At 35.5% G+C, this 53,255-nt stretch overlaps 4 protein-coding genes across 5 annotated transcripts; 2 read left to right on the top strand and 2 right to left on the bottom strand.

Moving 5' to 3' along the window:
• Nucleotides 1–4,290: 4,290 nt before the first annotated feature.
• Nucleotides 4,291–6,874, top strand: LOC104892644 (glucan endo-1,3-beta-glucosidase 11). The gene is made up of 3 exons (XM_010678628.4): nt 4,291–4,757; nt 4,857–6,001; nt 6,572–6,874. The coding sequence occupies exons 1-3, from the start codon at nt 4,658–4,660 to the stop codon at nt 6,638–6,640; spliced, it is 1,314 nt and encodes a 437-aa protein (XP_010676930.2). The 5' UTR covers nt 4,291–4,657; the 3' UTR covers nt 6,641–6,874.
• Nucleotides 6,875–7,581: 707 nt separating this feature from the next.
• Nucleotides 7,582–23,599, bottom strand: LOC104892643 (ubiquitin carboxyl-terminal hydrolase 10). The gene is made up of 14 exons (XM_010678627.4): nt 23,291–23,599; nt 22,950–23,139; nt 20,098–20,328; nt 18,598–18,742; nt 17,687–17,746; nt 17,500–17,595; nt 15,703–16,095; nt 15,457–15,597; nt 13,758–13,928; nt 10,726–10,983; nt 10,480–10,628; nt 9,796–10,287; nt 9,417–9,693; nt 7,582–8,205 (listed from the first exon to the last, which is right to left on the bottom strand). The coding sequence occupies exons 2-14, from the start codon at nt 23,096–23,098 to the stop codon at nt 8,041–8,043; spliced, it is 2,727 nt and encodes a 908-aa protein (XP_010676929.2). The 5' UTR covers nt 23,099–23,139; nt 23,291–23,599; the 3' UTR covers nt 7,582–8,040.
• Nucleotides 23,600–27,462: 3,863 nt separating this feature from the next.
• On the bottom strand, nt 27,463–37,409 carry LOC104892642 (hypothetical protein). Its single transcript, XM_010678626.4, has 8 exons — nt 36,104–37,409; nt 35,679–35,992; nt 29,395–30,534; nt 29,115–29,273; nt 28,650–28,971; nt 28,490–28,560; nt 28,257–28,379; nt 27,463–28,146 (listed from the first exon to the last, which is right to left on the bottom strand). The coding sequence occupies exons 1-8, from the start codon at nt 37,050–37,052 to the stop codon at nt 27,787–27,789; spliced, it is 3,438 nt and encodes a 1,145-aa protein (XP_010676928.3). The 5' UTR covers nt 37,053–37,409; the 3' UTR covers nt 27,463–27,786.
• A 9,400-nt stretch (nt 37,410–46,809) lies between these two features.
• On the top strand, nt 46,810–52,082 carry LOC104892641 (polyadenylate-binding protein-interacting protein 12). Of its 2 annotated transcripts, none has more exons than XM_010678625.4 (11): nt 46,810–47,371; nt 47,517–48,005; nt 48,124–48,231; nt 48,364–48,408; nt 48,503–48,575; nt 48,676–48,788; nt 48,887–48,946; nt 49,035–49,082; nt 49,182–49,250; nt 51,543–51,604; nt 51,702–52,082. In XM_010678625.4, the coding sequence occupies exons 2-11, from the start codon at nt 47,586–47,588 to the stop codon at nt 51,757–51,759; spliced, it is 1,056 nt and encodes a 351-aa protein (XP_010676927.2). In that variant the 5' UTR covers nt 46,810–47,371; nt 47,517–47,585; the 3' UTR covers nt 51,760–52,082. The 2 variants fall into 2 exon arrangements, with proteins under 2 accessions (XP_010676927.2, XP_010676925.2); XM_010678623.4 differs by having other exon boundaries at nt 46,817–47,371; nt 48,121–48,231.
• The last annotated feature ends 1,173 nt before the right edge of the window (nt 52,083–53,255 follow it).

The raw sequence follows: 53,255 nt of genomic DNA, 5'->3' as shown, positions 1-53,255 counted from the left end.
ATTTTCCCTCCCCCACTCCCGAAACCAACACCTCCCCTTCGAAACCGCCCCCGAAATCACCACCATCTCCTTCAAAACCACCCCCCAAAACCACCAACATCCTTTTCAAAACCACCCTCGAAATCACCACTATCCCCTCGAAACCACCAAAACCACATACCCATTCGAAACCCCCCCCCAAATCGCCATTTCAACCTCAGAAACCACCACCACCATCGTCATTTTCTCTCTCTAACCCACCACCACCGTAGCAACATATCACAACAACAAAAAACCACCAGATCTAACACTACCGTCGAAGTATTGAAAGCAAACGCCGAATTTGGGGAAAGGTGAGGGAAGGAGAGGAGTTGGAGGAAAAGAAGGAGAGGAAAGAGAAAGAGAGGAGGATAGTTGAAAATTCTAGAAAATAGAAGGCAATACAGGTAGGGTGGTAGTGTCGACGGGGTTGTGACATCGGCCAGGTTGGTGCTGGTGGTGTTGATTTAGTGGGTTGAGTTGACAAGAGTGGGAGTGGGTTAAGGAGAGAGAGAGGTGATGGGTTAAGTTGAGGAGAGAGAGGGTGGTGGGGTGGCTGAGATTGAGTGAGGGGTTGGGTCACTTGGGTGGGTTGATTAATTAGTTCTATTTAGGTTGGTAAATGATAAGTTTATTATGTTGTTGGAGAATTAAGTAATGACAATTCTGTAAATAAAAAGAAAAAAATCTTTCCAATTTAAGCTATGTTGCACTTATTATGACATTTCCTAAAATGGAAAATGTTGCATTTATTTAGAAACGGAGGAAGTAATAGTTTTTTCTTTCTGTGACCCATAACATTATGTCTGCTAAAACTCTGTGCAAAAGAAAGAGGTAAACTAATAAAGACTGGAGGGAGTATATTTAAAAATACCCAACAACAATAAGACTCTTTAAAAAACTCTTCATTCAACTTTTCGTTCCCATATCAATAAATGAACCACATTTCATATTATGATCAAAGTTATATAAATAAAATTATTTATGTAAACTAAATATAATTACAAAAAACAAATATCTTTTTCATCATTTATATAATGTGAAATTTTTTTTAAAAAAAATATATTTTTGAATGCTAATATTTAATTTCATAAATTAAGAAAAAGATAGTATATTTTGTGTATGAAATAAATCCAATATTAGGTTCATTTTATAGATAAAGAAAAATTATAGTTGTGGGGATAGTAATTATTACCTTTTTTTTATAAAAAAAGATCATTAAATGGTTGCAAGAAAAAAAGAAACTTTAAGTAATTACAATAGTATGTGGGTTCCACAGATTGGATAGTCATCTCATCAACCCAAATGATACCTCCACGAAGAGCAACTTTGCAAAGTGAAACACACAAGATTATTAGAGATGGCAATGGGTAGGATTTGGACAAGGTCCTATAGGATCTAATTCCAGATTCGTTTTTTAGGCAAGGATTTGGATCCTACTCGGATCCATTGGGTGATAAGAATGAAGATCCAGGCAAGGATCTGTATGTATCCTACGGATCCTTGCCTATTTTTTTCAAACTACAATTTTCACAATAATTAAAGATTTCAAACAATAAACTCATTGAATATCAACCAAAAATTACATTTAAAACCATTACAACAATTTATAACTATTTAATTATCAAACTGTAGATTACTCAACTAATTCTAAAAGATTAACAATTATCAACCGATTTTTCAAACTCAATAATCCAGTAAATTCGCACATTAATTATAATAATAAGAGTAATTAGTAAAATAAATTATGCCAACATAATAATAATTCATTTTTTGAGGGAACATAATAATAATATTTAACAAAATGGTTATAAAAGAATGAAGCTGAACTGAACTAAAAAGAAGCTGGGGAGAACAGGCCCTAGAGGTGGGCATGGGCCGGGCCTGTTCACGGGCTCGGCCCGCGGGCTTGAGTAAATGTCGGGCCGGGCTTGAAATTCTAAAAATTTGTCCACGACCCGGCTTATGTTTCTCGCAGGCCAGCCCATGTTTTATGTTGTATTTTTGATAGTTTTAGAGTAAAAGAACAAAGAAAATGAGTGTTCGGCCGCGAGCCAGCCCACGCGGGCTCGTGCCGATGTGGGCCGGAAATAAATTTTTTTGACTGTGACAGGCCCGCGGCCCACGTAGCGGACAACGGATCGGTCCGAGCCTCGAGCGGGCTCGTGCCAGCCCGGGCCCAAATCGTGCCGTGTCGGCCCGGCCATGCCCACCCCTCAGTCAGTAGTATAAAAGATGGAGATACTATATATATTAAAAAAAAGTCAGAAATACTAGTCTGCGGTATAAATAATCATGAATGGACAGAATTGCCATCAAAAATATCATTTGGGGTCATAGCATAAAAAATGATGCCTTCAGATGAGTGGAATCCGGAAAAGATGATAAAGTAGAAAAGGAAATATAGAAAAAGGGAACCTCTAGCTCTACTTAATGAATGCAGGCAGCCTTACTTGAATTTTATGGGTTTTACTAACCATAATCTCTGGAGATTATAAAACAAGAATTAATAGGAGGTATAATACATAATTTCTCTATTTCTTAATATTTGCGATTTATTTTCCTTTAAAATGTTTCACAATATTTGCAATTTTCTTTCTTCCGGCAAATTCATATATAAAGATAAGGAGTCCACTCATGGTACACTCATGGTACACCCGGGTGTACCATGCTCATGGTACACCTATGGGTATTTCTGTAATTAATTGCAAGTTGAGGGGAACGCTGGTAATTTCGGGCAATAAATGACAAAAAGCAAAAATCTGAATCCAATTCTTCTTTCTTGCTCATTTCTCTCAATTCTTGCTCACCAGAAAAATCTGATTTTCAATTCTTCTCTCTCTCCTCCTTCCAAACCTTCCAAATCTTCCAAACACAACAATGGAGATCTGAAATTCGCGAGATGAATGATGAGATGAAAATGACGCGGACTCGAGATGATGATGATGAGGCGACTGAAGAGACTCACAACCCATCCACGACGATGATGAAGACCCACGATCCAGATCTGATTATGTTTTTGCTCATTTGTTTTGTTATTGTTGTTTTTCTCATTTCCCCTCAGTTATTCGTATTGCATAAACTAGATGTTTTTGGTTGTTTAATATGATTAGGACATGAACAAAATTATGGGTGCTGGTTTTGAATTATCATTGTAGGAATGAGCAAATGTATTCTGCAATAATTTTGAATTATAATGTTCAAATGAATTAGAATGATTGAAGATTATGTGCTCATTTACATAATTTGTGTTGGATGATTATTGCTGCTTAGTCAACTCTTATACTTGCTCTAGTTTTTTTTTTTCTATTCATTTCATCTCTTTCTTCATTTTCTTTTTTGCTCACGTGTAATTAGTTCGTTTTTGTAACTGCTCATTTGCACCAAGTTTGCTCATTTTCTTAAATGAGTAGATATACTTGCTCATCTGCTCATTTTACTCATTCGCTCATTTGATCATTTGCTTAATTTGCTCATTTGCTCATTTACCCATTTTGCTCATTTGGCAAAAATAGCCTTGGGTGTACCATGAGCATGGTACACCCAGGTTTACTATAAAGATTCTCTAAAGATAGGTCATGTTTCACTCTCACTTCTCCTCCATATTTATGTGTCAACTGTCAATATTCTAAATACTTCCTCCGTTTCAAAATACTTGCTACACTTTCCATTATGGAAAGTTTTATATTACTTGCTACACTTCTTTTTTGGGCAATGAACTCTCTCTATCTCTCTCCTCCCAAATGGGTCCCTTTTCTTTTTACTCTCTACCTATTTCTTCTCCAAAAATTGCTTAGGAGTCCGTGAATTGAGAAGTGTAGCGAGTAATATGAAACAAAGGAAGTAGAATACTTATTTTGAACTTTTGAAAATGACAAGTGTTGCAGTTTTTAAAGTTACATATAAACATTAAAATACATTTTCAAATAGTATTAGTTTAGGAATTTACTATAACATAATCACACGTCAGCTAATATAATTAATACTTATTTATAATTTAGTATTTCTATTTTTAGCTTTTTATATACCGTCCTAAAGATTGCATTGTATCATTTTCAGTAATATCAAAACAAAAAATAAAAACTGTGGAAAAATTAGTTAGGAAGAACACAATGAAAGGATGTTGTAATTGTCAAATTGATAATATATTTTTATGATATCCTCTAAGGTTACGTTGCACATTTCCCAACTACATTGAATACTGAGGACCAACTACGATAATCTAAGTTAATTCATCTATACTCTATAGTTTCTTTTACTACTGCAAAGTATTACTATTAAATGCCAAAAAAGAAAGAATCAAGTAGCACCAAGTTTGCTACTTTGCACTTGCTGTCAGGAGAAACACTACTAAAGCAAAGCCAAGCAAACCAAAGCAGCTCCTCTCTGTATCTCCCCTCTTCTCACCTCTCTCTCTCTCCTGCCTTTGTTCATGTTTCTCATTAACCTGTTCTTGTCTTCAATTGGGTAAACCAGATCATACCCAATTTTCAATTTTCAGAAACAACAAACATTTTCAGAGTTAGTGATTTATTTTGTGCAGAGACCATTAAATTTCTCTGCTTTTAAGATTGATCCAAACTTCTAAGTCACAAAGAGATCTAGTTAAGTAATAAAGCTTCAATTTTTCATCAACTTCATGGAGTCACCAAGCAGATATAGAAGCACAAGTTTACTAAGATCTCTACATTCATCATGTTACTCTTTATTAGTGTTATTACTAATCATTCTACTTTCAGGTAATTAGCTAATACTGCTAATCCCAATAAAATTAGTTGATTCTTACTTAATTACTGGTAACATGGAATTAACATGACTGTTGTTTTGGTGTTTATCAGGTACAATACCAATTCCAGTGGTATCATTAGGAATAAACTATGGACAAATAGCCAACAATCTACCAACTCCAGACAAAGTAGTGCCATTAATAAAATCCATTGGAGCAACCAAAGTGAAGCTCTACGATGCTGACCCAAAAGTGTTAAAAGCATTTGCTAAGACAGGAATTGAGTTCACAGTAACAGTAGGCAATGATTTATTACCTCAATTTGCAAAAGATCCAAAACAAGCTATTGATTGGGTGAAAAAAAATGTTCAATGTTATTTACCTGATACAAATATTACTTGTATACTTATTGGTAATGAAGTTTTAGGCTTTGATGATAAAACATTGACAAGCAGTCTTCTGCCTGCAATGCAGAACATGCATTCTGCATTACAAAGCTTAGATTTGGATAGCAATGTTTGGGTTACAACTGCCCATAACTTAGCTATCCTTGAAACATCGTACCCGCCTTCAGCGGGTGCGTTCAAGCAAGATTTAAGCAGTCTAATGTCACAGATTTTAACCTTTCACGCAAAGACAGGTTCTCCATTTTTGATCAATGCATACCCTTATTTTGCATATAAGGCGAATCCGGAGGAGGTTAATCTTGATTATGTACTCTTTCAAGCCAAGACTAATCAGATATTAGTCGACCCGGATTCAGACCTTCATTATGATAATATGCTGGTTGCACAAGTAGATGCTGTGTATTATGCAATGGGTCCAAATTTCAATAAGAAGGTGTTGGTTCAGGTGTCTGAAACTGGTTGGCCTTCAAAAGGAGATGAAGATGAAATTGGTGCTACACCAGAAAATGCTAAGAAGTATAATGGAAATCTTATAAAATTAGTGAAAGCACAAAACAAGGGTACACCTATGAAGCCTAATTGTGATCTTAATGTGTTTGTATTTGCATTGTTTAATGAGAATATGAAACCAGGGCCAACTTCTGAGAGGAATTATGGGTTGTTTAAGCCTGATGGTACTGCAGCTTATTCATTGGGATTTTCTACTATTCAGGCAGTTGGTAATGCATCTACTTCTACTGATGGTGCTACTGGACCTTCCTCTATTGGTACTTTTGGTGGTGGTGGCGGCGACGGCAGTGGTGGTGATGGCTCTTCTTCTAATGGCTATCTCTCCATATCTTTTTCCACGGTATGCTTCGTTAATTCAATTATTCATTCAATTCCTTGCTCATATTTTTATTAACACAAAGGTATTATTATTGCTATATTTGATTCTTCCTGCTAAAGTGTACCTCCCATTAACTGTGGACAATGGAAAAGCATAAGATTCTTTTGTGTGCCAGATTGCTGTAGATTCACTTCTGACTTATTTATATTGCTACTGCTACCATTACTAGTAGAATTTATATTCTTGATTCGCTAATCCAGCTAAATTTGGTAACGGTAACATAGAATCCTTTGTTTGTTGTTTAAACATTATAGTAGTACATAATAGTTTCCACGTTGGTGGTGTCATGAGATTTGACATAATTCTATTTTGATCACGGATTTTATTTTGGTACTTGAACATTTATAATTTTTTCACTTATAGTGCCTGCAATAAACTCCCTCGTGAGCTATACGTTTAGTTGTTCACATGTGTTCATTGTAAATAAATGTACCTTATTTACAAAATAGACTGCAAAATGTTTAGTGCTGTTTCGTGTACATATACATATATCACTTGCTAAGTTTAATTGCGTTTTGTGTGAATGTGCAGGAAAGATATCCTTCAGTAGGTCTCTCAGTTACTTCATTGGTTGTGATGGTTACACTATTGGTGCTTTAGATTAAGATTAAAGAAGATTCAGAGGCCATGAATACTTGTTTAGTCGGCGCCGAGCCCATTACAGATCTGGAAGAGGATGTCGATCAGAGAGGGAGACAGAGGGCAGGATAGGAGACTTGATAGTTAGGGAAAGGAAAAGGAGGGTTCTTTGCTTGTACTCTTTGTCAATATCATTATTTTTTTGAGTCATTCTTGTTCTTTTTGACACTGCAAACATTGGATATCTTTACTTTTCTTCGCCTTTTCTTTCTTTTTGCTTCTTCCTTCTGCCAGTATTATTTTTATGCAATTTTTGTAAATAATATATTAAGGATAACATAAAGGATCTACCAGGACACAAGTTTTGGTTTAATATACAGCCTTTAGGGTAACAAAGTCCGGCATATCTCAGCTCTAGACATCAAACCTTCGTATCGAATTAGTTTACCCAACTCTTTGAGTAAATATCATAAATAAAATGAAAATTTATGCGAGTTATAGAAAGCGTGTAGATAAGAACGGCAGTGCAGACGAACACCAAACCGTTTGGTGGTGATCACGGCTTTGAGAAAATCTCATATACCCTTATTCCCAACAACCATCGTCAAGACCCAAAAGGCAATGGAATTACTAGCAATTTGTAGTTCACTGCGGTACGACTTAGTGAATTCCTTACATATACACCAAACTGTTAGGTAACAAAGAAAGCTACACACCAAACTATTTGTACTTCACTGTTCCACCACCAGACAGTTTGGTATTTAGTGTATCTCTTACCGATATACACCAAATTATTTGGTGATTAAAAAGCCATGAAAAGACGCATATACCCAAACTCCAAACAACCATAGTCCAAAAGGCAAAGGAAATAATGTACACTTGCAAGTTGTAGATCACCCACATTTCGCTGTTCTTTGGTCAATAGTGCGTAATCAACAATTGTATGATACGACATTTGGTAGTAATAGTCGGCAGAAGCCTTAAGAAATAATATAAATATGATTTAGTTACAAGATACAAAATCAAGTTCGCTCATTATAACCCAAAATTTGCTACGCTAAGCGTTAGCCCCACCTGATGTATATGCAAAACACTAAACAGACATCAATTTAAGAAAATTATATCGTGAAGAGCGATAAGGAATAATAGTTACACATCAAGGCAATATCCATTGAATATCTAGATAACCCACTACAGATATGGGAAAGGTTTTTATAATGTTTCCTAATATGGTTAAAACACTACTGGTATTGGCCACAGACCTATACACAAGGCCTACATGAATTAATACCAAGAATCTATGATCTAGCTGCTCACTTCAAAATTTTGCTGAACAAATGAGCAAATACTGGAACAAATGACGACCTACCTCCCAATATTCTCAACCAATAATCCATGCTGACAAGATCCATCTAATGCCTTTAAGAATGATTCTGATCCCAAGATGATCCGTTGGCTTCAGATTTTGCGTCGACTTTCGCCCTGCGATAGAACAAGACATATGCAGCCGACGTCTTGATTTCTGACTCATTCACAGTAGAAACTTGACTGTCATCGAAGTGATACCATCTGTCCTCATCAATCAACTGCACAAGTTGACAACATAAAGTCCATAAGATTTCTAAATGAAACCAACCATAAGCACTCTACATCTTTTTAGCTTGTGTTCCACAATGTCTTGAAAAACGCGAGACACGTATAGATCAATGTTTAGCATATTTTGTGTCAATTTGCACAGATCATACCAAAATATCAAGAACATTTTAAGGAGCGAGATGCTCGTCTGATGTGGGTATGGAAGAATAAACAGAGTCAAGAGTGACAGAGAGAGTTCAGCAACACAAGACTCATCAAGCAAATGCTCCCTACCAACTGCCATTCAAACGGATGTCTGGGTGGTGGCACTGGGAGGAAATGATCAGTAGAAAATGCTAAACATAAGTTACTAGTCCAAAAAATAGTCGTACATATCACCTCGGTCCCATTATGTCTGTCCAAGTTTACATTCCACAACAGTATGTTTGTATAGCGAAGAGAGAGAGTGGGTCAACACATGCATTCTGAACTAAAGAGTACATTGATCCCAAAATATAAAAGTGCACAAAGATACAAACACAGTGGGACAGCAAGAAACCAAATAGACATTCCAAAAGAAGTGATCAAATAAGTAGAATAGTCACCAGGAAGTATGATCTCTTGAAATAAAGCAGAGAGAAAGGTTGAGGGATGAATAAAATTAAGCTAAATCTTCAACTATATTGGGTTCCGACTTCCAACAATTCAATTAGAAATATGTTTAGATGGAAGGAATAAATGTTAAGCAGGAAGAGTAGGAACCAAGATGACTATCGGCCATAAAACGTGATCTGCCAGTGTTGTTCTATTTATTGCATAAGAACCGAGATCTCTACACCCCCCTCCAAACCTCTAGGATGGAAGGGGAAAGCTGAAAGCTCTGGACTTCTCCACAAGGGGGCAGCCACGATAGTGTGGAACGATCAAATTTACAGAAGGAAAAATCAATCAAATTCCGTACTTCTCAAATTGCCAATGAGACCACAGATTGTTTATGAACGAGTATTGAGATTTCTATCGGATTTTTAAAAAACAATGACTGAAAAATGGATAAGAGAAGTTGTAGAAACCCTTGCCATATCTGACCTGGGAATTCTTTCTTGCATATTTAACCCAAGTCTATAACTTGCAATAAAAAATATATGCATCAAATAAACACCAAAGATACCAACAAGACACAAACTAATCCGACAGAGGAAAAGGTTTGAGATGGAACTCTGACCTTTGCGTACGCAGAATAGTGTCCCCCACCAAGCCCACCATAATGATTGCTTATCGCAAACAACTCGTACATGTCAGGTACATCAGATGCATCCTTGTTCTTTGCATATTTGCCCATATCAAAGTTCTGGATAGGGAAGCTCACAAAGGTATCTAGCTTGTTTTTAAAATATCTGCTATATGAGAACCGTTTCAGATGAATAACAAGTATTTCTGGCAGTCTCCAAAGATCTAGCTTCTTAGAGGCCTGTCTGTGTTCCTTGCAATTTGGGCAATACCTGCATTCAAATGTAGATACATAATAAAACACTGATTTTGAACAAGTTGAGTACAGCCAAGTAGAGAGCGTCTCTTATTTAAATTTAAACACGGTTTCCTACCACATATCATCAGGCCCAAGAGGCTCCTCTTTCAAAAATGTGTCCAGGCATGAGAATAGAGATACAGCTTCTTGGCGAGTTTTCTTTGCAGTAAAACCAGATTTGCACACCTCAGGAAGATTCTCCAGATAGCTAATATCGTAAAGGTCGTGCTCAGTATCCGTCCAATTGATAGTAACCCTCAAGGACGGACTACTTTTCACATAATCATCATCAAATTGTTTGACACTAAATAATTTCTCCTCAGTTACAGCAAGCTGAAAAGGAAAATCGCTGTCATTCTTGCATCCTGCAGTGCTGTCTACGAGCCCGTTATCTGCTTCATCATAGACTCCTGAAGCAGATCCATTTTCCTTCTCTGTGTGATTCCTACTCAAAGAAACATTGGCCTTCCTCAAAGGGGAAAGGATGCTCGCAATGGAAATACAAACATCAGCAACAGTTTGCGGCCTTTCTTGCATATAGGTTACAAGTGGCGATCCAAAAAGCTTCCTGTCATAAAAAGCAACTATGAGCCATGAATCATGTACTTGCAGTCTTGCACAGCACATAAATTTGCAAACTGCAGTCAGGATATATAAACAGGCAGCAAAACTTCTGGTAGACCCAACACATGATTTAACTTTTGGGGCAGGGGGGGGGGGACAGGATTTTTTAAAACCTACATATAGCAGTGTCACTTACTTTTCTGGGGATTGATGAACTATCTCCAGTCTCTTTAGCCCAACTTGTTTTTTAGGAACTCGATAAGCTACAATGTGTTCATCGTCCTTGATGGAAGACAATGACTCGAGAGCAGATTCCAAGTATCGGTAAATTTTGTGATCATAAACCTGAAAATTGAAGGGAACAATTTAGCCACGGCCCAAAAAGGACATAGATATGCTACATAGCACTATGAAAGCAGGCAACTCAATACAGCATATCTACCTCAGCAAGAAGAAGGCTCTCATCATCTCTTAGACAGCATGCAGTTCCCAGTGCCTGGATTAGATCTCTACAGCATCCATGTTTAGAAACTGTCACAGTATATGGCATTGGAAGCCCATTTCCATTACCATATAGCACAGTTACCGTCATTGTCCTACTGGCTGTTGAAGGCAGGGGTAAACTCAAGTACATAAAAGGATCAAATGTAATTGATATCTTGTTGCAAACTGGACAAACCAACGTAGACTTGTACTGGCCCTGTTCATTTGATCACCACCAAAAAAAATAAGCGACCATCGAATTGCATCTAAAATGACAATTTGTAATCAACGCATGGCTATCAGGCACATCAAGTTCTAATGCAAGCACCATTTACACGCTAGATATCAATATGTCAAGGCAAAGAAATTGGCCACAAGCCAATAACACAGGTTTGACCAGCAAGCTCAAGTACCACAACAGGATGACAGAAATTACTCCCTTTCTCGTGCATTCAGAGATGCATATTACTGCATGAGAGTAGTTGAGCATTAAAAGCGAATTGTTTCTTGTACAACCTCTGCAGAGCAAAATGATAGGTGGCACAGTTTAACAATATCACATTCTCCTAAAATATTGTCTGGCCACTTATGGTGTGAAAACTCATATCATGGGCCACAAGGCAAAATAAAATACCCATCTTCTCATACATACACAAGTCATCACTTAAATTTAATTTAGCACTGGAAAAAGTATTTTGCGTCTGCGAAAAAACCCCTTACATTGAGATCCTAATGGCCATAATTACATGAGTGAGCGCTTCACAATTTAGTAGGCACCTAGTTTTTGGCCCATGTGATGTCCCTTATAATAGGTTATTATATGATACTCCCTCCGTTTTTTTTTTTTTTTTGCTACATTGTTGTATGCACAACAATTTAGGCAACGTCACTTTCAAGCTTTTTGGAGGTACTTTCGGGTGACAATAGAGAAACAAATAATAAGTATTACTTTATAGTGGGCCAAGTACCCAAATAAGGAAAATGTAGCAATTAAAAGAAACAACCATTTAAGGAAAATGTAGCAATTAAAAAAAAACGGAGGGAGTATACTTAAAAATAGTAATTTAGTGTAGTGGCCCAAAAATATTAAATGCTCATATTTACATTGGAGTCATATTGACCCCCGCCATTAGTTGGGGATTAATATTTACACCAAGACTGAATAACCTTGGTAAGACTACTTTTCCCTATACACTACAATATGCTTTGTATCTCCAAACTTCAAACTCTCATCAGATGCTTGGCACCCCTTTCCACTGTAGATGACACCAAAAACAATGTTTTATGGTAAAAGGAGGGGGACATATGTTATTTGTGAGAAGGCAGTAAGGAGTGAGTTTGATCTTGAATATTCTCTAACTCTCTACCCTAGCAAAAATGGATAAGCCTTTAGCTAGCAGATCATTAAGTACAAGTTCGGTTCTCCATATTTAGATTTCTTTTGATATGTGATAAGTGAGTGATACAGAGAGAATCTAGTGCATGAGAAGAGCTGTCATGTGGCGGATGTTTTTGTGTACCAACTCGATCTTATTATATGTGATCCCTCTGTCCCTAACGGATAACACCAAGTTCCTTGTATGGATAACCTTACAAAATTGCCCCATTCCTTTTATGACTACACAGTCCTACCACTTTACACTCACATCAACTACAAACTTATTATTGGACATTGGATGAATAAGTACGACAACGAACCCCAACATTAGAAGGACCCCGAAAACTCGTCAACCCCAAGAACATTAGAAGGATTCCAAAAACTTGTTAGCCACAAGAACATAACAAAGTAGATCCCCCCCTCCCCCCAAAAAAAAAATTCTCCCCAAAAACATAACGAACCCCGAAAACTTTTTTGACCCCGAGATTGTCAGCAGGGACCACGAAAACTTCGCAACCCCAACAACCTAAGAATCCCCAAAAACATTAACTCCATAACATAGCAAGGAACCCAAACAACTTATATAACCCCAGAATATGAGAAAGGACCACAAAGATTTAACAACTCAAAGGACATTAGGACCCCGAAAACTTTTATACCCCATGAAGACAGCAAAGTACCCCTAAAACTTTTCCTCCCCAAAAACATAAAAACGAACACCGAGAACTTTTTAATCCCAAGAACATCAGCAGCAAACTCAAAAACATCTCAACCCCATAAACATCAGCTTCATCCACGAAAACTTCACAACACCAAGAACATCAGCAGCAACTACGGTGACTTTACAACCCCAAAAACATTAGCAGGGACCCTAGAAACTTCAACCCCAAGAGCATTAGGAGGACCCTGAAAGCTTTGAAACCCACAGAACATAAAAAGAATCCACGTTCAGTTTCCTATGATGCCAAAGTCTACGTACCTCAAAAAACATTATTTTCGCCCCAGTCGAAGGCTCACAAACTCTAGAAAAGAAAAGGAAGGATATACATGATAAGCTAAAGTGAACTCCAAGTCCTACAAATTCGGTCTATAACAATCCAGTATAATCTTCAATGTGGAAAAGCAATTGCCAAGATCCTTGTGAAGTTTCATCAAATACAGATAGCCAAAGAAGAGAAACTTTTTATTCACTCTAAGGCACAACCATTAACAGCGATGATTAATAGTAGGTTTCAGTTACTTGATGATAGTATGATACCCTTACGTAATACCTAAGCTCAAAAGGTGGACTAATGGATTTTCCCTTTGTCACCTAAGCATGAGAATCATTACTTACAGCAATAGAAAAATATCTAGTACCAACATTCTCAGGTGGCTTTACTTCCGCATTTGCGCTCAAGCATACTGACCACAAGTATAAATAGATTGGGAATCTGAAAACATGACACTGCCACAGCACATCCCTCAACAAAAACAAGACCCCCTTCCCTCCCCCACCCCCCTCTCTCTCCCACCCAAGAAAGAGAGAGAGAGAGAGAGAATCGAGATCAGTTTAACGGGGACTAAAGTAACAAGCCGATGTAGAAAATAAAAACAAAGAGGATTATACCAACCTGGCAAGTATCGACGATAATTGAATCATTCCGCGCCATGTGATTTTTCCAACATTCTTCTGCATATTCCTCGTCTGGTCGGCCATCTGAATCCTTCATCTCAATGTAAGGTTTTTGCTTAACACGGTTCAAATCTTCATGCAATCCATCCAACAAGAAGGCAAGCAGTTCCTAATTGATATACAGCTCATCTTTCAGCGACTTATGATGGATTTTAAAAGCTTGGACAGTATAGGAAATTAATTACTTCAATAAAAGACTAATTAGAGTGGAAACATAGCATGACGAACAAATAACACATGATAAGATAGAATTATGTTATTACAGGAGTGCAAATATAGCATACCAAACAAAAGCACTTTGATCAGATGCCAATATTGACAATTAGATGTGCATCAGCAATAGTCTCAATAAAGAAAAGAGTAATATTAGCAGGTGAACGAGACAAAGACAGCTGACAAGGGTATTTATCACTAAAAAGGAGAGAAACAATACTACCTTCGTGTCAAAATAATAGGTAACAGCTGTTTTTTGGTGATCAAAGCTCACTAGAGTTAATCACAAACTACATTTTGGCCTGGGTGATGCTCCAAGTCACATTTTGCAATATAATATGCATAGAAATGTACTTCAGTGATATATTGATAACTGATATTTTTAGTCTCATATTCGATGTTAAATAGGAGCAGGAGTTATTTATGAAAAGAGGGTAAGAAGTATGATTGATCTTTTATTGTCTTAAGCAATATTTAATGAATAATTATGATAATTGTGATAAGTCAAGGATTCAATTCTATAGCAAAAGTGGATAAGACACTACCGTATTACCGTGGTACCATGCAAAGCATTGGTCAGATGTCTGAGTCTTTGTAGTTAATTTTTCTAAAGGTGTTAAGAAAATGACATGGAGAGAGCCCAATGCATGAGGAAGGTTGCCACATGGAGTATGGACTTGTGGTACAACACTTCTTAAATAATAAACAAAAATTTCAAAAATTATAATCGCTGTCCCTTTCTATCCTTCCAACTTTCCATTTTGGGGTCTCTCTTTTTATGCTACTTTTACTATTTAAATCTTTGTCTCTCCCCTTGTTACAGAAAGTGGGACCTCAACCAACAACTTCCTATCGTTCCTTTAACTATGTGCCAGGAAGAAAAGAATAAAAAAAGGGAAAAGAAAGGAACAGGGCAAAATCGTTAAGACTCTGAGAACATACACAATTGAGAAGGATCTCCATCAAGGAGACCATATACTCAATTGATACTAATTATATTGGTGAAACTTATACTGTATTTAAAAACAACAGGCAATAACAAGTCCTGTTCACCAATTTCAGATTCCAGATCAGCATTAACAACTCACTACCAAAATCATCATTATTACTCGTCATACAATTCGTATTATAGTTACTGAACGCTAAGTTCCTCTACAGGCACGTGCAAATTGCAGCAGGATTCAACCTCATTTCATATCACATAATAGACGATATAAAGGGAAAAAAATCTTCACATTTACGGAATATGGATTGTCTATAGATGTACCCATTGTAGAGTGCACAGTAATTCCTGTGTCGCATAGAAGCACAACGAAATTGAAAAATATGCATGCAGTAGTCCTACACTAAAACTATATATTTTCATTCAATCAACACACAATCAATATATATACAAATAAATGAACAGCAAAACAAGTAATGACCTGAGAATCATGCTGATTATACCCACTGAATTGGGGAGCAAAGCGAGCAAGTTTCCCCTTAAAATGACGCGGCGTGATTGTTGTCCGGCCAGAAGACCACATTTCCCTCAATAGATCACCAAATGACATGGCAAGCTCACCCTACATATTAAGAGTATCACAAAGCACATGCTAAATATCTGAAGCTTCAATTTACTCTACATAAAGACTCAAATATGCAAAACGAAGAAAATACACAGTGCATACATGCATTCCCAATGGGTTTTGCTTGTTTATCTCATCAGAATAGTCTTGTAAAAAGTACTCAACAAGAGGTGCAGTATGCACCAAACACTGAAGAGCGCTATTCATAAAGCAAGTGTTTCCAAGATTCTGTAACCCTGCTAAACCGCCCTTTTCCTTTTTCCTCAGACTACCAATGCTCTCATGACCACCATTCTGCATACTCGAGCTAGAACTCAATCCTGGATACAAACCAGAATTGTATCTCGTTGAGTAGCCATTTGAAGAGGCTGGGCCACCAGCAATAGTCACACCAGACCTTGTGGGTTCCATTGGCACCAAAGCTAGTTCATTTCCAGCTAAATTACCCCCAGAGCCAGATGATACCTTCCCAACAGTTTGTGCCTCCATGAGAATCTACAAGACGAAAGAAATAGAGTCAGCACAAGTGCACAGACATCAAGAAAACCAGTGCAACTCAGCACAAATTAAAGTGTCACTTATAGATGAAATTCCCTGAAGAGGGAAGCATGACCACATCCGTGGAGTAAGGTCATAGACACATTAGAACTGAAGTGGAAAACCATAAAAGGAGAAATAAAAGGCAAAATTGGCTAGAACAGCACAAACTATTACTTAGATGCACTTGGCAGCATAACTTTTGGCGGGTGCAGTCCACAGCATAACCTTATAACTAAGGTGCAACGCGTAACATAAAGTTCGTTGGAGGTCAGAGATTCTGCCTAAGCCTTAGAATTTCTATTATGTTTTTTTTTCTTTTTTTTCCCTCCCTACCTAAAACCCCACATACCTTCTTCTCTCTCTATTTTTCTTTACAGAACTAGAACTCCATACTGCTTCTGATTATGAGGGAATTCCAATCGGGCTTAATTCAATTAGGGATTCAAGTTCTGTAGAGAAAAATAAGGGAGAGAGAAGAAGGCAAGCGAGGTTTTAAGTAGGGAGGGAAGAAAAGGACAAAAGAAAAACATAATAAAATACTTCCTCTGTTTCTTTTACTTGCAACAGTTTGACTTTCACGCTTGCCAATGCATAATTTCAACCATCAATAAGTTTAATTACCGATAAATAAAAATTATAAAAAGTATATATTCGAAAAATATACATTCAGACAATCTAACAAGATCCCACATGAATATGTTTTTCCTTAACTATAAATCACCAAACATAAACTAAGTAGAGTTGGTGAATAGTGTAAAAGTCAAACCATTGCAAGTAAAAAGAAACGGAGGAAGTAATAAAAGATTCTAAGGCACAGGCAGAATCTCCAACCTCAAACAAGATTTATGTTACGTAGCTAGGTTATGTTGTGAACCGCACCCGCCAAAAGTTGTGCAACTCAGTGCACCTAAGTAATAATATGTTTTGTTGTAGCCAATTATAAAAATGGTGATGAAATCTTTTAATTAATATCTATTTATTAGAACAAGCAAATTACAAGACAAAAAGTGCCATTGTTTTAGAATTTTGATGAATTACAATTAGATTCTCAAAGTAAATTAGGGTTAACTATAGCGCCAGCCGCGAAGTAAAATTGTTTCTTCATTATACTTTCAATAAAAATGCTAAAAATCTTTGCACACGTTTTTGGATAAATCATCCCAAATCACAATGCTTCAATAAAAATCCAGGGGGGAAAATGTCTATCCAAGTTCAGCAGAGCAACCCCAGAATATCGAGTTATCTGACACAAGTTATGCATCTAAACATCAACAGCTCCAATAATCACACACGACATGCAAATTTAACAGTAGGGCAGACAGAAAAAGAATAAAAAAGGAGGCACAACAAAGTACTAACATATTGGTCCATTTGCAGATTCACATCCTCTAACGTCTTGTCAGAAGGAACTAATATAGATTGCTTCTCCTCATTGAAGTAATCCCATATCTGGACCTGTTCAGATTAATGAGAACCCAAAATAATGATTAATCCGGCAGCAGAAGGAAAACTTGTGACCATAGAAAAATCATAGCTATCCACACACCTTATCTTGTGACAATCCTTTGAGAGCACACACTTTCTCATAGAGCTCGAGTACAGAAGCCTGACCATGATCATCAACTTTCATAATCAGAACTTATCCAATAAGCAAGCACCAAGAACAACACATACAGCACAGCATAAAGAGCATCCACTAAATAATTGTGCAGAGACAAGGAACAACTCATAATACTCCCTTCCTAAAAGCTTGACATCCAGTTCGAAAAGACACAATCTTGACTAACTTACATAGAAAGTTCTCCATACTAATTTCTGTACTCACCCACCATAAGACTTAACAACATTCTAGAATGTGAGAGTCCAACGGTCGCAATTCAGAAATACCATCATTTTCAAAGTGAAACAGGGTCCTCGGTTATTGGTACATGGTACCTAAGTTAATTTAACGAAGTCATGTAATTCAAACAGCTAATCTTCTAACATAATGGCATAGTCCAGTAAAGCAGTAAAAAGATCATTTAACCAAATAACTAGCTAATAGTTCCTTTTTCTGTAGAAAATTAGAACATATCAAAATGCAGAAAAGAAAACAGAACAAAAGGACAAAAGACTGCACAATACAGTCACCACAGAAACAGCTGAAGAAACAGAAACAATTAGCAGCAGCTCTCCTCTATTAAAAACAATAAGAAATAGTCATAAACAACATCAGGGCATATAGAAAAATAACGGAACTTCACGAGACTCGGATGCAAGCAACATAATCAAGTAATAGCTTCGACTCTTTTAAAATATTCAATAGTCAGCTGTTTAATGAATCAGAAGAATAGCACGTATCAAGAACAATGGTCAATTACAGCTTCAATATTAACAAATCCTATAATGTGAGACTAAGAAGAAAATTACATCAAACATGATATGGACTGGGGAGGAGATGTATCTAGCTTTCCATACCTTCTTACTTAACCTTAAGTCTGATTGGCTATCGTCCCTCGAATCTCTTAGCTTAAGAGACAGAGGATATACTTCAACATTGAACTTTTTGTTAAATGCGCCCTGAGAAATCAGCTTCCTCGGCAGTGAAGGTCCTCCATTGTACCTATATATATTAACCATAAATTAAAGGTTATCAAGATATTAGGCCAAAATTAGCACCACAACACTCAGAGTCACTCTTAATGCATTGGAGACATTACAAACTCAAGCATTTAAAATCTAGAGAGAATACAAAATGCAGAGATAAAAGACATAATCAGAGAAATTAATTCGGGAAAAGTCAGATAACAAGCAAGGTTCCTATTGCGAAGTGAAGACCTAATGCTAGTACAATCACAAAAACATGTACTCCTAACAGAAAGAATCAATTCAGAATCTATTATCCATCTTACTGAAGTCTGGAAATACATTCTTCCCACAAAGTTAGTACGTATTAGCAAGTTGTCTGCATTTTAGTCTCATACCTATAGTGATCTATTACCATTTCAGCTTTCGGTCATTTGTTTCACTCACATCACGCATTGAGAAAAAGCCAGAAGTCTGACCAATATGCATATCTAGAACAGGCAATGGATTTGAATGGGCAGGATTTTCAGAAATCCAGAAAGGTATAGCGATAATCAAAGAAAAATTTTCATAAACTCCACCAGAACTCCAGTAACTAAATCCTCATCTCTTCATCAAGGATTCTCATCTGTCTTCTACCCCTATAAGTGGTTCAGTGGCTCAAACTCAAGCATACAGCTTTTCCGCTTACCCCTTCAAAAGCTCAGCAGCCAGCTTATCTGTAACATCAACACATAGAAAGCTTTTCCACCTTCCCCATTATATAGAACGCTATTTCTTGAGAACTATAGAGTACGGACATACAAGGTGGCAACGTATTAAAAAGCCTAGGAATCCACCAATAAACCCGCAGCAACAAAACACTTTGAGAACTTGCAATAACTCGCTGATGAACTATGCATAGTAAAATCAATTTCCACCTATACCCCTCCTCAAAGCTAATCACCTTCAAGTTCTGGACCAAAGCAGATCTGCCCTAAAAAGTCTCTCCGCATTTTACAAGAACAGCATGTCAATCGAGAATGGTTTATAAATTTCATTTTCAGAATTGGAATCATGATGGCAAATTTCAACAATTCAAATATAGCGAGAGCTTAGTAAATGCTCTACTAAGTCAGCCACTTGGAAAGGATAAATATATTATCAAAGTTGATATTCAATTGAAATACATCTATGAGGAATAAAACTAAGCGTGGGCATAGTCTACATCGCAAGTCAGATTCTACATATAAGGTGCAACCTTGTTACCTAATATTGCCGCAATGTACAAAGAAAAAAAAAAGTGATTCTTGATACCAACATAATCACCAAAAGAAAAGCATCTAGCATAGTCTAGCAAGAAATGATTGAGAGAAAACGTATTGAGACAAAACAGAACAAAAGAGCTCTCACCATTCCAATAGCTTCTTCCAGACTTCTTCAGGAACTAATACATAATCTTGCCCTTCCTCCAATGTTCTAATAAGCTCTACATTATCAACATCACCACCATTTACATTTGAAGTTAAGTCTGAGTTGTCGATAGGCCCTGGTCGGCCAAATCCATTAGGTAAATCTGGTGTACAACCATTCATTTCACAGTCACCATCTTCCCCCGTATATCTCTGCCAGCCTGTAAACCATCTGGAGAACAGGAAATGTAAAAAGGTAACATATTAGAAAAAACTACAAACATCTTGATCTATTTTTTTTTTAGAGGATCTTGATCTATATATTAATCAACATGTTCATCAAATTTCATTACTTATCCATTTTTAACGAGTGAAAAAAAGTTGAAATATAACGAAATCATACCCGTTAGAACAAAACAGAAAGAAAAAGGGGAACAAAATGATTTTAAGAAATATTGACATGAATAATACTAACTTTCACCCAACTTCTCAAGAGACTACCAACTTTTGATTATTTAGAAATAATCTCAACTTTTGGGAGCCTTCTCAAGATAATCAAAAGTTCGAAGTATAACTATTATTGCCTTCGCTTATCCATATAGAGTCTATGACACATATGAATTCAAATATTTTGTCTCACATTTTGCATGCCATTTGTTGTGCAACTTATTCTCATTGACTGATTATAACATTTTTTATATTTTAGATTAATACTTGGTGGACCATAGTATTAGTGATATTACCAACCAATAAAATAAAGTGACACACAAGTGATGCACGATAGTGGGGAGGATTTTAATTCATGATATATAGGAAGATTTAACAATTCATATTATTTTGAGAAGGTCCCCCAAAATAATCAAAAGTCGGTCTTATTTTGAAAAGATGGGTGAAGATTGGGGTCATATATGTCAAATTTACCACAATTTTAGGCAAAACGACAAATATCATAGCCTCTCAAATGCCATCTAAGCAAAGCAACGGTTAGGAAACAATGCCAGCAGATATCAGTTCTACATTGAGATGGCGCTCAATTAGGAAAGAAGCATCTATGATGGTTTTCTTATATGCTCTCCTATATAATTCTATCCCATGGGTAGAATTATTCTTGTAAGAACAAAATGTGGAGAGAAAGTACGAGAGGGTAGATTTAGATAAGCTCTTTAAAAGAAGGTCACAGTTAATAGCAAAAGAACCACGAAGCTTAGCTAACCAACGTTGACAATGAGTTTGTAAACTTCACAGAATCAGACACTGTAGATGACTAAAGCTGGTTGCATTTTAGCTCATACAGAAAAAATCATTGCAAGGTGCTTTTGGAGGCATTTTGTTGGTAATCCATAATCACATCAGCGTAGTAGTCACTTCCTATACTAAAAGTACACAGACCTAGATGGCTTCTAAACCAAAGGAGAAAGCAAAGCAAACAGAAAAAAGAAGTGTTCAACTGATATTTCTTGAGTCATACTCGTACACTTTGGTTTGTAACGGAATTTTTAATAGAACCTCTCATATGTATGGCGCTTACAGTATGCCAAAACCTAAATGTTAAGTCAACAATCATTTCCCAATGCCGCATCTTTGAGTCAACCCCTTCTTCAAGATGATCTAGACTGGCTACTGAATATGCACTAGTAATCAAATTCGAACAACCATATCCAATATGTTAGGGAAAAGATTAGCAGGGTCAAGGACCCATTCATAAATGTCAATGAAAATTCTTCTCCATAATGAATATACCTTCTTCTGAAGAATATGTGGAATCATGCTATGCGATTCAAAATTATGGAATTTCATCAATTACGATCCTTCAACATCTGTTGAAACAGTTGATCAATCTTCTATTTAACGACAACCAGATTTTTGACAATAAGGGTAGATTTGGGTACTAATCTATTACTCATGAAAAAGTGTAACCTAAGGGGCAAAGGCAATAGAGCCTCAACTCTTACATTGAAGCAAAAAACCAAAAATTGAATGCACTATTCCCTTTCTTTCGATTTCCAAAGAGAGAAACTTAATTGAGTTAACTTGACAGTGTAACAGCTACTAGCCTTCACCTGGCTGTAACTCAGAAAGATACATTATGTTGCTATTTGGTTCATCAACAGATTGGCCCGACCGTAACATTGCTCTTATGAGAGGATCAGTTTGACCATGGGATGAAGAAGGGCATAAGGGAGAGTAAACATAAAATACGGTATAGGCTATGGAGTTCAGTTACAGCAGATGACCGCGATCTTCTAATGTAAATTCATCCATTTAGGGTCGACCTCCTACTGCTTTACAACAAGTATAGCTTTTAAACATAGAAATTTGGACTGAGAATTCTTGAAACTCAAAATCTCTGGTTGAAAGGTGGGGAAAGGACCATAACATATTAAGCCCGATCCTCAAGCTTGAAACTCTGATTACTCCCAAAACTAGTGAAGGCCCATCTTAATCTATAGAAGGCAATGTGCCCCTATCCAACCCCCTAAACTCTAATTGCTTCTTATAATTAGTGTAAACACAAGAAACATAAAAAGAAGTGACCTTAATGCTCCACTCCAACAATTACACAAGATAATTCCGAGTCCGCATACCCTGACTGCATAATCACATTCAGATCTCAAAGAAATGCCTCCTTTACCCAAAACCATTAACTATCCGAATTCCAACAAACTGACAAAAGTGATCAAGAAACTGCTGAATCTACAAATCAAAAACACAGTGTTCCATATAAACAAAATTGCACATGATTATCACACTACAATAACCAAGCAACCATCATAAAATCCCCAAGAAACAACAACTCAATCCAATCAACAATGCCAACAAATAATAAAAATCAATTAAGGGGAAATAAATTACCGGCTTGAGACAACATAGTATAAGTTCCCTTCTTTAATATTAGACTCAGCTTGATCATTCAACTCCTGTATGATACGTTTCTGGTCTTGCGGTGAGTAATCTACTCCATTCTCCATTGAATTTGCATGCTCAATGTCAGGGATCGTCATTTCGGACACGAAATCAACCTAATTAACTATCAATTGTATTCCTGCAAGATTTATCAACTAATTTAGAAAGAATAAAACACTTAAATCAAACACATAACCAGATCACAGTTACAATCACGAAATGAATCGATTGAGAAAGTGAAATTCATGTTAAAAGAAATGCTAGGGTTAAGAAATAAGCAAAATTCTTACCAGTAAACTGAATCAGAGGAATTAAAGACGGAGATCAAAATTGGCGAGAAAGAATCTGGAAAAAACAGTGAAAGATTGAATATGGAATGAATGTGATTTGATAATTGAAAAGAAAGATTGGTTGAGATTTGGAAACTGAAAGAGAGAGAAAGGAATATGCGAAAATGCGAGGGTAGGCTAGATTGCAGGGTTGAGATTTGAGAAAGAAAGAAAGAAGAGAAGGTGGTTTTTTGGTTTTGGTTTTGGGTTTGAACAGTAGAAGTTACGGAAGTATTTGTTTTGTCCGAGTTTTCTTGTACGGCGAGCAAGCCCCTCACCTTACGGTCTTTACTGGTACCCTGTCGCTACGACTTCGTTCCGGTCCAGCCAATTCGTTTAAAAGACTTTACACAATTGATGGGGAATTAATGGTACTACTCCTGTTTTATAATACTCGCCTCTGTTTCATTTTAATGGTTACACTTATACTTTTCACGCATATTAATGCAAAACTTTGACGATATACTCCCTCTGTTTTTTATTTTAACTTTCTTACTTTTCTGTGCACATTTCCCGGTGCACATCTTTGAATTTAAATATCTTTCATTATATATTAGTAAAAAATTATAACGATTGAATATTAATAATGTACTAATTGAGACGAACCAAATAAGACCCTGCATGAGTATATTTTTTCTTATAAATTGAAAAAAAAGTGAGAAGATTCTCTCTGAGTATGAATAGTGTCAAGATTCCAAGTGAGAACGATATAAAAAATCAGAGGGAGTATATCACTATATCTCTAGTTTTGTATTTGTAAAAATTATAAAAAGTACATATTAATAAAATACATACTAAGACGAATCTAACAAGATCCCATATGACTATGTTTTTATTTACGTATAAATCACAAACGAGGGTCAATGTGCAATTTGTGAATAGTGTAAAATGGCAAAATGTAACAATTAGAATGAAATGGAGGGAGTAATATAAATCATGATTATGTTTTTATATGTGAATTAAGGTAAAATAAAATTTTGATTTGTTTGAATAAAAAAATAATTATTTTTGAAAAATACTTACGTTGTTTTTTTAAACAAAAAATAAAACTGAATATTAGTGTTGCATGGTTTCGAAAATTCTATTGTGCTCCCAGGAGCACGGTGCCCACCATGTAACCAGTAAATTCGTTCCATTTCCGATGAGTAAATGTTCTATTTCAACAAATGTTCGTTTTAATCATATTTTCAGCAAAAAAATATATTCTATTTTCAGTAAGAAAATGTTCTATGTCAACAATTGTTCGTTTTAATCATGTATTCAGCTAAAATATGTGTTCTATTTTTCATAAAAATTATTCTATTTTCAGTAAGAAAATGTTCTATTACAACAAATGTTCGTCTTAATCTTATCTTTTAGCAGAAAATTATGTTCTAGTTTTCGTAAAATTGGTTCTACTTTCAGTAAGAAAATATTCTATTTCAACAAATGTTCATTTTAACCTTATCTTTTAGCAGAAAATTATGTTCTATTTTTCTTGAAAGTTGTTCTATTTTCGATAAGCAGATGTTCTATTTTAAAAAATATTCTTTTAAGCTTATTTTACAGCAAAATATGTTCTATTTTTCAGCAAAATATGTTCTATTTTTCTTGAAAATATGTTATATATTTAAGCAAATATTCTATTTAAGTAATTGAATTGTAGTAATGTTCCACTTCAACAATAGAATGTTCATTGTCATAGTTGAATTCTGGTAACATTCCACTTCAATATAGATTAATATTCGTTTTTGTAAACGAATTCTTGTAATGTTCCAATTCAACACTAAAATGTTCGTTTTCGTTAGTGAATTTTGGTAATGTTCTACTTTAACAGTAAAATGTTCGTTTTCGTATTCGTAAATGTTCTATTTTGTATTGTGGGAGAACAATGCACGCATTAGCATGGTTTAATGTATAGAGGAGTTCAATAGGGTAAAAGATTTCATTTTGTCATTAATAATGGAGAATCATGTGGGAGTTCGATGGTTGGAGCTCCCACCTCCCAGCCTCATGGTCTTTTAAAGAAACTAAGAATTAAACAAAACACACATTTCTATTGTTTAATATCTCATTTGATTGTGTGGAGAAGGGAAGACTACATGTGGCAGCATGACATTTATTTGTCTTGGATTATATATATATATATATATATATAATATATATATATTATATATATATATAGAGAGAGAGAGAGAGAGAGAGAGAGAGAGAGAGAGAGAAGTGAGTTCATATGAGAATGCATACTTACATGAGAAATGATAATGAATTTTACGCGTTGTAACTCTTATGAATAAGTGATGTAACTCTAATGAAAAAGTGAAGTAACTCCAAAAAAGAATATTAGAAAAAAAAAATTATTTTGGGCTCAAAATTTTAGGGTATAACTCTAATGAATAAGTGTTGTAACACTAATCTAATCGTGTGGTTGAGATTCATTCACATTCTTCATATAAGGAGCATTCTCATGTGATCTTGCCCCTATATATACATAGATAGATAGGATAGATTTGCAAAGAGTACCTTTTTGTCTCAAATAAACTAGTCCTTATTAGTTGAAATATAAGAATACTTTTTGAAATTATTAGTGTTTGATAAAAAGTTGTATTGGGTTGGTAAAAGTTTGTTTTAAAAAAAAAGAACTATTTGTATTTACTAGAGTTATACTAACAGTTTGTTTGGTAGAAGGAATTTGGAAGGAAAAGAAAGGAAGTGGAAGGAAATTTAATACTTTCCAATGTTTGGTTCATTAAAAAAAAATTAAGTGAAAGGAAATGGGAGGAATTGGAAGGAAAGACTCTTTAATAAAATTTCACTTTCATTTCCTCTCAAAAGCGGGGGAATTCGGAAGGAAAGAGAAAATTTATACCAAACATGGGAAATTAAGGTTTTTTTCCTTTCTCTTCCATTCTTTTCTTTTGTCTTCCCTTCCGTTCTCTTCCCTTTCTTTCCTTTACTAAAAATGAACCAAACACACTGTAAAAGGCAAAAGCTCCCCCAACATTTTCAAAACACCATATTCATCCAAATGTTACATTAAAACACTATTTCGCCTTAAATTTTAAAAGTCACCTCAAGTGGTGTTGTGAAACAATGCCTTATATATCATTTATATTTTGAATTACAAGGCCCAAATCCCCATATACAAGGTGCAATGAAGATGTATAAAAGTGACCTGATCATATAAGGTTTTTCCAACCTATACCACAATTCCACAACAGTATAAATTAAAAACATCAAGATTCCTAATCATCATTATACACAAACTTTTTCATTTCAAAATCCAATCAAAACAAAAAAAAACCTTATATGTTTCTCTTTATCTTCAGTATGTATTCTTATTTGTTATCTCCGAGTATTATCTACCCTATTATAAATTTTTTAATGAAATCCTAAAATCCTTAACCATATAAACCATGGAGCAAAATTAGTCTTTGAATATTTCCAATTTTTGAGTAGTGGCTTAACCACTTATTTATGTTGTCTCCTCTAAAATAATTACATTATTTTGACTTTAAGATCGTATCAGCTTATTTTAACTAATTGATAATCTGGTCGTCAAATCCCACTCGTGAAGATCCATTCTACTGAAGTTCTAGCAATACACCGAGCCATCTTGATTTCCCTCAACTCGAATATCATCCGTTCACACTCCATCAAAATCGAATCCGACTCCTTCAATGTCATTCGATGGTTGCAACAAGACAATGGAAGGGCCATGGAATCTAAGGTTTCATACTTAATTTCATCAAGTCTGCGGCCTCAAAAGGACTTAACATCTCCATCTCTCACAAATAAGTAGTTCCAATGTCGTAGCCGATGCACTAGCCAAACAAGGACTCCACTGAAACTCATAGCTTTAGGTCTATGGAGGCGCTTGGTTATTGGTCCGTTAGTAGTGTTATTGTTCCATCCCAGTTTTTTTCTTCTCTTCATTGTTATTAGCAAACAATTGGTAATTGCTGTCCTACTTGCTACTCTAATTGAAACTGGAAATGGAATAAAACTCTAAATTATCAAAAAAAAAAAATCTGGTCATCAAATCAACTTTCCTGGCTCCTTGTATGCGACTTTTTACAAGTCACATAGACCACACGCAAATACACAACTATAACATTCATGATTGAAGAAAGATTTTCAGAATAATCAATATGTGCAAGAAAACATTGTCGGGTTGTATTGAACTTCTAATCAAGTCGTGTGCACTGAAACAGTGAAATTATTAGCGAACAAAAATGAACTTTTAAGGACTTTACAAAAGCCAATGCCTCACAGGAAACAATGGATAAAAGATGCTATTATTTACACTATTTTTTTTCTCACTAGTAAAAAGAGACTCCTCAGAACTTGAAGACAACATTTCGCAGAAAACGGCATCAATGCTCACACTACAAACCCAATGCTCTTCAAGCTCTTAAAAGGAGATTCCGGATCAGCTGCTGGGAAATGACACATATGACCTTTCCACATACTTCAGACTATGATGGCACAGCAACAGTATCAGCTGAACTGGCAGAAGCTTCACTCTTAGCTGCACACATTCCACTTCCTTGGCTGTCATCCTCACTAGAGCTATTCTCTTCACTGGAATTAGAAAATGAGGCAGTGTCATCAGTCCCTGTCTCTACCTTCCTTCTTTTACGGTCATCTCTGACACCTCTGCCTCGCAAGGCTAATCTCCTGCGATTCCGAGCTTTTCTTCTACCCTTCGGAAACTCCTCTTTATTTGAATCAAAGCTTTTGCTTTTCTCATCCCTGAGAATTTTGTCTTCGCCATCCTCTGACTCGGTATTAGGAGGCTCAACATCAATCTTGCGTTTCTTACGGCTTGCATTGGTCTGGAACAAAATATTATTTTGATGGTTACTAAAGAAACACTTAAATCAAGAAAGTGAGGCATTAAGAGGGACCCTAGAATATATTTTTCATAAAACTACAAAAAGCATACCTTTGGACCACGATCAACCAACCGTGCCCATTCAGAGCGGTTCCTCAAACAATCAAGGACAGCCTGAGAGTGGCTTGAGTAAGCATACCTCTCGCCATTGTGCTTTCTCAAGTTTTGCCAGTGCTGCAAAGGTTAATCAGCCAAAAAACATTAGATGCATCTGCTTGAAATATTAAAGATGTAAATTCTAAATTCCACACAGACAAAGCATCATGCAGACAGACGGAACTCACTGGCAGGACAGCATTACACAATTCTTCATATGTCATTCGCCTGCCCGCACCCATAATTTCCGCAATTAATCCTACAAGTCAAAAGTGGAATATCATTTAAGCAGAGGCTAATGCATCAATTAGAATCAAAAGTGAGTAATAAACTTTATATTGCAGCAACCTGGCAGAGTGCGATGGATTGGAGCAAGACCCTTATTCGTGCCTGTATCATCTTCAGCGTTATTTACTGGCGAATCACGGGTCGATGGAGATTTTAGCTCATTACCCTCAGCAGAGGATGGACCACTATTTGCTGCTGATGTGGACATGTCTTCGGTATTTTTCCTCACAGAATGTATTGACTCACTTTGGCCTTCTGTTTGAGTCAAAGCATCAGATGTTTTTGCTGAATCAGGAGAAGAAAGCGCCCTGTCAGCCTTCCTTGCTTCACTATCTTGTTCACGAGAACTGCGAGACCCATCCTTGTTTTTTCTTCTTGAAAACTAATACATTAATTTCCACAAAATCAATTGCTTAAACCTTGGTGCCAAGGACATATCATAAATACAAGCAAAGATGATAAAGAATATTATCAAAGCTTCTGAAAAGAAAGTAGAGAAAAAAATAAAAACAGGAAGCATCTTACCGTGTGTTGCTCTTTCCCTCCAGTAGTAGTACTACGCTTAATAAATATGCTCGTCGCAGTGGCAGAAGATAATTGAGGTAAACTCCCGGCATGACGTACACGTGGTACTCGAGGAACTCTGGGGGAACTGTTAAGCTCCTGGTGTAACAGCAAAGCAAGCTGCAAAAGAAAAATCACACAATATTTGTAAATTATAGCCAGTGTACCTTTGGGAGGCGAGGGGTAAGAAAACAAAATACAACAGAATGAGAGAGAAGCTAAATGTCAATAGTATTCTGACCTCTTCATCACTTAATCCAGCAGGAGCAGTTGATGAAGGTGGTGGGTGCCCCAAAGATGACTGAGTTGACTTGGATGATGACTGTAAGTTTGGCTGTAGAGCTTTTTCCCCTCGTTGTCCAGCAGAAGCAGTATTTTTATTTTGTCCACTTGAACCATGTTGTGTCTGCAGCGACCCAACAGGCGCATTGATGCCTGCAGGAGGCAAGGGACTCTCAACTGAAGACTTTTTTGAAAATGGATGCCTCAGAGAATCTTTTCCAAGAGAGGTATACTGTTTGAGAACAGGACTAGTCACAGACTTGCTGGGCTGCGATGCCTTTAACATGGGATTGATAGAGGACTTTGAATGGTCTTTTGACATATTTTTGGTTTTTTCAAATTTATCTTCATCTTTAACTTGATTAAGAGGTGAACTTTCCTTCTTAGTACCCATACTGGAGTTTGATATTACTCGTTTGCCAATGGAACTAGGATTCTGGGAAATTCCTGACCTACTTTTATCAGAAAGAGACGATCGGGAGATGACAATGGCTGCAGAGCTTGTTGATGACTTTCCAACAGACACTATTTTATGATAGCTAGCTGGTGGACGTAGACTTTCCCCACCCACCTTTGCAGTTTCACCAGCAATTTCTGTAGCTTCTTTAGAGTTTGACAAAGTTCTCTGCAGCTCAGCAGAATTGTCGGAATCCTCACATTTAATCGTGTTATTATGTTGATTTTCAGTTATTTCCTCATCTTTACCGAGCTGACTGCCACTCACGGCTTCCAAATTCTTGTCATCATCTTGACCCTCATTCCCCTGGGGATGGGAAATAGTTGCAACAGCTTTATTCAGTTTAGAGTCTACATATTCTCGATTAGGAGATAATTCTCCCTCAGTACAATCTTTCATGCTGTCTAAGTCCAACCCCACATCAATTTCAGAAGGATGACTTCTAGTAACGTCCTTAGGATTATCAACATTTCCAGAAATCAACGGCACATTAGTTACTACATCCTTAGCAACCTCAGTATTATTATGTTCTATAGCTGCATTATACACATCTTCAGCAAGAGGCTTTGACTTTGATAAATCACTAGTTTGGCGTTCTGGAAGTGCTCCTTCAATTTTATCTATGACATCTACAACAATTCCCTAGCAATTGTAAAAGCAAATCAACAATTAAGCATCAGGAGATAGAGTCATGGAGCACAATCATACAAAAATATAAGACAGCATAAAGAAGGTAACTATGTAAATCCATGTTTTCTCCAGCAAACAGGAACAAGGGAGAACCAAGGCTAGTAATGTAAGTGAAAATCATTTTGGACCTTCAGATTTCTTTTAGTAGATTTCTTCGGACCTACCGAATTCATAAGTATGCATTTATATATATGTATGTATGTATATGTAATCAATTTCATGTCAGAAGTGAGACGAGATGTAACTCTCTCTCTCTCCACACACACACACATAGAAAGAGGGGGAGAGACGACAAAAAGTTGAAAACACTCTCTCTACACAAACATACACACCGGGGGGGGGGAGACGACGACAAAGGGTGCGTTCTATTCAACTTATTGGCCCTGAACTTATTGGCCCTTATCTGAACTGAACTTATTGAACCTGAACTGAACTTATTGGAACTTATTAAACCTGATTGGACCTGATTCAGCTTATTGGACCTGATTGAACCTGATTGGAACTTATTGGACCTTGTTGGAACTTATTGAAACTTATTAGACCTTATTGGCCCTGATTGAAATTTATTAGACCTTATTGGACCTGATTGAAACTTATTAGACCTTATTGGACCGGATTGAAACTTATTTGACCTTATTAGACAAAAAAATTGATCATTAATAACATAAATATTACCACTAACGTAAATGCTATCCCTCAAAATTTTTTATGGAGTAATAATTATTATAATTCGTCCTTTAAAAAATAATGATTATTAATTATCTCTTATGATAATTAATTTAACAAAAAAATATACTATTTATATATTTGTTTATACATAACTTTCACCACTAATATACTTCCTCTGTTTAGAAATAGTTGCACCATTTCTACTTTTCACGCATGCCGATGTATGATTTCAACCATTAATATCTTTAATTATCAATAAGTAAAAATATAAAAAGTTTATATTAAAGAAATTTACATCGAGACGAATCTAACAAGATCCCACATGACTATGTTTTTCCTAAAATATAAATCACTAAAGACAATCTAAGTGTAAGATGTGAATAGTGCACAAAATAGAAATGGTGCAACTATTTCTAAACGGAGGAAGTATCTAATAGTCTTGTTATGATTTTATAAAACACTAGTAGAAAAGCAAAATATTTAATATGAATAATAAAATAATAGACATAATACAAGTAAATAATAAAATAATAGACATAATACAAATAAATAATAAAATAATGTAATTATAATTATTATTGCAAAATATTGTAATTATAATAATTATTATTATTATTATTGTTAACCTTAATTATTTGACCATGATTATAATATTATTTAATAGCAATATGAATAATCATATAATAGACAATAATACAAGTATAATAATATACATTGTGGTACTTTAATAAAAAATTCTAATAATAACATAATCAGCTAATAGTAATATGAATAATAAAATAATAGACATAATATAAATAAATAATAGACATAATAGACATAATACAAATAAATAATAAAATAATAGACACTAATACAACTATAATACTATATAATCATTGTGGTACTTTAATTAAAATTCTAATAATAACATAATCAGCTAATAGTGATATGAAATTATGAATAACAAAATATGGACAATAATACAGATGTTTATTAAACATTGACTATTTGGACCTTATTGGACCTTATTAGACCTGATTGGAACTTATTGGACCTTATTAGACCTGATTGAAACTTATTGCACCTGATTGGAACTTATTGCACCTGATTGGAACTTATTGGACCTTATTAGACCTTATTGGAACTTATTGCCCTTATTAGACCTTATTGCAACTTATCTTATATGAACTTATCTGAACTTATTGGACCTGAAACTTAATTTTTTAAGTTGAACAGAACGCACCCAAAAAGTAATATATACTGCTACCAGCTCTTCAAACCCCTCCCCAGCTGCTACCCCACCAATATCTGCTGCCGGAGCTACCCAGAGGTTGCAAGGCAACAACCACATGCTGAATTTTTTACCCGTTTCATCCTATAGTCTTGATTATTAACAATCTAGAACTTTAAAGTGTTGATCCATCACAGTGTCGACTTTCTAGTCTCAAATCTCAATGAAGTCGTGAGAAAGATTTTAATGATCCTAAGAGGAGGTTGACTGGAGGAGTCAAAAGGACAAGGAGATAGAAAGATTGTTGTTAGGTGTCAAAGAGTAGAATTACGTATGGGGGTTTGGAGGTGGGAAGGGCTACCTCTAGAGAGTACGCAGTGGCTACAAGGTCGTAGAGGAATGGCGGGGAGGCAAGCACAATCGTCAAAAGGATGTGGTACTTTTTATCCATTAAAAATATATTTTTGCTCCATATACTTAGTTTTATACACACTAAATAGAGTATACAAATATGCTTCTTTACCAACAGCATAGCAGTCATTCTCTTCTCTAAATTGTGCATATCAATTCATGACAATAGTGCAGATCCTTGAACTGATATCATGGTTGTTTCAGAGATCTCAATGATTAAAGAACACCATAGTAATGGATGAACCATAAAGCATGAAGGCTATTGTAAATAAGCTCTTTAAGAATACTAATTGTTGTATTCGTGGGACAAGATAATGATCGATCATCAAACTGGTGGACTTTTGGTGGTGCTATCATGATTCTAGGGGAATGAATTCATCGAATTCTTTATTTTCGTGGAATGACTTCGCCACTAAGAATGGGGTTCATGATCGATTCTGTATGATTCACTTTTGGGGATTCTTTGCTAATTACTGATTTTCATAAATAGAGTCAACTTGTTCTTCTACATCTTCTTGACGCTATTGAGTAAGGGTGCTTGCAAATTCTTTCTCCTCGTCATTTGATTGAAGTGGGTAAATGATAGGTATAGTATAATTTTTGCTAGTGTATGAATTGTGTATGATGAAATAGCATATAATAAGTACCAGACGATTATACACAAAAACGAATATTTTTTAAATTTGTTAAGTGCCACATTAGCAATTTCCTATGGCCAAGCAAAGATGTGGACCAACAAACATTTTCACAGCGAAAGATTGGGTTCATGTCATGGGAATTTTGAAATGGCCAAAAAAATTCCCGGCCATAGTTCAAATCACATCAACTATATTCCGAAGAAGATACTCTATACCTCCCAAAGTTTTACCTATTTCCTTTTTGCATCGTCTCCAAAACACACCTTGTTTTGCATCTTCAACCTTTATATCTTTAGAGTTTTGAGTTTAATTCCATCCCAAGAATAATCGAATTGGATTGGGTATCAAGTCAACACATGATCGGGTGAATTTGAGGTTGAGGCCATTTCGATTAAATGTTAGATTAGATCAACCTTTATATCTTTAGGTTATTGAGGTTCAAGTTTTCAATAGTGTCATTGCGGGTTAAATCAAGTCATTCTATATAAGAATATTCAATTAATATAATCACTATTAGAGAAAAATCTATATGCATGATGATAATAACATTATAACAATAATACCGATGTTCATTTTCATTCTTCTTACCCCGACTTCTATGGTCAAAACATCCTTTCAAATCGAACTTGGGTCAATTTAGCTAATTTTAGTTCAATTTACTTTCGGTTTCGGATGAAAATTAGTTTAGGTCACTTCTGGCATCAAGCCAATATCGGGGCAATTGGTTCAACTCAGTTCAGTTCATTTCACAAATTCCAAAAAATATAATCTGAGTTATAGTAGTTCAAAAAACAAGGGGATGGGGGAGTTCCGAATCGAATTTGGGTAGTTGTTTTCAAGTCTAAATCCAGGTTCGTCATTCGATCCGGATCAACTTTGCTGCGTCTATGTGCATATGGCTAGGGATGTTCATATCAGATAATCCCATCCAATCGAAATTTCCGATATCCTAAAATTTCAAATTGAAAATAATAAGCCCATGAGCTTGCTGACGCTATAGTTTTCTTAGCCCATCATGCGAGACCCCCGTGGGAGGCCCACAATGCCAAAAGCGAGGAAAACCCCTCCCCTCTCTTTCCTTTCTACGTCCACATGATGTCCATACGAGGGTACATGGAGGCATAAAAAGGGATCCTATTGTTCCAACCTAGGATAATAAGCCCATGAGCTTGTTCTTAGTGAGAAACAAAAGAGTCAAAAGGCAGGTGAGGAATTGAGGAATGGAAAGCAAACAAGGGTGGTAAACGGGTAAATGAGCAGACAGATGCTCGAACTAATGGACAAGCTCATAACGATCCATTAGTTTGCTATGAGTTAACATAGCCTAGACATCAGTAATAGCAGAAAATTAAGGAAGAAGAAGCTGATTAATTTATAAACTGAAGTTACAGAAAACGCAAGTGAAAATTCAATTATTCAAGCTGTCGGGAGGCTTGTTTCTCTACCAAATGGTCTCTTAAAAGCTCACCAGAACGCTCATCAATTTTCAACATGATTTCTCTCTTATATTTTTAGGAATTATTTCCTCCCTGACTCTCTAACTTATTCCTCAAGCTAACCTCTAACTCAATAATATTTCACTACCAAGAACACTCCTCTCCCTTAGGCCAGTTCATTGCATACTTAAGCAAAAAAACAACTATTAAGGTGCATAAAATCCTCATTCAACTGGGGTTGCCACCGCTAATAGTTTAAACTTCATGTGCAAATGCAACTAAATTGGTTACATGTAGTTTAGTAGATATATCACAGTACAAAATAGATACGTTGACATAGTTGCTCCTATATTTCCCATTTCTCAAACATCACACCTGAAAGGCTTACCCACGCACATAGTTTTGGGAACAAAAAAAAAGAGCATTGCTAATATTTGGTGTATACAAAAAGGAACAGGTTTTCTAAGATGTCCCTAAAGAAACAATGAGGAGAAGGACAGATGATGGTTTGTTCAACATTACAGTAAAAACCATTATGGCAAATTATCAATTCTTAACATAAGAATAAAGATTGGTATTACGGAGACATTTATAAAAATCCATAAGGTGACTTTCTTTCATGATGTTAAGGATATGCCAATGAAAGACCTGGTCATAATCTAAAATCAAATTTGACAGCAAACTCAGCATAAGTGCACAACTAGAGAAACCATTAATCAGCACATGTACCTCTTTCTTTATAGGAGTCCTAGCAATAGAGTCCTTCTCCGCAAAAAGCAATGGGGCTACTTCAGCTTTAGCGGACTTCTGAGCACCATCACTAGTATCATGGCCCAGCTTCTCAGCTTTGACCCTCTTTTCACTTAAACAACCAAGTCCAGCAGCTTCCGGGGACCTAAGTACCAAATTTCCCTCATCAGTAGCCGCATTTCTCTTGGGTTTTTCTATGTTACTACCCTCAGCCAGGTGAGCATTTGATGCTACCTTGTTAGCTTTGCTTTCACACACTTCACCTTGCCTAGCACTACTTGAATGTACGATAACTAACAGAAAATAAAGAGAATAGCAAAATCAATGAGCAAGGAATTGAGCAAAACACATTAACATATCAAAAGAAAAACAAAACAAAAAGTATTAAGAGTTCCAACAAATACCTGCTTTAGAAACATGAACTTTATCCTTCTTCCTATCCTGCTCTTTCTGTACAGCTTTAATTTTCTTCTTCCCACTACGATCCTTAGACAACCCCAAATCTTCCCTGCTTCTCTTACCACACTGAAGCACAATAGACCTACCCACACCCTTTTCTTTCTTCGACGAAATCGTACTAATCTTCTTAGAATCACCATTCTCCCATTTCCTCTCTTTAGAACCCTTCCTATCAGAATTAGCACCTTTGGCTTGACTCCCCCTCATACTAACCACATTCTCCTTAGACAAAGAGTACAACACACCAGCCCCTCTATCAACAACATTCTCCATGTCTCCCTCCGCCTTCGCCTTCGCCTCAGCTTCAACATCCTCCTCCTTCTCCCAGCACGGAAACTCCCTATACCTAAAATTAAACTTCTTAGGCACATAGCCAGTGCACTTCCACAATTCGGAAGCGAAAATAATCGGAAACTCTTTAAAAAGAGTAGGATCATCATCACCCCCTGGAACACCTTGCACATGTACCTTCTCCTCCATTGGCCTATTCGCCCACAGACGATACGCAGGCCTTCGAGGAGGAGGAGGTGGTGGAGGTGGTATATGATTGCTAAAACTATAGAAATTATTATTCATATGATTACTGCTTTTGTTGCTACTACTCATCTTGATTGTTTTAGTGGGCAACTCAACGAGCAATTGAGCAACCTCCGTCTCTTCACTGTCGTTGTTGTTTCGATTCGCTTTACTCTTGCACTTATCGCAGGCGAACGATTTCTCTTCCTTGGCGAAACGAAAACAACGAGTGTGAACCCATACACCACATTCGTCACAATTCACCATTTCTTCTCCGTCGTCGAAATTGACGCCGCAAATGCAATCCACTGTCCATGAACCATCTACCCAATCGTCGGGCGGATCAGATGGTGGAAGGCGATTCGATTTGCTCTTCATGTTTTTCAACAATTAGGAAAGAAATTCACGCTTCTTGGTTTGAGATTCTGGAAGTAGTGATCTCAATTTACGATCTAGGGTTTCAGATGGAAAAACCCTAAAATTGTGTGATGAAGAATGGAGAATTAGGGTTTTGAATTGAGGGGTATCGAATTTAGGTTTTGTTGTTTCCGATGGAAAGTCGTCGGAGACAGATTCCTTGCTTTTTTTTGTTAGCTGAACGAGGGAGGTGGAGTTTGTTGTGAGGTGACTGGTGAGTTATCCGTGATGTTGTGCAGCTGAGGGAGGGCGGGAGACGGGGAGAGCGGTGTAAAGTTTTTTTTAATTCACGGGGGGTGTCAAGTTGATTTACTCCATTTTCTCCGCCCTAGAATTTCCAGTTAACGCCCTGTATTTTTGTATTTGTATACATGGGTTGTATTTCCCTCCCTACCTCTCTTTCATCAACAATAACTCTGGTAATTATTCCCGGCTAACTTTCCCATCAAGAACTCCGGCAATTTTTCCGGCTACATTATTGCATTATTAATATTAATGAAATTTTATAATTCTTTTAATACACAAAATCGGAGTATATTGACTTAAACAAAATAAAAAAAGTGTCCAGGCACCTTAATTAGGTTCCCGAACCTGTGGTTAGGCGCCTAAATTAGGCTTCCAACCACAGGTACAAGCGCCTAAATAAGGTGCATGTACCTGTGGTTGGGCGCCTAATTTAGGCGCCTGACCACAAGTTCGGACACCTAATTCAGGTGCCTAAGCACTTTTTTTTTTAGTCAATATACTCCGATTTTGTGTATTAAAAGATTTATAAAATTTCATTAATATTAATAATGCAATAATGTGGTCGGAAAAGTTGTCGGAATTATTGTTGCCGGAAAAATTGTCGGAGTTCTTGATGGGAGATCCTTGTTGATGAACGAGATGTAGTGAGAGAGTGATGGAAAGTGAAGAGAGTGAGGGAGAGTGAAAGAGAGTGGAATAGTGAGTGTTAAAGTATAAATACATGTATATGTATTTATACAGGGCGTTAGTAGGAAATTCCAGGGCGGGATTTAGCAAATGAGTTTTCTCCCCCACATTCATCACACATCCGGGTCTGTTTGGGCGGCCAAGTACACCATGGTACACTCAAGTCAGTTTTTTTACTCATTTGAAACTCTACTTTTAATATTGGATTTTGTTGTCCCAAACCACCTTAACTTTGTGCTAGTTTACGAAAAACTACCTTAAGTAAATGAAATGTGAAACTATTGGGTCAGACCGTCTGACCCAATGTGTTTGGTCGGACAGGCTGAGCCCAAAAGTTTCACTTATAAGAGACGCGCGCAGGCTTTTTTGTTTTTTTTTTCTTTGTTTTTGTTTAACGGTACAGTTAGGTTTTTATACAATTTTAAAACTTCTTTCGTTCTTCATTGTTCTTATTTCAATCTTTCTTCTTCTTTCAAAATTTCTTCTTATTTTTACTTTTGCTCTCGGTTTTTTGCTTGCTGATTTATTTTTTTTCAAAATTTTAGTGTGTTGTTGTGTTTTTCTGATGTTGATGTTGTTGATGTAACTGTAATGCGGTTTGAAGTCGAAGAAGGTGAAGACTGACGCAGCTTCTCGTGAAAAAACACTAACTGAAAAGAATAAGTTTGATTGGAACACATTTGTTTAAATGAAAAAGTTAAAGAGGTAACTGAAATAATATACAAACCAACTGAAAACTGTAAAACTCTAACTGAAAATAATGTGTTATTGGAATACATTTCTGTAAATGAAGATATTTAAACAGTAACTGAAACAATATAAATACCAGCTGAATAATTCGTAGAGTTAATTGAAAATAATAAGTCTGGTTGCAATACATTTGTGTAAATGAAAATTTTATATAGTAACTGAAGTAATATAAATACCAAATAAAAAATGTAGAGAAACTAACTGAAGCAATGTGAACACTAACTGAAAATATTTAAGTTAGGATGCACATTTTTGTGCGTGTTGGTGCTTTGTTCGACGAGGTGGTTTTGTGTCAGGCGAGTCTGACACAATACCATCTCAAATGAAATTGTCCAAAAGTATCTGAACTCCATAGAACCATTGTTGACCAATACCCAAATGATTTTCCAACCAGTTGGCTATGATTTTTTGGTCAATGTATAATAGTCACGTGCCAAGCATGTGAGTCGAATTTTCGCCATTTTTTTATTTCTCCTCTTTGTAGCCACCACTCACCACCCAATCTCGTCATCGTTGCCTAGCCACAACTACCAATACAAGCACCTACCGTTGCTCGCCACAACCACTAGGACCACCTATTACAACCCAAAGTCACCTAGTGCAACCCACAACCACCAATACGAGCACCCAACCGAAGCACTCGATATAACCACTACGACCACCCACTGCAACCCACAATCACCAATACGAACATCCACCATAAGCCACATCCATATACAACCATCAACCGTACTTCCCACAACCTATACGACCACCCACCGCAACCCACAAACCGCCCAACCCAGTTGCCACTACTCGAAAACCCAAATCTCGAATTGAAAACCCACAACCACCAATTGCCCCACCCACACCGTACCGCCACCATTAGCACCAAAATGAGGGAATTGAGGGAAGTGGATGAAAAATAGCCAAAAAAAAAGGGTCATGTGCCCAGCACGTCGTTATTATTGAACTGGAAACCACATTCAACTCCCCTTTAAACCATTTAGATAGTAGTCAACAATTATTTTTACTATTTAAGGTAGTTTTGGATTTCGTTTACTTAAGGTAGTTTCTCGCAAAGTGGCACAAAGTTAAGGTGGTTTGGGACATAAACACCCTTCAATATTTTCTTCGTTTCAAATCAAATGCAACAGTTTCTGAAAAACGACAATTTCAAATTAAATGCAACATTTTACTTCTTTCTATTTTTGGTAAAGATTTTGAGTTTGAAATTACGAATATATCTTTACTAAAACTAATTAAGCCTAATTAACTTAGTCACATGCCCTTAGTTTTTATGTGGTCCCACTTTCTCTCTCCTTATTAACTTAGGCCTTGTTTGGTTGTACTCCCTCCGTCCCAAAATATAGTTCCCATTTCTATTTTGGGAGTCAAAATTTAAAAACTTTGACCAAATATTCTCATTAATGTATACAAGAAAACATATTCATGGGGGGTCTTGTTGAATTCGTCTCAACGTATACATTCATAATATCAATTTTTTATATTTTTTACTAATACGAAATAGAAGATATAATAGGTCAAAGATACGTCTCGAAGACTGTGCAAAAAGAAATGGGAACTATATTTTGGGACGGAGGGAGTATATAGGAAGTCATATTTCTTAGGAAGTTATTTATTCCATGTATTTGAAATTCCTAGGAAGTGTAAAAGTGTGTGTGGTTGATAATGGGAATTAGAACTTCCTATGAGAAGTTCTACTTACCTAGGGGGACCTAGGTAAGTAACTTCCTCCATTTTGGAGGAAGTAGAACTTCCCAGGAAGTGCAAATTCCCATGATTTTGCCAACCAAATAACTTCATATACTAGCTTCTACTTCCTAGGAATTTGCACTTCCCATGATTTGTTTTGTCAACCAAACAAGGCTTTAGTCATATGCCCTTTCTTTTTATTAATCTCACCCTAAGAAATTTTGCCTGGGAAAATGTGTCATCCAAATTGTTGCATTTAATTTGAAACGGAGAAAGTATACACTTTTATCATTTGAAGACTGTTAAATAAACAATGATCAAAAAGTAAAAAAAAAAAGCCTTAAATGAACTATATATGCTCACAATGCACCTAATTGTATGATAAAAGTTGTACCCTTTACTTATCTTTTTACCATAAGATACCTCCTTTTTTTTCTAGTTGCAATGTCTCTTATTTGGAAGTTTTACATTAATTGAAAGGCTTCTTTATTGGGTAATATATTTTTTATTTAGTCCCATTTCTATTTTATCTTTATTTCTCACCTTCACACGTTTTTCTTAAAAAGTATCCGAGAGTAATGTTGTGATAATAAAGGAATGGATGTATTATTTTTGGTTGACATATGACATCATATTATTGAGAATTACAATCAAATTAATAAGGAACTATACAAAATTAAAAACTATATTGTCATTTGGATTGATTTTTGGTCTTTCTATTTATTGTTCGTATTTACTAAACATCGCTCCTATTTGTATACGTATTATTTTTTTGCATTATTTACATCGAAAATATTAAAATTTCGATACTACCATTGAGGAATCGATTTTTGTTCGTTTTCACTTTTTTCTCACCACAAAAAACGACAAACAAAATTGCTTGGTTCATGACCTAAATGAGGACATTACGAACTAGATACCCACGTCTTTTACCAATAACCAATTATGCGTATTGCCCATTAAATACTCCTGTTATATCGGAGAATGGAAGTTAACTCCAAAATTTATGCCCATAGTGCAATCAAACCCCATCCTGATGTCTTAACTAAGATCTTGTTTGAAAATACTGTGATATTATACAAAAAGATTTGTCTCTACATCAGTAATAAATAATATAAATTAACTTATATATACATGTACACATCCCTCTCATGCAATCATTACAACCTCGTTTAAAAGCTCTTATATTGACTTACACCAGGAAATAGTCATGAACCATTATGATTTTGCTTAAGCTTATAAGATGAATAATATCTCAAATGAAAGGTATTTGTTGTTGATTTAGAGACCGCTTCTCCATACACTACATGCTACTACCTTACGACCCCCAAGTTTAATAGTCCTTTTCCTTTTTCTACTTCCTTTAAATTTGATTTGTTCTCAAATTCATACTTGTAGGTAGGGGTATTCAAAATATCCGATTTGAATTATCCGAAATTTCGGATATTCGATCCGATTTTAAGATTTAAGATATTTCAGACCGGATATCTGAAAAAAATTCGGGTTTTTAGATCGGAATTTTTAAAAAATGTCAATAGCCCGATCCGAAAATTCGGTATTCAATCCAAAAACTCGGTGATATGATCCGAAAATTTTGGATTGGATTGCAATCCGCCGATTCGAAATTTTCGGATACTGGATTTTCAAATCGGATCGGAACCGATATCCAACATTGAACAACCCTACTTGTAAGGCCGATTCTTTTGAGTTGTGTTGAGCTAAACTAAAATTATGCCCAAAAGAATAGGATCTTGGTTGTTTTGAGGTTGTAGATGACAAATGTCTACAACATGAAATGACAAAATTTTTAAGGAATTTTGTTGTGTCAAAATCTACCTATTATATGTGTGATCTTTGAAAACAACTACCTAATTAAGCTTTTTAATTTTTCTTTTTGGGTTTTTCAAGTAGTAATTTTTTTAAAAGGTTTTATGATGTACTCCCTCCGTTTCAATTTAATATACACACTTTGACATTTTACACTATTCACAAATTTCACTTTGACCATCATTTGTGATTTATACGCGGATGAATATATAGTCATGTGAGATCTTTTTAGATTCATCATAACATATATTTTATTAATATGCACTTTTTATAATTTTTACAAATACAAAATTAAAGATATATGTTTTCAAAGTTTTGCATTGGCATGCGTGAAAGTGTAAGTGTGTAGATTAAATTGAAACGGAGGGAGTACTTGTTTTCAAAACTTGACATTTATTAGGTAGCTTTTGGGAAAAAAAAATCGATTTTCAATGGTTGCATTAGTGGTGGCTGTGGGTCGGTGACATGGTGGTTACAACCTTGTAGGTGAGACGAGAATGCAAATTATGAGCAATATAAATTGACTGAGAGTAATAGTGGTATCGTGTGAACAAAAAGAGAATTCATTTTATTGTTAATTGTTCTTCTAGGCCTGAACGCAAATTAATTTATACTTTCACAAAAATTTAAGAGAGATTTATTATATAAATCATATAAAAATACCATTATAATCTTTCAAATTTTTTGTTCACAAAATAATTGAAATTCTCTTTTCTTATTTTTGTGAACTAAATTTATTTATTATTGTGCAAAAACTTACTTTTTAGGTTGAAAAAATGGTTTCTGCTATTACTATTGATTCATACTCGAGTTGATACATACATCATTTGTATTAACTGGGAGCTTGTTACAATTTAAGATGCAAGACAACAAAAAAAAAAAAAAAGACAAACACCATTTTTAATTTTATGCTATACTAGTGGAGTTCCACTTGTATTTGTTGTTTTTTTATCTATTGAACCTGTGACCTATAGTTCACAACACCTCAAATCTTAACCACTAGGCAAAGACATCATTGGTCTATCCAATAATCGCTAATAGAACGTTAAGAAAAATCATGTGGGAGTCCAATGCTTGGAGCTCCCACCTCCCAACCTAATGGTCGGGAGTTCGACTTTAATCAACCCCATATTTGGGGCTTTTGTGTAGATATTTGCTTTTGGATATAAATCCCCAGTTGTCTGTCTTTGAAAGTGTTTTTATGAGTTGGGATCCTCTTTTTACCGCCTAACTAATAAAAACTAAGGGTGTGAATATCCCTAGTCTTCGGGGGAGTCTTGAGACAAGATTTTCATGGGTCTTAGGGATAAACTAATGCAAGACTAGGGAGAGTCTTGAGTTGAGTTTTGTTTTCCAAAACTCAACTTAAGACTCACCCTTGGCAAATGTCAAATATTGATTGGGTGATTTTTTTTTAAATATCAAACCAATTATATACATAAAAAAAAAATCAGATTATGTTTTGATGAATAAATGAGTTTTGATTAGAGTCTGGGGATAAAGTATAAAAGTATAAAGAGTCTGAAGTGAGTCTGAGTTAGTGGAAAACTGATATGGCAGAGTCTGAAATGTAGTGTTGAGTCGGAGGGATAAACTTACCCTAAACCTGCTTGGATTAGTAAATTACCGAATAAAATAAATAAATTAATAGAACATTAATTCTTCCCAATGGTTTAGCTTAATGTGCAGAACTAATAGAGATAATGGGAGCCATGGGTTTGGCAACAAAAAAGCTAAAAGGGCGAGAAGCAACAAAGAAGTACTAGAAGCAGAGAAAGTTGTATTGTGCTGTTTTATTGCAGCAGCTGAGCATACCACTAGGCACCACCTACATGGCTACATGGGATGGACAAGGCAGGGTGAAGGCCTGATTCCTGAAGGGTGTGTGCGCACTGTGGTCTGTGTAGTAGGCCACCAGCCAGTGTACTACTACTACCAATTACCCACCTAGTAATAATATCCAGGTCCCAGGAGTACTATAAATCACGAGTGGGTAAAACAACCTCATCCATTTCATATCAACACCCCCACCCCAATATTCTCTCTTTTTTCTCCTCCTTTATTTTTCTTTAAATTACTTGCATAGATACATGTACCATAATATTCTCAAATGCTATGGTCCCCATCTTCAATTACAACTACTCACTATTTAAGAATGCACTATCTTTCCCAATAAAGTAAATTTTAGGGATTATCAGGTTTAGTTAAGTTTTATCGTGTTAGATTCAATAAAATTTAATAAGAGCTTGTTTAGTTGGTAAAAAAATTATGAAAATTTGTATTTCCTAAGAAGTGTAAGATGAGCTTTGTTCGATTGACAAAAACTTTACAAAATGGGGGAATATAGAACTTTCAATGAATTTCTAATTCTATTACGGATAATCCAATAATATGTTTCAATTCTCATGAATTTAATGATAGAACTTAATTCATGTGTATTCAAATTTTATGGGATTTTTTTTTTCCTTTTCGTGGTGAACCAAACAAGTCCTAAGTTCAATCATGATAATTTAGGTGAAGAGAGTGCACTTTATGTATGTTCACTTTGTAGTTTTCACCTTACCCAATATGATTTTTTTTCGTGGTGAACCAAACAAGTCCTAAGGGTATGTTTAACGCTAGTCTGGAGCAAAGTCTTACAAGAAATTTTTGATAGTCTTGGTAAAGACTCAAGGATATTCATCAAATACAATGGGGATAGTCCTGAGATGGGTTTGGATAATCAAGACTCCACCCAAGACTATTGATATGGGACCCATACTTTCTAGGCCACCAAAAACTTGCTACGTGTCTTTTATTTTTTTTTTTTGTAAAAATCTGCCATATGTTAAATTTTTGGTAGAGAGTATGGATGGAGTCTGAGGGATAATGTGTAAAACTGGAATGAGTCTGAAAAGTAAAAAGTAGGTAAAAATTAGTGGAAAGCTGATGTGGCACAGTCTGAAGTTTGGATTTGAATCTGAGGGATAAACACACCCTAAGGGCCTGTTCTCTCCAGCTTATTTTCAGTTCAGTTCAGTTCAGTTCAGTTCAGTTCAGCTCCAATAAGTTCAGTTCAGTTCAGTTCAGCTCCAATAAGTTCAGTTCAGTTCAGTTCAGCTCCAATAAGTTCACTTCAGTTCAGTTCAGTTCAGTTCAGATCAGTTCAGTTCAGTTCAGTTCAGTTCAGCTCTATTCTTTTATAACCATTTTGTTAAATATTATTATTATTATGTTGGTATAATTTATTTTACTAATTACTATTATTATTATTATTATTATTTAATATATATCATTACTATTAAGTATTATTATTATTATTATTATTATATTATTATTATTATTATTATTATATTATTATTTGTTGTTGTTGTTGTTTGTTGTTTCTATATATTTTTTTATTATAGCTTTACTAATTATTATTACTATTATTATTAGGAGGAACATGGTTTAGGTCAAAGCACAAATAAACCCACTTTTTTTAGCCCATAAACCAATCAAATCGCGTCAAGACGGTTTATGATGTAATTTTCGCGGTCCAACCCAATCATTATTTTTATTACTAAATATTTTTAAATTATTAAATCTAATTATTAAAATAGTAATATTAATTTACTTTTTAGATATTATTGTTATTATATATCATCGTCAAGTATAAAATATTAATACAAATAATATAAAATAATTATTATTAATTATCATTATTATCATTAATTATTATTATTATTAATTTATGATTATTAATATTATTTATTTATAACTATCATTTAAAAATATTCAAAATACTACTATTATTATTATTCATTATTATTACTTATCATTATAATTATTATTTAATATTCATATTATTATTGTTTAAAATATTATTTATATATTTATTACATTCAATTTATTTCAATGTAATATAATTCAATTCAATTCAATTCAATTCAATTCAGTTCAGTTCAGTTCAGTTCAGTTCAGTTCAGTTCAGTTCAGTTCAGTTCAGTTCAGTTCAGTTCAGTTCAGTTCAGCTCTGATAAGTTCAGTTCAGTTCAGTTCAGCTCCGATAAGTTCAGTTCAGTTCAGTTCAGCTCTGATAAGTTCAGTTCAGTTCAGTTCAGTTCAGTTCAGCTGTTTTATGCCGAAGAGAACAGGCCCTAAGTTCAAGCATCATAATTTAGGTGAAGAGAGTGTATTTTATGTATGTTCACTTTGCAGTCTTCACCTTACCCAATATGAATTTAATACAAAGTTATTGGAACTTGCTTAAACTTGTTGAAACTTATCAAAATTTATTTAAACTTATTAGATGTGTCATATTTTCTTAAAGTCAATGGATACACCCTAAAAAATCTTTGAATAATAAGATCACTAAAAATAGATTGCAGAAAAAAAAAACTTAAAATTACTTATACTCATTATTAATTATGTATAATTTGAAAATCGACAACAACAAAAAAAAATATAAATTTCTACAAAATGAAACCAAAAAAAGACAACAAATAAACATTGTTTTCAATAAAAACCTCCATATTTTTCTCCTATAAATCAAACTACTATTTCAAGAACAAAAAAATCTCGACTTTGTAAAAGAATTTGATCCACACTATAGTATACTCCACCATGCAAAGGCATGGTTCATCCATCTCCTCCAACCTCCAAAAAAAAACCCACTCCTAATTGACTAATAACCTCTCACCACCTGTCCCTTTAGACTTGTAATAGTACCATCATTTTTTTTTTATATTTATTTACAACAATTATGATAAAATAGTAGATCAAAAAGCAAAAAAACTCAAAACAAAAACAAAGTAGGTTCTGAAAAGGAAACGATTTTCACCATTTTTGGAAGGATTTGTAGCAGACTATAACTTGATCTTCTGCTACTTCTTTCATCTTTTATGATCCAACACGACAAAACTCTTCCTTCAACACCCTTCTCTCTCTTCTCACACTAACTCACACACACACACAAAAAAAAAAAAATCTTTCTTTCATCAAATTTATTGGGTTTTTTTTGTCGTTTTTTGTTGGGTTAGGTTTTGATTTATCATATTTCATAAATAAATCAGTATTGTGTAAGAAGATCGTTCATTCTTGCTCCCTAAAATCAGGTATACTTTCTTCTTTGTTTTCATGAAATGCAAAAATATGTCAAAGTTTTGATTTTTCATTATTATTACTATATAGTATGTATGTTGATTTTAGTATAATAATCTTGAGTATTGTTTTTTTTGTTGTTTAAATGTGGGGAATCAGTAATTAGGTAGGCGGATTTTTCAAAGGAGAGAGAAAAAGAAGAGTTGTTGAAGAAGAGAAGAAGAAGAAATGGCAGTGGTTGAAAATGGTGTTGTTAATGGAGATTTTGATGTTGAAAATGGGTCAGTCAATCGAAGCTCTGAAATCAGTAGGTCGGATGAAAATGGTATCAACAACAGCAACAACAACAACATGAACAACTTGGTGATGCAGATGAAAGACTGCAATATCAACAACAACAATAATAACAATAACGAGAATAATAATAATAACAATAACAATAATCATAACAAAGAAATGATGGAATTTGAGGAAATGTTGTTTAAGCTAAACCCATCTGCTCAAGAATTTGTTCCTCCATCACTTCTCACTAATCCAACTCATTTTCGTCGCGCTTTTGTGCCCAATTTTATTCCATCTATGGATGATCCTTCTTCCCCCTTCAGAGTTTTCCCTAATCACCAAAATCAAAATTTCAATCTCAGAAAGGTAATTTTTTTTTTTTAATTTTTTTAAGAATTATTTTATTTTAAGAATGTTAAATGATCATTTTTGTTTGTTTTCTGAGGTTTTTGTTTGAGGGTTTTTAATTATGTGAATGTAGAAGAATGGTAATTATGGTCAAGGGAAAAGAAGGATGAATAACAGAACAGGGATGGCACAAAGGGAAGAAGTTATCAGAAGAACTGTTTATGTGTCTGATATTGACCAACAGGTATGCAAGACATCTACCTATGTATTATTTCATTTCTCTAATCATTTGGGTGTTTTTTTTTTTTGTTTCAATAATTTTCTTATTTTTAGTATAATATGTGGACTGTCAACTGTTGTTTGCTGGGGAGTACAGGTGACTGAGGAGCAGCTAGCATCTCTTTTCATCAATTATGGGCAGGTGATTTGCCTTGTGATTTTAATGGAAGGTTTTGTTTCTATCATTTTGAGTTTGTTCTTAAACAGCTCATTTTCTTGATAATGTACTGTTTCAGGTGGTTGATTGCCGTGTCTGTGGTGACCCGAATTCCGTCCTTCGTTTCGCATTTGTTGAGTTTACTGATTCGGGTAATACTATTGTTAGTGTTGAGCAGTATTGTGGACTTATGACAAGTCAATTGCTTGTTTAAACAATATTAATGAAGCAACTTCTTTTGTGGTGTTGCAGAAGGTGCACAAGCTGCATTGAATCTGTCTGGAACTATGCTTGGGTTTTATCCTATCAAAGTTCTGCCTTCGAAGACTGCCATTGCTCCTGTTAACCCCACTTTTTTGCCTCAGGTGAGTGCCACTGCCAGCCATCACAGCCATTTTGTTCCTATGTGATTTTTATTTTCTCCTGTTTAACATGTCATGCTTGCTTGGATGATTGGCTTCAGAATGACGACGAGCGAGAAATGTGTGCGAGAACTGTTTACTGCACTAACATTGACAAGAAGGTACCTTTTGTCTTCTTTTATTTGGATGTGTGTTGACTTATAGGAATATTAGTATGTCAGCTGATGTATATAATGTTGCCTTCTGTAGGTTTCTCAAGCTGAAATCAAACTATTTTTCGAGTCTGTGTGTGGAGAGGTTTGTGGCTTACCCTTGTTTGAGTTCACTACTATTGCTTTCTTTTTGTTTAGGGTTTCCATTGAATTGCAAATATGGAATATATGTTGTTTGTTGCAGGTTCATCGCTTGAGGATGCTTGGGGATCATCACCATTCTACTCGTATTGCCTTTGTTGAGTTTGTGATGGTAAACTTTCATTTTCCATTTATTTTGGTTCCTCGTTTCACAAATAGTGATCCTTTAAGTTGCTTATTTGTTTTAACTGGAGTACTCTCTTGTTCACCTGGCTGATACTGTTAGTACTACCATAATTTTGAGTACGAAAGCATACATTATAGTATAAGATTTCATGGATGACTTTCATACAGACTGCTTCACCATGTCTCGTTTGAGGTTCAGTGTCGATGATTTGGGTAAAATGATGTACATCTATTTTACTAGTATATCAAGCATGGAGCTCTATTTCCTGAGGCGTCTATATTAATAATTGTCATGTCAAAATCCTCATCAGTTGTTCCCAATATGTCTAGTAGATGAATAAGATGTGACTGGTGATGTTGTTAATTTTTTAAAAAAGAAAACTGAGCCAACACATAATGAGATTTTCTATCCCATCCAATGATCCAATAATGAATTAAACCCCTTTTTTACCTGAACTTTGCTCAGTTAATTGGCAACTGCCATCTAAAATATGTGCATGTACATATTGTTATCCCATCTTATATGTAATTCTGTACTATATTTGAGATCCAAGCTTACTGCATATTTAGGAGTATGATAGTAATATGATTTTCATCGACCGGGAAACAAAAGACTTTTTTCCGGTTTTCCCCTTCCTTTGGGGGCTGTTTCTAAAAGGATTACGTGGGTTGGTTGTCTCTCAGCTTTTTAGTTTAGCCTTATCACCATTGACATTATTGTTTGAAAGTAGCAAGTTGCAGTGTCTAGAAGTCAAGAAACCATAACTTCTATGAATTTTAATGAAGGATGCCCTTGATCCTACAGTTTTCTAAAGTGAAGGTGTGATGATCCTTCTTTGTCCACCTCTATTTTTCCAAGGGAATGCAACAAAAATTACATGCTTTTGAACTCAATTTCTTTTTGTAGCGCTTGTTGTCAGCAAACATAATTTATTGTTTGGACCATTTGCAATCACTTGCTATTAAATATTTCCACTTCCTCTTGATTAAATTTAGTTTACCTAGACTTTGACTTTTAGATGCTAAATCATTTTCTTTAAGAGAGTAGGTTTCTTTTATGTCTGTTTGCTTATTTGTCTTTCAACACGTTCTTTTTCTTATTTATGCTCAACTATATGTATTTCTTGGTCTGTCAATTTAATTGACCATATCATGCTGTGATTTTATTGCCATGATTAAGAAGTCTCTGACTGTCATGTGTTATTGTACATATCCTGTTGCACTTTGGATTTCTTGTATTATATATCTTTTGGATTCCTTGTGCTACAGTTATAATAAGATTACGTAGGCAGAGATTACTGGAGGGTGTAGGTCTAGATCAATTGTGTAGCGAAAGTCATAAGGCCAGTGTCCGGAGATCTTAGCTTTCGTTTGTACTTTCTATGTGGTCGCTTGTAAAATAACTTCTGCATTAGCTGATGAGCCCTATGTCCCCTTAGCATATATAAGATCCTCTGCAATGAACTGGTTTAACAGGGAGGGATAGTGTAGTCATCACATGGTTAGTTGGATACTATTAGCTTCAAGAGGAAGCAGTTGAGTTTGTCAGAGGAGAGAGAGGGAAAAAGAGAATCGGATTCTATATTAATAGAGGAGATCAGAGGGAGAAAAAGCATGTTGAATATTGTGAATAATTGCTTTTCTTTTAGAATTTGGGACACAACCCTGTAAAAAGCTTGCATTGATTCTTTAGTTGATGTATCCTTCCTTTAATTTCTGCTCAGCTATGGCAAATCTTTTTATCCTCCTAATTGACTCTGATCTGTTTTATTTACTATTTATGAACTTAGTCCCCTTAGTATTGCTTCATTGGTTTTTCGAGTGTTTGGGAAATTGGTGATGTGGAAAATGTACTACTACCTTTGTTTTTCAATATTTGCAACATATGGAAATGCACATGAACCGTGGAGGAGAGGGAGTGAGTGAAACATGACCCATGTGATTAATAATAAAGTAGGGCTTTCTTTGTATGAAATTTTACCCACAAGAGAAATGTTGCAAGTATTTTGGAACATCCCCAAAAGGAATATGTTGCAAGTATTAAGAAATGGAGGTAGTATTCAGTTTTATACTAATAGAGAAAAAAGGGTTTATAAGCTATTATTGTGATCAGCTTTTCTTAGTTGCTGCCACCGCTATAAATTTAAGTATTAGCCTAGTGGTTTGGAGAGAGAATCGAACAAGACAGGGAAATCGAGATCATAGTGATGGTTTTTGTTAATTTTTATGTTTTAGTTTCACAATCTGTCTCTAATGCTTTACTTTTTGACTTCTCCAGGCTGAAAGTGCTATTGCTGCTCTTAACTGCAGTGGCGTGATTTTGGGATCTTCAGCAATAAGGTAAGCTCATTGCAGAGTTCTTCTGTACATGTATATCACCCTTTTTTTTGCTACGATTTTATAAAGTCTTCTGTTTTGGTGGATTGTTTATCTACAGGGTGAGCCCATCCAAGACACCAGTTCGCCCTCGTGCTCCGAAGAAACCTATGCACTAATTCATCTATACTATTCTAAGGAACAGGAGGAGTGGTTTTTGTATATTTTGGACATAGATGGCTATATGTAAAGATGCTATACTCTACTTCTGGTGTTTCTGCCTTTCTGAGCCTGAATCTTTGTTATCAGGAAGTATCATTTCATTCTGGGTCTGCTTTAATGGCATATATAGAGTTGGATGGAACTTTGAGGATCTTGCAAGGTTGTATATGATGCACAGCAGAATGAAGGTGCAGCTGTTTTTGACTTAACAATACCACTACTTATAACTTAACCATGGTTTACCCGTTGTGGTAGCAGTTATTGAGGATATTTTTCTCTATGATGGGTTTCAACTTTCCAATTTATGTTTCTTTATTTATGTCATTCTAAGATTCCAGTAGAAGTTTCACAGAGTTCATGTGTTGCCATATCTTTGCTACTATCACTCTATCAGCACCTGCCTAACTTGTAATCTGCCATTGGATTCTGCTTGTATGAAAAATGTTAACGGAGTTGATGACAGAATGTGTTCTCCGCTGAACAAGTGAGAGGAGGATAGTGGGGCCACTTTAGGGTAAAATTACAAATCCGTCCTCCCCTTTGTTTGACGGAGAAATGTGTTTGGTAAATAGCCGACTCTGTATGAATGCAGGATATAGCTTGCACTGTGTTTTTGATGCATAATAATTACTTCCTTTCTTTACACTGCACAGTTAGCGCTTTGATGAGGTTTTATTACCCCTCAGTCATAATCTATATGGTTCCATGACAATTTGGCGGTATATGCCTGCTACTGTTAAGCTGCTATTTCTGAGTTTGATGCTTGACTGCCAAAGAGGGTTCTTGGAAGGTTTAAAAGCTGCCAAAGAGGGTCTGGGTCTGGGCATTTTGGCCTAAAATGCAGGTGGGGCCAACTCGGAATTTTGAGCAGCTCTGTAGGGCTGTGGACATTGTATTTGACCCGAGTGTATATTATCCCAAGGCTCGAACCGGCCAACCTAACAGACTTGGGCACATACACCACCTGCCCGTTCTAACCTGAATCTCTTGGCCTGAAATGAGCCACCTTTTTGGTCTAAAGCCAGCCATAATCATCTCTACCAATCAAGAAAGAGGGTCAAAACTCAAAATGTCGTAGCGGAGTAACAATTTCATTGCATAAATTCAAGACGTGCTAAGGTTTAGAAATCCTAGTCTATGTTCTACCTAGTTGATAATTTACCACTTAGTAGATTCTTGTGAGAACTGAGACCTAAAGGGAATCATATTGCCCCAACAATAGTTTTGGGAGTCCTAAATTGTGATCTGTCTCTTGAAAGAGTATGGTGTGCGGAGGTTTGAAGTAACTAACATCTTTCCATGGTTGTTAATATTTGGAATTAGTTGAGCCATATACTATCGTAAAAAAAGAATCTATCTCATAAACTTTTCTACTAGTCTGATCAAAATATCAAACGTGAATGCTTGGTTTTTCCCTTCTTTTACAAAATACTGGGCGATGAGTGCTTATAGT

Source organism: Beta vulgaris, chromosome 5, assembly GCF_026745355.1.
Source record: "Beta vulgaris subsp. vulgaris cultivar EL10 chromosome 5, EL10.2, whole genome shotgun sequence".
In the NCBI taxonomy this organism is placed as follows: Eukaryota; Viridiplantae; Streptophyta; class Magnoliopsida; order Caryophyllales; family Amaranthaceae; genus Beta; species Beta vulgaris.
Note: the sequence above shows the minus strand (reverse complement) of the source record. Positions and strands in the feature narration are given on the sequence as shown.

What these genes read in the sequence shown, in the direction of transcription:
- LOC104892644 (XM_010678628.4), top strand. Translation starts at nt 4,658, where the DNA reads ATGGAGTCACCAAGCAGATATAGAAGCACAAGTTTACTAAGATCTCTA. An exon ending in ACTAATCATTCTACTTTCAG is followed by an intron (nt 4,758 to 4,856) that starts GTAATTAGCTAA and finishes GGTGTTTATCAG; the next exon opens with GTACAATACCAATTCCAGTG. An exon ending in TCTCCATATCTTTTTCCACG is followed by an intron (nt 6,002 to 6,571) that starts GTATGCTTCGTT and finishes GTGAATGTGCAG; the next exon opens with GAAAGATATCCTTCAGTAGG.
- LOC104892643 (XM_010678627.4), bottom strand. Translation starts at nt 23,098, where the DNA reads ATGACGATCCCTGACATTGAGCATGCAAATTCAATGGAGAATGGAGTA. An exon ending in ACTTAAGGTTAAGTAAGAAG is followed by an intron (nt 17,747 to 18,597) that starts GTATGGAAAGCT and finishes GATCATGGTCAG; the next exon opens with GCTTCTGTACTCGAGCTCTA. An exon ending in AAGGATTGTCACAAGATAAG is followed by an intron (nt 17,596 to 17,686) that starts GTGTGTGGATAG and finishes TAATCTGAACAG; the next exon opens with GTCCAGATATGGGATTACTT.
- LOC104892642 (XM_010678626.4), bottom strand. Translation starts at nt 37,052, where the DNA reads ATGAAGAGCAAATCGAATCGCCTTCCACCATCTGATCCGCCCGACGAT. An exon ending in GAGGGAAAGAGCAACACACG is followed by an intron (nt 28,972 to 29,114) that starts GTAAGATGCTTC and finishes TTAATGTATTAG; the next exon opens with TTTTCAAGAAGAAAAAACAA. An exon ending in TGTGTAATGCTGTCCTGCCA is followed by an intron (nt 28,380 to 28,489) that starts GTGAGTTCCGTC and finishes TAACCTTTGCAG; the next exon opens with CACTGGCAAAACTTGAGAAA.
- LOC104892641 (XM_010678623.4), top strand. Translation starts at nt 47,586, where the DNA reads ATGGCAGTGGTTGAAAATGGTGTTGTTAATGGAGATTTTGATGTTGAA. An exon ending in TGTCTGATATTGACCAACAG is followed by an intron (nt 48,232 to 48,363) that starts GTATGCAAGACA and finishes TGGGGAGTACAG; the next exon opens with GTGACTGAGGAGCAGCTAGC. An exon ending in TCGAGTCTGTGTGTGGAGAG is followed by an intron (nt 49,083 to 49,181) that starts GTTTGTGGCTTA and finishes TGTTTGTTGCAG; the next exon opens with GTTCATCGCTTGAGGATGCT.